Here is a 72,089-nt window from a genome sequence, read left to right as displayed (position 1 = left end):
TGTCTCTGTCTTGCTTTGCTATCAGGGACATTGGCCTCAAAAAAATGAATTAGGAAGTGTTCCATCTTCTTCTTTTATTTGTAAAGGTTTATGAAGAATAGGTATTAATTCTTCTTGAAATGTTTTATAGAATTCACCCATGAAGCTATATAGTCTTGTATTTCTTTGCTGGAACTGTTTTGATTATTAACTTAAGCTATTTACTTGTTATACATCTTTTCAGATTTTTCTATTTCTTCATTAATCAACTTTGGTAGTTTTTGTTTCTAGGAATTTATCCACATCATCAAAGTTGTCTTCTTTGTTGGCCTACACTGTAGGCTTTATATCTTAGTCATCTCAGGATGCCATAAATAATACCATAGACTGGGTAGCTTAAATAGTAGAAATATATTTTTCACAGTTCTGGGGGTTGGAAGACCCAGTACAAAGGTGCCAGCCAATCTGGTTCCTGGTGAAAAATCTCTTCCTGCCTCACAGACAACCACATTTTCACTGTGTCCTTATGTGGCCTTTCCTTGCCTGCACCTAGTGTGAGGGGAGGGGTGGGGTAGAAAGAAGGGAAGGCAAGAGTGGGGTCGGAGAAAGAGGGAGAGAGAAAGATCTATTTCTTCTTTTAAAGTCACTAGTCTCATCATTCTCATCATGAGAGCTCCACCCTCTTTACTTAATCTTTCCCTATTACTTTTCAAAGATCCTATTTCCGAACACCTAACTCCTAACACATTGGGTGTTAGGACTTCAATATATGAATTTTGAAGGATACAAACATTCAGTCCATAACATCTTATAATCTTTTTTGTGTGTGATGTTGATAATAACATCCCCTCCTTTCTTTAGTAGGGCTTCCCTGGTGGCTCAGACTGTTAAGAATCTGCCTGCAATGCGGGAGACTTAGGTTTGATTCCTGGATTGGGAAGATCCCCTGGAGAAGGGAATGGCTACCCACTCCAGTATTCTTGCCTGGAGAATCCCATGGACAGATGAGCCAGGCACTCTACAGTCCCTGGGGTCACAAAGAGTCAGACAAGACTGAGCGACTTTCATTTTTTCTTTAGTAATTTTAGTATTTTCTTTTTTGCTTGATTCAGTTAGCTAAAAGATTTGTCAATTTTGTTGATCATTTCAATGAACCAATATTCAGTTTTGTTGATTTTCTTTATTATTTTTCTATTCCCTATTTTATTTTCACTCCAACCTATATATTTCTGTCCTTCTGCTCTAGACTTAGTTTGCTTTTGTTTTTCCAGTTCCCGAAGGTGGAATATTAGATTATTGATTTGAGATCTTTCTTTTTAAATATAGGCAAATATAGTACCCTGTTTTCATTGCACCCCATAACATCTGGTATGCTGTGTTTTAATTTTCATTCATCTTAAAATATTTTCTAATTTCCTTTGTTATTTCCTTTTGACTCTCTGATTATGACTGGGTTTAATTTCCATGTATTTGTGAATTTGCCAAATTTCGTTGTTATTAATTCATAATTTCATTCCATTGTGGTTGGAGAACATATTTCATATGATTTCAATCTTTTAAAAATTATTTACACTTGTTTTATGGCCTAACATACATTTTATAGTGGTAAATGTTCCACATGTATTTGAAAAGGATGTATTTGAAAAGGATGTTTTTTGTAGTTGTTGAATGGAGGCTTCTCTATCTCTCTGTTAATACAATTATAATATCATTCAAGTCTTTTACTAGCTTGATGATTTTCTGTCTAGTTCTTCTACTCATTATTGAAAGTGAGGTGTGGAAATCTCCAACTGTTATTACTGAATTGATTATTTTCCCCTTCAATTCTGTTAGCTTTTGATTCACGAGTTTGGGATTGTCAGATATATATATGCTTATGATTGTTATATCTTTTAAAAGACTTTAAATTATACATTTGTTAGTTGTTCACTCATGTCTGATTGTTTGAGACCCCATGGACTGTAGACCGCCAGGCTCCTCCGTCCATGGGATTTTCCAGGCAAGAATTCTGGAGTGGGTTGCCATTTTTCCTTCAGAGGATCTTCCTAGCCCAGGGATCAAACCTTCTTTTCCTGTGTCTCCTGCATTGCAGGTAGATTCTTTACCCACTGAGCCATCAGGGAAGCCTGGGGATTGTTATAAGGATTACAATTAATGTCTTAATTTATAAGAATCTAGTTCAGATTTATACCTAATTCATTACAATACTATACAGAAACTTTGCTCCTGTATGACTTCATCTTCTCTTCCTGTGTGCTGTTACTGTTATGCAAAATATACCTTTACAGATTGTGTGTCCATCAATAAAGAAAAAAAATAAATACTTTAGAAATTTATAAGTCATTCTATCAAAGTGGTCATGCTAGTCTTCTCTGTATTGTTCCAACTTTAGTATATATGCTAAGCACAGCATAAGGTAGTATTGTCATGAAAAGCTACTCTGGCTTCAGTATAGAAAATGAATTAAAGAGGAGGCCAATCTAGAATGAGAAAACTCGATAAAAGATGCTCAAATATGTCTGGTAAAAGATGATAGTGATCTGAACTAGAGTTCAGGACTAGAGTACTAGAGAAGAGATGTAGGCAAATTAATTAATTTGAAAGATATTAAAGAGGTAATAAACTAGCTTAGGTAACTGGATATAGAGTTGAGCAAAATAAAGGAGTCAAAAATGATTAATTTTCCGTATTATGTAACTGAGGGAATTACAGTGCTATTCACAGAGAGAGAGATAACACTGAAATTGAAGCTTTGGGAGAAACTATGATGAGCTCAATTTTGGATATTCTGAATTTGTGATTCTTATAAGATACTTAGATGGAAATAGGAAATGTTCAGTAAAGATGACTAAAGACTTGAGAGTGATTAATATGTATATTGTAATGGAAGTCTTGAGAGTTTATTAGAATGTCCAATAAGATAAACAGAAAAATATAAAGTAATAATAGAAGAGGACCAAGGATGGAATACTAAGGAATAATACTATTTCGAGTTTAGAGAAGTGGATTCTTAACAAAAGGGTTAAGAGTGTGTTGTCTTAAGAAAACAAGGGGAGTGTGTTGTCATGGAAGTTGAAAGAATGAAATATTTCAAGAATTGAGATGCCACAGAAAATAGAAACCTATTATTTTTACTTTAGTTAGCAATAAGGAAGACCATTAATAACAGTGGTATATTAAAGTTGGTTGCAAATTCTTTCCTCTTCCTCCCATCAAGAAGTGAAATTTATTTCCTTCCCCTTGATTCTAGACTGCTTTGTGTTTGTATTGACCAATAATATATGGCAGAAGTGAAACTGTTAACTCTGAGACTGCTGCTGCTGCTGCTAAGTCGCTTCAGTCGTGTCCGACTCTGTGCGACCCCATAGACGGCAGCCCACCAGGCTCCCCCGTCCCTAGGATTCTCCAAGCAAGAATTCTGGAGTGGGTTGCCATTTCCTTCAACTTTGAGACTGGGCAGCTTCTATTTTCACAGACTTGAAACATTCCTTCTAAAAATCTAGCATTCATGCTGTGGGAACCCCACACATGACGGTACCATGAAGGGAAGGACTCAAGCTTCCAGCCAAGAGCCAACACCACCTCCCAGCCCTGTGAATGAACCACAGTGGATGTTCTAGTCCAGTCAAGCCTCCAGATGACCACAGCTCCAGACCACACAATGCAGGACAGAACTCTCCACCTGTGCCTAGTCAATCCCCAGGATTATGAAAGACAATCAGTGGTGGCTGCTGTTCTAAATGACTAAGTTTTGGGTTTGTTTGTTACTCAGTTTTTACCCTATTTTATGACCATTCTGTAACATCTGTAAAAGACCATATCCTGTTGGAGTATAGCAGATGTAAATTGCCATAGGTTGAAGAGTGACTTGAAGGGTAGTAACTGGAGACAACTATTTTGATAAGTTGATAGTGAAAGAAAGAAGGTAGCTAGAGTGTCATATGTAAGACAGTTGATGTTTGACAAAGATCTTATGTTAGTTTTTTTTTTTACTACTTTTAAAATGGTGTTTAAGAAGGTGCTAGTATAAGCAGAAGATATTGATGATACAGAGGAGAGATGAGTTAATTGATGGAGGGAGGTTCTGAAGAGATGGGAGAAAAATCTATTCAGGCTCTTCCAGAAAGGGTCTGATTGGTCTCATTAGATGTGATCCAGCCAAAAGGTCCTGATCAGTAGACTCTTAAATCCTGACTCGATGGCAGTTACCCTATGGATAGCTGCTTTTGGCTCAGATACTAACCATTTTTTCTAATTATTTATGGCTAGAATCCTAGGTTGTATTTGTTAGGATTTGGGGAGGGAGCTACAGGTAACATAAGATTTATTTCTAAGAGACTGAAACATAAATCTGAAGTGTGAGGGTTGGTTAATTCAGCAGCTCCACAGCATCATCGAGGTCCCAGGTTCTTTCCATCAAGCTACTCCGTTACCCACAGACTTTTGTCTTACTCTCTTAGTTTCAGTTCAGGTCAGTTCTGTCACTCAGTTGTGTCCGACTCTTTGTGACCCCATGGACTGCAGCACACCAGGCCTCCCTGTCCATCACCAACTCCCAGAGTTTACCCAAACTCAAGTCCATTGAGTTGATGATGCCATCCAACCATCTCCTCCTCTGTCTCCCCTTCTCCTCCTGCCTTCAATCTTTCCCAGAATCAGGGTCTTTAACAATGAGTCAGTTCTTCCCATCAGGTGGTCAAAGTATTGGAGTTTCAGCTTCAGCATAAATTCTTCCAATGAATATTCAGGACTGATTTTCTTTAGGATGGACTGGTTGGATCTTCTTGCAGTCCAAGGAACTCTCAAGAGTCTTCTCCAACACCACAGTTCAAAAGCATCAATTCTTCGGTGCTCAGCTTTCTTTATAGTCCAACTCTCACATCCATACGTGACTACTGGAAAAACCATAGCTTTGACTAGATGGACGTTTGTTGGCAAAATAATGTCTCTGCTTTTTAATATGCCATCTAGGTTGGTCATAACTTTCCTTCCAAGGAGCAAGCGTCTTTTAATTTCTTGGCTGCAATGATTTTGGAGCCCAGAAAAATAAGGCTCTCAGTATTTCCACTGTTTCCTCATCTATTTGCCATGAACTGATGGGACCAGATGCCATGATCTTAGTTTTCTGTATGTTGAGCTTTAAGCCAACTTTTTCACTCTCCTCTTTCACTTTCATCAAGAGGCACTTTAGTTCTTCTTCACTTTCTGCCATAAGGATGGTGTCATCTGCATATCTGAGATTATTGATACTTCTCCTGGCAATTTTGATTCCAGCTTTTGCTTCATCCAGCCCAGAATTTCTCATGATGTACTCTGCATATAAGTTAAATAAGCAGGGTGACAATATACAGCCTTGACGTACTTCTTTCCTGATTGGAACCACTCTGTTGTTTCAGGTCCAGTTCTAACTGTTGTATCCTGACCTGCATACAGATTTCTCAAGAGTCAGGTCAGGTGGTCTGGTATTCCCTTCTCTTTCAGAATACCCCACAGTTTGTTGTAATCCAGAGTCAAAGGCTTTGGCATAATCAATAAAGCAGAAGTAGAAGTTTTTTTTGAACTCTCTTGCTTTTTCGATGATTGAATTGATGTTGGCAATTTGATCTCTGGTTCCTCTGTCTTTTCTAAATCCAGCTTGAACATCTGGAAGTTAACAGTTCACTTACTGTTGAAGCCTGGCTTGGAGAATTTTGAGCATTACTTTACTAGGGTGCAAGATGAGTGCAATTGTGCGGTAGTTTGAGCATTCTTTGGCATTGCCTTTCTTTGGGATTGAAATGAAAACTTACCTTTTCCAGTCCTGTGGCCACTGCTGACTTTTTCAATTGCTGGTATATTGAGTGAAGCATTTTCTCAGCATCATCTTTTAGGACTTGAAATAGCTCAACTGGAATTCCATCACCTTTACTAGCTTTGTTCACGGTGATGCTTGCTAATTGATTTCGCATTCTGGGATGTTTGGCTCTAGGTGAGTGGTCACACCATATTGATTATCTGGGTCATGAAGATTTTTTTTTCGTATAGTTCTTCTATGTATTCTTGCCACCTCTACTTAATATCTTCTGCTTCTGTTAGGTCCATACCATTTCTGTCCTTTATTGTGCTCATCTTTGCATGAAATATTCCCTTGGTATCTTTAATTTTCTTGAAGAGATTTCTAGTCATTTTCTATTGTTTTCCTCTACTTCTTTGCACTGATCACTGAGGAAGACTTTCTTATCCCTCCTTTCTAGTCTTTGGAACTCTGTATTCAAATGGGTATATCTTTCCTTTTCCCCTTTGCCTTTCATGTTTTCTTTTCTCAGCTATTTGGAAGGCCTCCTCGGACAACCATTTTGCCTTTTTGCCTTTCTTTATCTTGGAGATGGTCTTGATCACTGCCTCCTGTACAATGCGCCGAACCTCCGTCCATAGTTCTTCAGGCACTCTGTCTATCAGATCTAATCCCTTGAATCTATTTGTCACTTCCACTGTATAATCATAAGGGATTTGATTTAGGTCATACCTGAATGGTCTAGTGGTTTTCCATTTTCTTCAATTTAAGTCTGAATTTGACAATAAGGAATTCATGATCTGAGCCACAGTCTGTTCCCAGTCTTGTTTTTGCTGACTGTATAGAGCTTCTCCATCTTTGGCTGCAAAGAATATAATCAATCTGATTTTGGTGTTGACCATCTCGTGATGTCCACGTGCAGAGTCTTCTCTTGTGCTTTTGGAAGAGGGTATTTGCTTTGACCAGTGCCTTCTCTTGGCACAACTCTATTAACTTTGACCTGCTTTATTTTGTACTCCAAGGCCAAATTTGCCTGTTACTCCAGGTATCTCTTGACTTCCTACTTTTGCATTCCAGTCCCCTGTAATGAAAAGGACATCTTTTTTGGCCTTGTTGGTTTTCATAGAACTTTTCAACTTCAGCTTCTTCAGCATTACTGGTTGGAGCATAGACTTGGATTACTGTGATATTGAATGGTTTGCCTTGGAAACAAACAGAGATCATTCTGTCGTTTTTGAGATTGCATCCAGGTACTGCATTTCGGACTCTTTTGTTGACTATGAGGGCTACTCCATTTCTTCTAATAGATTCTTGCCCACAGTAGTAGATATAATGGTCATCTAAGTTAAATTCACCCATACCAGTCCATTTTATTTCTCTGATTCCTAAAATATTGTCATTCACTCTTGCCATCTCCTGTTTGAGCACTTCCAATTTACCTTAATTCATGGACCTAACACTCTAGGTTCCTCTGCAATATTGCTCTTTACACATTGGACTTACTTCCATCACCAGTCACATCCACTACTGGGTGTTGTTTTTGCTTTGGCTTTGTCTGTTCATTCTTTCTGGAATTATTTCTCCACTGATCTCCAGTAGCATATTGGGCACCTACCGACCTGGGGAGTTCATCTTCAGTGTCCTATCTTTTTGCCTTTTCATACTGTTCATGGGGTTCTCAAGGCAAGAATACTGAAGTGGTTTGCTATTCCCTTCTCCAGTGGACCCCGTTTTGTCAGAACTCTCTGCCATGACCCATCTGTCTTGGGTGGCCCTACACTACATGGCTCATAGTTTCATTGAGTTAGACAAGGCTGTGGTCCATGTGATCAGATTGGTTAGTTATCTGTGATTGTGGTTTTCAGTTTGCCTGCCCTCTTAGGTTGACTCCTGTAATTATCTCAAGATAAATACTGCTGTCCATGGGTTCATATTCAAAAAAGGTCATGTCAGGGGACAGAAACGGGAGATTTCTCCTTGCATGTTTCTTTACCCAAAGTCCAACAGCAGACTTCTCTAACAGTTAGAATCTCATCATAAGCTCAGTCAACAATAAGGCTGATTTTAGGTAGGTGGTTTAAACTTTCTGAGCTTCATTTTCCTCAAATGTTAAATGGGTAGCAGAGTACCTACCTCAAGATTATAATAAGGAATATTCTATTAAGTGCATAGCATAGTGGTTGTCTCACAGAATCTCTTTTCCTCTCTATCCCTCATACTGTGTTAAGAGTTTATTTTCTAAGAAGCAAACTTGAGGTTCTTCTCCCATTCTTAAATGGGATACTGCAGCCAGCTTAAATAAATTTGGTTCATCTTCTGGTGCTGGGGTCTACTCTCCTGAAAGCACTCAGAAGAGAGAAAAAATATTTAGATATATATTATAAAGGACTACCAAGAAGGGTAGTACTAAAGAACATTCTAACCATTGGACAATTGAACTTATCTCTCATGCTAGTAAGGTCACGCTTAAAATCTTGCATGCTAGGCTTTAGCATTACATGAACCAAGAACTTCCAGATGTCCAAGCCAGATGATATCACTCTAATGGCAGAAAGCAAATAGGAACAAAGCGTCTCTTGATGAGAGTGAAAGAGGCAGTTTAAAATTAAATATTAAAAAAATTAAGATCATGGCATCCAGCCCCATTACTTCATAGCAAATAGAAGAGGAAAGGGTGGAAGTAGTGACAGATTTCCTCTTTTGGGGCTCTCAAATCACTGTGGATGGTGACTGCAGCCATGAAATAAGAGGATGACTGCTTCTCAGCAGGAACATTATGACAAACCTAGACAGTGTGTTGAAAAGCAGAGACATTACGCTGCTGACAAAAGTCCATATAGTCAAGGCTACAGTCTTTTCAGTGGTCACGTATGGTTGTGAGAGCTAGACCGTAAAGAAGGCAGAGCGCCAAAGAATTGATGCTTTCGAACTGTGGTGCTGGAGAAGACTCCTGAAATTTCCTTGAACATAAAGAGATCAAACCAGTCAATCTTAAGGGAAATCAACCCTAAATTCTTATTGGAAGGACTGATGCAAGAGCTGAAGCTCCAATATTTTGGTCACCTGATGTAAACAGTTAATTCATTGGAAAAGTCCTTGATGCTGGGAGAGACTGAGGGCTGAAGAAAAGGGCATCAGAGGATAAGATGGCTGTATGGCATCACTGATGCAATGGACATGAGTTTGACCAAACTCTAGGAGATGGTGAGGGACAGGGAGGCCTGGCGAGCTGCAGTCCATGGAGTTGCAAAGAGTTGGACACCACTGGACAATTAAACAACAACAACAACAATAAAGGATAAAGTATGGATGGGCAAGTAACAGTAGCTACAACATAGGAGCACCCATGTGTAAGAAACTGATCTGGTTGCCTTGGTTCCAGGGGTGTGAGATTACTGTGTGCTGGGCAGGAACCAAGGCATCAGAGTGTTCTACCTTGGTAAGGGGGAATCCAGTGCCTAGGGTAGAAGTCCAGCCATAGATAGAGTACAGATACTGATTTATGTGTTGGGTGATAAAGTAGGTGAATGTTCAGAGTGATTTATTCTTATTCCAACTATATCTCTCATAGAATGGCCCTGGGCTCCACTACAGCCTTGAGTCTGAGCCAGAATAGTAAATCATAAAGTTCCTTGAGCTCCAAAGAGAGTGCTAACATGAATACTAAATAGCATTTGTGTTATCACGTCACTCAATAAAAATATAAACCATGCATTATCGAACGCAGTATGCCTTCTCTAGAAACAATCAGATTTCCCATCTAGACTTTCCTTTTGCTGCTCTCAATAGACACACTGCCATCTACTGAAAATAAAGCACCCATAACCATGGTACCAGGGATTCCCAGGAGAGCCCCCCTTTCTGTGCGCTCCCTGTCTCACTCACTTCCCAGATGGACTGGAGGGAGTAGGCGGATCCACAGGCTGTTCTCCTGTCACAAACTGCAATACATCTGTTCCCTGGTGCTTTCTGAGAGCAGCAAGAGTAAGATGGTCCTAGAGGACCTAAGGAGCTTGGCCAGAAATTTTAAAATGTCTGTGAAAGCTCTTTTAGGCTATCCTTTTGCCTTCAACCAAATATGCACTTCAATGATCCTATTAATATATAGGCAAGGCACTCTTTTATAGTAAAACATGAAAGGATTATTGACATCTTTCTTTGAGTAATTATGATGTTTCCATGTGATAGTGTAGCAATGTATCCAATTTCTTTTATCTTTGTGAGATTTTTAGTAGGTAGAAGAGATAAGAGGTTTAATCACATAATCCTGGAACTTTAATGAAGACTGCCATGTCTTTGGGATTTGTGGATAATCTATGTTGCTAATTAAGAAGAGAAAGCAAGAATAATCAGAAGAACTGTACAAAAAAGATCCACATGACCCAGATAATCACCATGGTGTGATCATTCACCTAGAGCCAGACATCCTGGAATGTGAAGTCAAGTGGGCCTTAGGAAGCATCACTACGAACAAAGCTAGTGGAGGTGATGGAATTCCAGTTGAGCTATTCAAATCCTGAAAGATGATGCTGTGAAAGTGCTGCACTCAATATGCCAGCAAATTTGGAAAACTCAGCAGTGGCCACAGGACTGGAAAAGGTCAGTTTTCATTCCAATCCCAAAGAAAGGCAATACCAAAGAATGCTCAAACCACCATACAATTGCAGTCATCTCACACGCTAGTAAAGTAATGCTCAAATTCTCCAAGCCAGACTTCAGCAATACGTGAACCATGAACTTCCAGATGTTCAAGCTGGTTTTAGGAAAGGCAGAGGAACCAGAGATCAAATTGCCAACATCCAATGGATCATGGAAAAAGCAAGAGAGTTCCAGAAAAACATCTATTTCTGCTTTATTGACTATGCCAAAGCCTTTGACTGTGTGGATCACAATAAACCGTGGAAAATTCTGAAGGAGATGGGAATAGCAGATCACCTGACCTGCCTCTTGAGAAACCTATATGCAGGTCAGGAAGCAACAGTTAGAACTGGATATGGAACAACAGACTGGTTCCAAATAGGAAAAGGAGTACGTCAAGGCTGTATATTGTCACCCTGCTTATTTAACTTATATGCAGAGTACATCATGAGAAACGCTGGGCTGCATGAAACACAAGCTGGAATCAAGATTGCCGGGAGAAATATCAATAACCTCAGATATGCAGATGACACCACCCTTATGGCAGAAATTGAAGAAGAATGAAAGAGCCTCTTGATAAAAGTAAAAGAGGAGAGTGAAAAAGTTGGCTTAAAGCTCAACATTCAGAAAATTAAGATCATGGCATCCGGTCCCATCACTTCATGGCAAATAAATGGGGAAACAGTGGACACAGTGGCTGACTTTATTTTTCTGGGCTCCAAAATCACTGCAGATGGTGATTGCAGCCATGAAATTAAAAGATGCTTGCTCCTTGGAAGGAAAGTTATGACCAACCTAGACAGCATATTAAAAAGCAGAGACATTACTTTGCCAACAAAGGTCCGTCTAGGCAAGGCTATGGTTTTTCCAGTACTCATGTATGGATGTGAGAGTTGGACTATAAAGAAGGCTGAGCACTGAAGAATTGATGCTTTTGAACTGTGGTGTTGGAGAAGACTCTTGAGAGTCCCTTGGACTGCAAGGAGATCCAACCACTCCATCCTAAAGGAGATCAGTCCTGGGTGTTCATTGGAGGGACTGATATTGAAGCTGAAACTCCAATACTTTGGCCACCTGATGGGAAGAACAGATTCATTGGAAAAGACCCTGATGCTGGGAAAGATGGAGGGCAGGAGGAGAAGGGGACGACAGAGGATGAGATGGTTGGATGGCATCACCGATTCGATGGACATGGGTTTGAGTGATCTCCAGGAGTTGGTGATGGACAGGGAGGCCTGGCATGCTGCGGTTCATGGGGTCGCAAAGAATCGGACATGACTGAGTGACTGTACTGAACTGAACTAGGTTGCTAAGGAAATTCACTATGCCAAACTGCACAGTCTAGTTAAGTGTGTCTTCTTCAGGTCACAGTGTCTCTTGGTTGCATAAATGAAGAAACAAGAGAAAGATTGTTGCCAACATTTAGTCATCATGGTCAGGAATAAAATAGAAACTGAAGCTCTTTAAAATAAACAGCCTTCTGCAGGGCATACTCAACTCCTGCCCTCTCCACGTCTTATTCTACCATGCCTCCTCCCATGGAATCTTGGCTCTGACTGGTGGCTAGCCCTTTAGGGACCAATTATAATTTAAAGCTTTGGTTTGAATTGATTTTGATCTGCCTTTGGTAGTCAGGCCTGGCTTCTCGTCCATTTGCCTCTCCAAATCTGGCCCCATTTTCTCTAGTCCATTTGCTGCTCATTCTTTTTGCTTTCTTTTTATTTGATTTTTCAAAGCAAAAATTCCCATAGTTAAGTTTGTGATCTGGTAATTTATCATGAATATTTGTGAAATTGCCTCATTAAAAGGGGCATTTGAAGCTGAAACCTAGGTATCTGCTACCATGGGAACCAACAACAACTATTTAGAGCTGCCTGCTTAAACTAGTTAAGGTAAGGGTTGCTGTTGGCAGGAGGTTGAAGGCAGGCAATCAAAGACTACTGGGTGGAGTAGACTCTGGTCTGGACTTCTCAAACTTATGTTGGATAGTCTTCTGGGTTGGTGCTATGCTCCTGAATTCTCTACATGATGCAGTTTAGAAACTGGAAGTTCCTTTCTCCATCAGATTACTGAGGAGAGTTTGAATTATAAGTTTACAACTTGAAACTTACTTGATCACACTTTATGTGTTCCTGAGCCAGTCATTTACCTGTCTGTGCCTTGTTATCAATTTTAAAAATGTGAAAAATAGTCCCTGTGTCACCAGGGTATATAAGCATCAGTAAGGCAATAAAAGTAAAACCTTTTTGAAAACAGGGTGCTATACTCATGCAGACTAAAATCCATGCTCGAGTCTACAACTATTCTCTAGAACCTGTTTTGGTTGCTATCAGTCCACCGTCTTTCTCAAACAAAAGACAGTTTCTTCAATAGAGAGCAGTGTCAAACTAACCTTAGTGATTGCCTCTGCAAACCAGGATTCTCCAAGAGTTCCATTACCCACTGGGTCTGTAAAAGTGAACACTGGCAGTTAGGCATGTCTTGAAATGTTGAAAAGGTGGTTATAAAGAAAAAAGTATATTTGATAAATAATCAAGGTTACAAGAAGTGCAAATTACATTCCTTCACCTTTTTTTCCTTTGCCTTTCAGTTGTAATTTTGGGCAGAATATTAAAGAGATAATCAAGAGTGGCAGGCTTTGTATTAAAAAGAGAAAGAAATGTCAAGTCAGGCAATTCATATGGGAAATGCAGAAAGATCTATACACAAAAAAGTGTGTATTTACTTGGGAGTATTTTGTATGTGTCAAACTACATATCTTGTTAGTATTGCTTTCTTGGTAGGACTATAATGCATTTGAATCAATAGGATTAGACAAAAATGACAGAAAAATACATCTTGGTGAATAAAGCAAGGAGCCAAATAGACAAAGAGGAAGATACTGCATAGTGTTGACATTCTTATGACCACAAGAGAGGGGGTGCACTGGGGTGAAGTCTTGGTAGGAATTCTTATGGAACACAATACCCAGGATCATATAGAGGAGGGGTTGAGTTATGGATATAAGTGGATACATCAAATCTGTCAGATTTCTTGGGCACGACACCCTTTTGTCACTTCTCTTATTAGCACAACTGCCATCAGCATAAGTAACTGAAGCGTTAGTGCAGATCTGGTGACTCATTCATGTCCTGCATGAAGGAACTGGAGTGGACAGTACTCTTTCTTCAAGTGGTCATAAGCAGGCAGTCTGCTACCTCTAAAGTTCTAAATTCCTTTCTTCTCATCAACTGGGTAGGGAATCAAACCTTCTCAAAGATAGGTGGGTGTGGAGGAGTTCTCAGAATGTTGAAAATAGTCAGATGTTGGAATCAGAATGGGTTCACCATCAAAGAAATATCTTACATGTGTTTTGAGAAAGAATACACAACATAATTCCTCAAAAAATTGCTAGTTTTGTGGTTGTTAATGAGAAATATTCAAAGGGAAAAAAATACCTTTTACTGTTTACATTTCAAACCTTGTAAATCATGAAATGCAGTTTCAGTTTTTGGTGTAGGACCTATAGAGTAACATGGTTATTGCTGTTAGCTGTAAATACAGTTATTATGGTTGCAGCTTGCTCTTCCTAAAATAAAATTCAGCATTTGCTGAATTTAAGTTTAGCTTGGCTTACTTTTCTGCCAAATAGAATATAAGGATACTGCATATAATACTGTGCTAGCTTTTTTTTCAACCAGAAATTTGAATGTTCTTATCATTTATTATAAAATTTGCATGCAAAAGCAAAATGGGAAATTTTAAGAGCATAATCTTTGGCATTAGATAGACCTAGTTCAGATCTTAACTATGCCACTTTTGTGATTGGTAGTCTTCATTTATCTATAAAAACTGGCTGAGAAAAATGCTTATCTCATATGGTAGTTATGAGGCTGAAAGGAGCTTATGAATGTAGATTGTATTGGGGTATTTGCATAGCTTTTAAAAAGAATATTCATTCTCTCCACCCAAGTCCTGAAACAATTAAGAACTCAATAGCTTACTTTCAGAAGCACCTGGACAACTAATACTCATAATGGTAATTCTGCAGTCCTCATTTTGAAAAAAAGTACTTGAACCAGGATGAGTTTACATGGGTGGTCTGAGTCAGGACAAGGACCTGGGTCAGATGATGCTATGCTATGCTAAGTCACTTCAGTCGTGTCCAACTCTGTGCGACCCCATAGATGGCAGCCCAACAGGCTCCCCTGTCTCTGGGATTCTCCAGGCAAGAACACTGGAGTCGGTTGCCATTTCTTTCTCCAATGCATGAAAGTGAAAAGTGAAAGTGAAGTCGCTCAGTCGTGTCTGACCCTCAGCGACCCCATGGACTGCAGCCCTTCAGGCTCCTCCATCCATGGGATTTTCCAGGCAAGTGGGTCAGATGAGGTGATGCCCAAATATAGCCTATATATATAGGCTAATATATATATATATGTATACACAGAAATGCCATATGAATATATACTTAGACATGGAAGGGGGCAATTAAATGTCCAGAAGATCTGATGTAACTTTAACTCACTCAGATAATATCTAAAATGGTCCATGGCCCAATAGCTTGCATTTCCATGTCTCTCCTGCAGAACTGATGCATCCTATGCTCTATCAGATGGCTGTACTATTTTCTAAGTTCTTTACATATGTACATCGGTTGTGATTCACTCAGCTAATATCTGTGTTGAACGTCTCTGTTAATCTGAACTTCTAGGGCAGAGTTAGGCCAACTACAGCCTGTGGCCAAATCTTGCCTGCCTGTTTTTATACAGCCCGTGAGCAAGGAATGGGTTTTACGTATTCCAATGGTTGTAGGGGGAAAAAAAACAAAAGGGAAAAGAAGAATATTTTCTGACACATAAAATTTATATGAAATTCAAATTTCAATGTGTAAATAGCTTTACTGGAAATGAAAAAAAAAATAGCAAAAGAGTAAGGCAGACAGGAGACATGATCATCAATAACACTGACATTGGAGAGCGTAGGCTTCCTGACCTGGAACACCAGAAATAGATTTACCACCTGGTCACAGTCCTAGACAATAGGTCTCCCACTGGGCAAAGGTCTTTTACAGCTTGCCTGAGATCAATTGGGAGCACATGCTCCCTGTGGGGAGATTTGCTACAGAGAGAGGCAGAGGCTGAATTATAAATAGCCAGTTTCTTCCGAGCTCACCAATGAGATGTATTACTCTCCTCCCAGGGAAGCTAAGTGAGGAGGTGGATGAATCCAGGAGGGTTACAGCTCATGGAGTGCCCTCTCCGGGAGATAACACTGGAAAACACAAAGACTATGAGTGTTCCTTCCAACAGAATGTTTAGCACACTGCTTGGCACAAAGGAAACATATATTATATATGATAGAAGATACATTGAAATATATTGAACATTTTAGGAGTTTATTTGAATAAAAATAAACTTGAATCAGGCATCATCCAATCTAACAGACTGAAAGGAACTCTGAGCAGCTGTACCAAATGAAAGACTTTCATAGGCAGAAGAGAAAGGGTCATTTTTTACTAAGCAAAAAAGTGGGCTGGTTATTGTAAGCGTATTTTCCTTTAGGGGATGACATGAGTCTTTCAGGAAGATTACCAAACTAGTGATGATCAGGAGATTCCTAACTGACTGGTTTGAGATTACATTTCTGATAGAGCTGAAACTGCAATTACCCCTTCGTTTGGTGACCTGGTGCATAAATGACTCCATTTTGGGCTTGTTGTCTTGTTAACCTATGTCACCTATGTCTGTTATAGTTACTGACCCTTAAGGACAAGTGGGCTTCCCTGATAGCTCAGTTGGTAAAGAATCCACGTGCAATGCAGGAGACCCTGGTTCAATCCCTGGATTGGGATGAGTTGCTGGAGAAGGGACAGGCTACACACTTCAGTATTCTTGGGCTTCCCTTGTGGTTTAGCTAGTAAAGAATCTGCCTGCAATGCGGGAGACCTTGGTTCGATCCCTGGGTTGGGAAGATCCCCTGGAGAAGGGAAAGGCTACCCACTCCAGTATTCTGGCCTGGAGAATTCCATCGACTGTATAGTCCATGGGGTCACAAAGACTGGACATGACTGAGCGACTTTCATTTTCAAGGAAAAGTGAAAATACAAATTTTATATTGGACCTTGATACATGTGTGAGAACGGTAGGTGGCAAGTCTACAAAAGTGGATGAAACCCGAACTAAAAACGTCTTCATTGTCTATAATGTACATTTCCATTTTGTTTGGTAGAAAATGGGTAAGTAAAAATAATTTTAAGTTGAAGAGAGATCCTCAAGTTTACATGTCCTAACTCTAACTGTACTATGCAGGATCAAAAGAGTGTCCAGGAGCCAGGCACTGAGATATGCACTTAAGATAATGTTCTCTCTTAATCACCACAATAATCTTGAGAATGATACATAATCATTATTCTGATGTTACAGATGAGAAAACTGAAGCTTTAGAAGTTTAAATAACTTAAGATACTCAGCTTGTAAATGAAAACCTAGGATTTGATCTCTAGTCTCAGGACTGGCCCCATGGGCTTGTGGCCTGTGCATTTACACTGGGCTCTGTTCTTGGTATAATGCTTTGCTGTCACCATCTTAAAATTCTTAACAATTTTAGAACAAGAGGTCCTCCATTTTTATTTCGCACTGTGTTTCAGTTCTGCCAAGACATCTTTTCTTTCCATTACCCCAGTCACCAGTTTTACAAGTCTGGAGGATTCTACACAAATAAAACTTTCCATTAATCAAAGAACTATGGAGAATTAATTATTCCACTCTAGGTGGAATAAATATGTAGACAATTATATATGAATGTTTTCACATTTATACATACAAATATTCACAATTTGGAGCCAGATTTCCATCACCAGATGATCCTTCTTCAGATTCTCTTTGGTTGCTGGTACCTCCCCAGTGCTGTAAGGGGAACCAAGCCAAGAAGTGGTGAGAGCATGGTATGAGGTTTAGTGGGGGGTAAATATATTCATGTCTAAGCACATGTGTCTGGTTATATTCCAAGCCCAAGAACAAATTAATTTAGGATTATCTTTTTGATGCTTTCCATATTTCAGCTCCCATCAGTTGGCACAAATAATTAAGGGATGATGGAACACACATTGGCACAATTTCGCAAATTTTTTGAGGCTATAGGCTACTGAAAGGCAGGCAGCTATTATAGAAGATGGGGGAGGGTATTTTAGAAGAATATACTACATAAGCAGCACTTCACTAGTTTCTAATCACTTTCTTTAACCATGAACTCACAATACTACTCTGAATCTTTTTTTAAAAAACAACTTTTTTTTTTCATTAAAGAAAAACACACATAAACAAACACACATATGCACACACACTATTACAAAATGGAAAGTAATGGGCATACAGTTTTTAACCTTTTTTTTTTTTCTAATTAATTTACTGCGCTGGTTCAATCCCTGGGTCATATTAATAAAGATTCCCTGGAGAAGGAAATGGCAACCGACTCCAGCCTTCTTGCTTAGGAACTTCCATGGACAGAGGAGCCTGGCAGCTATAGTCCATGGGATCACAAGAGTTGGACATGACTGAGAGAGTAACAACACCACAGTTGTTTTAAAGAACTTTTCCGAGTCCTAGACTTGCTTTGCTGAAAGCCATATTGATCGGGGCCCATATTAGTAAGAAGTTTAATAGGGAATTATAATGAAACCCTTTCTGGCCAGATACTGAGTAAGTAACTTTAAGGCAATATGACATGCTTTGAGTGATAAACTGTATTCTGAGAAGACTCTTGAGAGTCCCTTGGACAGCAAGGAGATCAAACCAGTCAATCCTAAAGGAAATCAACACTGAGTATTCATTAGAAGGACTGATGCTGAAGCTGAAGCTCCAATACTTTGGCCACCTGATGCTAAGAGCCAACTCACTGGAAAAATCCTGATGATGGGAAAGATTGAGGGCAGGAGAAGAAGGCGGCAACAGAGGATGAGAAGGTTGGATGGCACCACTGTTTTAATGGACATGAGTTTGAGCAAACTCAGGGAGATGGTGAAGGACAGCGAAGCCTGACGTGCTGCAGTCCATGGGGTTGCAAAGAGTTGGACAAGACTTAGTGACAACAACAAAAGAGACATTTATTCAGTCATATTAATAAAGTAACCACAATTCTTTTCATTAATTGATTCTGTCTCAGCAAACATGTTTAGTCAACTAAAGAACCAAGAGAACAATAATATCAACTTGTCCTTTAACTTTTAATGTCAGCAGCGTGTCCTCACACCACTGCAGGAGAGTACTGCAGGCTGAAGGAAAGGCTACATGCAGACATCCTTCCCTGTTGTTTTCTCATAACATTGCTTTGGAATACTGCCCTAAATGCTAAGGGTAATCTGTCTGCCTATAGAACTGGACATGGAACGATAGACTGGTTCCAAACAGGAAAAGGAGTACGTCAAGGCTGTATATTGTCACCCTGCTTATTTAACTTATATGCAGAGTACATCATGAGGAATGCTGGGCTGGATGAATCACAAGCTGGAATCAAGATTGCTGGGAGAAATATCAATAACTTCAGATATGTAGATGACACCACCCTTATGGCAGAAAGCGAAGAAGAACTAAAGAGCTTCTTGATGGAAGTGAAAGAGGAGAGTGAAAAAGTTGTCTTAAAACTCAAAATTCAAAAATGAAGATCATGGCATCTGGTCCCATCACTTCATGGCAAATAGATGGGGAAACAGTGGATACAGTGTCAGATTTTATTTATCTGGGCTCCAAAATCACTGCAGATGGTGACTGTAGCCATGAAATTAAAAGAAGCTTACTCCTTGGAAGGAAAGTTATGACCAAACCAGACAGCATATTAAAAAGCATAGACATTACTTTGCCAACAAAGGTCCGTCTAGTCAAGGCTATGGTTTTTCCAGTGGTCATGTATGGACATGAGAGTTGGGCTATAAAGAAAGCTGAGTGCTGAAGAACTGATGCTTTTGAACTGTGGTGTTGGAGAAGTCTTTTGAGAGTCCCTTGGACTGCGAGGAGATCCAACCAGTCCACCCTAAAGGAGATCAGTCCTGAGTGTTCATTGGAAGGACTGATGTTGAAGCTGAAACTCCAATACTTTGGCCATCTGATGTGAAGAACTTACTCATTGGAAAAGACCCAGATGCTGGGAAAGATTGAAGGTGGGAGGAGAATGGGGATGACAGAGGATGAGATAGTTGGATGGCGTCACTAACTTAATGGACATGAGTTTGGGTAAACTCCGGGAGTTGGTGATGGACAGTGAGGCCTGGCTTGCTGCAGTCCATCGGGTCACAAGGAGTCAGACACGACTGAGCGACTGAACTGAAGATCAGCAGGACTGCTTCACTGTTTGGTTATTAGATCAAAGGGGATGATGAACTATGAAACTTATTTTGGAATCAATAAAACATATTCTGGTGACTCAGCGATAAAGACTCTGCCTGCAATGCAGGAGACGCTGGTTTGATTCTTTAGTTTGGAAGATCTCCTGGAGAAGAGCATGGCACCCTACTCTAGTATTCTTGCCTGGAGAATCCCATGGACAGAAGAGCCTAGCTGGCTACAGTCCATAGGGTCGCAAAGACTTGGACACAACTGAAGCGACTTAGCATGCAAAGCATATTCAGGACACCACATAATATTTTGTTTCTGGCTCTCCTATCTTTTGTTTTGCTTCCAGGTACTCTACTGCTCATTTGGGGAATCTTTGCTCATTTATTTTATGACAAGGTAATCATTTTACAGTATACAACACTGAAGATGTATAAAGATCACCCACATTTTTAGGTAGTTAAAATTTGAGCTCAATACTTTTTAGAACACTGTTTCTTAGTAGTGTTGGAGTGAAGGCTATTAGCTATTTTCAAAGTATTAGCAAATTCTGATTTCTCTAGAGATACATTTTCAACTTCCCTTTTCAGGACAGATTATCCCTGATTGTTTACTTCTGCTCCTTAGTTTTCAATTCTATGCATATTGTCTACGGGGGAGATGCCACCATGTCATGGTCTTTGAGTCAAAGTACATACAGAACTCCACCTTTTCAGGATGTTATCTCTCAATCGCCACCATAACTGAGTCTTTGGTAAGTAAGCTTTTCTAGCTTTCAACAGCCTAACCTTTTCCAAGAAATGGTTCAGTGGTAGACCAGGTATTTCCATGAGCATTTAGTCCATTGTTATATTTCTTTTGCTGGGAAAACCCTGTGATAACTTTCTCTGGGAAAAATGCCTTGAAAGGGAATGTCCATTCCCTGTAAGACTTACCAAAAGCCTCCCATTTTAGCACTAAACCTGTGGATTAGGTCAAATCCAGCATTTTCCAGGGAATGGATACCCATTATGATCTAAGAGAAAATACTTACACCCCCCAAAGATTCCAAGGCTTTGCTAATAATATTCATCAATGGAAACCTGGGGAATATCTGTAGTGGTGCATTTAAAATGCATTTGCTCAAACAACATATAACAGTAGATTGGGTTGAACTCATTGATATGGGTATAATTCCTAGAGATTTTAGATTTAATGAGTTAACTTGTGCGGCTGAAGGTGACTCTCTCTTCCTTGGTTGACTGACTAAAACTTGGACTTGGTGGTGGCCTACATTTAGTGAGATGACAGGCCAAAGCTTCCTTGGCATGATATGGAGGAGGGAATCCACAGGCTTAGGGAGATAAGAATGTTAGACTAAATTTATCATGTGCAATTTACATATTGATCTCCACACCTCTGTTCCACAAGGTGGCCCAAAATTCATTCTTTTAATCCAGCCATTGAAAAATACATTAATGAACAGAATATTTGCATCTTTAAAACAATCTGTGGTTGCCCTCATTGGGAGGCTAGGTATGACCATCAGAGATGCTGCCACTGAGATAGGCTCCCTGATTTGATGATAAGATGCTGTGGTATGGGTTCTTCATGTTTCTTTCAATTAGGATTTAATGAGTCTTAGATCTGTATGTTTACATTTTTCAACAAATTTGGACAAATTTCAGACATTATTTCTTCAAATAATTTTTTCCATATTCTCTCTCCTTTCCTTTGGGGACTACATTTGCATGTAGGAGGCTGCCTGGGTGGGTCCCACAGCTCAGTGATGCTCTGCTGATTTCTTTTTTAGTCATTTTTCTTTCTGGGTTTCATTTTGAACAGTTTCTATTGACACGTCTTTGAATTCACTAGTGCTTTACTCTGCAGTGTCTGATCGGCACTTAATTCCATTCCGTATATTTTTCATTTTAGACATTGTACTTGTCAACTCTAGATGTTTCATTTGGGCCTTTTTCATACTATCATCTATTTTTTTCCCTAACACACTTATGGTGTCCTCTACTTTCTTGAACATGTGGTTATCATGCCCTTGACTACTTAGTTCTATTATCTGTGTAATTCTGGATCAATTTTAATTGATTTTTCTTCATATATGGGTTATAGTTTCCTACTTCTTTGCATGCCTGGTAATGTTTGATTGGATGTCAGCAAGTGCAACCTTTACATTTTTCGATGCTGCATGTTCTTGTATTTCTATATGTATTCTTGAGCTTTGTTCTAGGATATAGTTAATTTACTTGGAAACAGTCTGATCTTTTAAAGGCTTACATTTTGGGTTTGTTATGCAGAGCTAACAAAGTTCAGGACTGATGTTTCCCCCACTACTAATCATGTAATAGATTTCTGAGTATTCTGTGTGGTGTCCCATGCATCAGAAGTTTTTTCATTCTGGTTGTGGTACCACCAACTATTTCTGGATCTATGTGGGCCCTGAGGATAGTCCCACCTGCTCCATTTGAGTATCTTTCCCCAACCTTGGGGGCTTCCTTGTACACAAATCTTGATCGCTGCTCAGCTGAAGAATACCTAAGTAAGCTTCAATATATTTACAGAATATTTTTGATAATATATAACAGAAATACCACTTACATCAAGTAGAAAAGTAATTGTTGGCTCATAAGAAGAATCTAGGGATAGAAGCTACTTGAAGACAGAGGATGCAGGAGCAAATTAGGTCATCTCTCCTGGGCTTGCTCTTGGTCCATCTGTCTCTTCTCTCTGCATGATATGGTTCTCTTTTCATGATATGGTATGATTTCTTACCAGAGATAGCTTTCTCCAAGCAGAAGGAAAGGTGACCCTAAGCAGTGGCAGCTAACATCATTAAATTTCTAGCTCTTTTTCTAAGTTCATATATCAAAACTCAAGGAAAACTTAACTGGTCTGTTTGGGCTATATGTTCACTGAACCAAATATTACACATGTGAGATGTATTGTTCTAAGGCCCGAGTTAGCCCTACCTAACATGTAGGATGTGTAACTTGTAAAAAAGTTTTCTTGCTAGAAGATGTGGACGGAGGGATGTTGAATAAACAAAATAGCAATGAGCAGTGCACCCAATTTCCTCATCTGTAAAGCTCATAAAATAATGTGTCACAGTGTATTGAGAGCTTAGCACAGTGCCTGGCCTACGATAAATCACAGTTCTTATGTTGTCATCAATGAACTGAGGTTGGCACCTCCAGGTGTCAGTAGGTTTATTCACTTCTTTTCATCACTAATCTCTAGTAATGAAGTTTCTCCTTTGTCCCTCTGTGTCAAGAGTGACTTAAATTCCTACCTATGGGCCTTCATTTCCAAGTAACTGGGTTCCTGATCATCTCCCATTGCAATTTCCCAGAACACCTGCTTCTGCCTTGTCTAAGCAGACCTTGTATAAGCATCAAATTAGTAGCAGGAAACAGATGGTCCACTAGAGTTGAGTAATTTGAAGAGGGTTTAATAAAGGGATTATTAACAATGGTGTTGGCAGGTTATAAGGAAATCATGAGGGGTAGTGAGGTACTCTGGGCTAGTAAAAAGGACAAACGACAGAATGGTGACTAGAAATGAAGAAAGGAGACAACTGACAGGAGCAGGGATAGTCAGCCAGTCTGTAGTGATCCCGTGGAGAGGGAGCCAGTGAATAAACACCCTGACCTCTACAGCTTCCTGATCTCCTGTGTTCCCCGCTAGGTGAAAGAAACAAGATGCCAAAGGGCACAGAAATCTGTCATTCCAGTCCAAGGCCAGCCTGCTGCCTGGGGCACAGGGAAAAGAGCAGCCTAGAGGAAAAATTGGTAAACATAACATGCCCATGCTGTGGTCTTAGTTTGGATGGTTTTCTCTGAGTGTATGTAACCCACCCATTTTACTCTGCTGGTTGATTTTCTAGTCCCTTTGGACTCATGATTTTGTCCCTATTCTCAGAATAATCTATTCCTGGTCACGATCACAGAACTTATGTCTGTTTAGGATTTTCCTGGTCTTAAGGTAGGGATCTCTGAAAATCTATACTCTGGAATGGGATAAAAGACTGCCAGATATAGTCTGTATTTATGACGAGGAAAGCTCAGTTGCAAGTGCCTGGAAATTTGCAGTCTCATAACAGGAAGTTTTGTTCATTTGTTGTAGTCTTGTGTGCATCCTCAATCAAGCCATTTCTTCAATGGGGCAGCTTTACAGGTGGACTGGAAAGAATTTGCTGTCAAGAAATGAGAGCTGTCACTTTATGTGGACTCAAGTGGAAGGAAAAGACTGGGTTAGCTTTAAAGATCTGCCTCTCAGCAACTTCCACAGACACAAAATTCACCTCATTCCCCAAAGTCCTTAGAGAGGAAGCCAGGGACATAGGCACGGGTAGTAAAACACAGAAATACTAATGAAAGAGAGGGAGATGAGGTAAAAACAAGTTGTTGGAAAATACACAGATAAAAGTGAAGTCAAGGGAATGAGTGAATTAATGACAAAATGGAAAGGCAGTAGTACCCTGGAAAGACAAACTTTCCACTCAGGAACCACAGGCAATCCCGCAGTTACAGAGGAAGAGCAGGACCCAGCCCGGCTTCGGCTGTAGCCAATGAAACAGAGGCCAAGCAGCTGTCCATTAACACAGTTAGAGGAGAATGCAGGCCTGGCCCAAGTGTCTGTTCTTTATTTTGAATCCCGCATGTTGCTCTCTGAAACACCTCGGAAGCAACTCAGTCAAGGCAAGTAAGGACAAGAGGAAGCCTGGCTGTCTGGCAGGCTTGCATCCACCAAGAGTTTTGCTGAGCCATTTGAGATTGGTGGGTGATCTCAGACTGGAACCTCAAGAGATGGTCCCTGGGGTGGTTTGAATATTTTGTATATATTACCTAATATTTAAAAAGGAATCTCATAACCTAAGTGCCCCATGGCTTAAGTGCATGTTTATTTTCTCAGCCTTTGTCTTTCAGAGATCAGCACTTGGTTGCGGTGCTGCTATTGTAAGGGTGGAATAAATACAACCGTTTTAATGTGCTGTTTGCACTTCCCGACAGTTAAAAAGCAGCCCATTATTAGCTGCAACACTGTTGTGACATCAGTGGGGACTTTGCTGCTCGGGTTTCAGCTCATGAAATATTTTCCCTGATACAATTATCTTTCCTTTTTTTTTTTTCTTCTTTTTTCACCTTTCATATTTCATCCTCATGCAAATGACTGGCTAAATGGCCATCCATGTTTCTGGTCTTTTCAAGAATGGGCTACCAAGATGCTAACACATATTCTGCTTGACCCAGTTTCACAACTTTGGACCCCCAGGAGCCACTTTCTTACAGCGACCCCTGAATGGGCAAGGGAGCTGTCCTTGTTGTATTGAGGAGGTATAGGGGCATGGAGTGTTACATGGAGTAGGGAGAGCCTGGCACAAGACAGGGAGCGTCTCTGAGCTTTGTGCTGGTAGGGGTTGCTGGAGCCTGGGTGAGAGGGGGAGACTGCTCCATGACAGGGAGGGAAAGGGGCACCTGAGGGGTCACTGTGAAGTGTGAGAGGCTGGTGAAAGAGAAAGACATCTTCTTCGGGGAGGGAGACAGCAGAAGTGAGAGGAGGTGGGTTATATGCAAGGGATCAATTTAATAAGTATACTGAGGACAACTGAATTCAGAATTCGCATTATTAGAAAAGAGAAATAGGGGGTTCAGGATGTGGAACACGTGTACACCTGTGGCAGATTCATGTTGATGTATGGCAAAACCAATACAATATTGTAAAGTAAAAAAAAAAAAGAAAAGAGAAATAAACATATAAAAAGAGAGAAAACTAAAACTTGATATAAGAATTGAATTATAGATATTAGTATGATCTCATGGGTTTTTAAAACATGTAGATATAGAAGTATATACAAAATGTACCTACCTGTATGAGTTTGTGATACTTTGTATCTTGCAACCTTTTTCTAAGTTTGGGGTTATTTCAAAATAAAACTAAAAAAAAAAGTTTATATGAGTATAATAGCACTATTTAAAGTAGAAGTATAATACTACCAATATGATGTTGTTAAATGAATTAAATAAGATAATTCATATGGAGGGTATAATATAGTCCCTGGCACACAGTAATCTTCCAGTAACTATTCTTATTATCTTCTGGGATAAAAACATACCATGAAAATTATTCTGTATCTTTTTTCCCACTAAAAATTATCTTGGAAAGCTTTTCATAACAATTCATACCTTGTTTTTTAAAATTAATAAATCTAGCTTGTATTCCTTATTATATTACTGTTATAATTAGAAAAACAAAAAAACAATAATTGTGGGAGGGGGGATAATCTGCCTCAGTATGTCATCTGCTGATGACTCATAATTTAATTAATTCTCGTTGCTAATGGAAACCTTTGGTTGAACAGGCATAGCTGTATTTTAATAGCAGCTTTTGAGTGGAGAGTATAAGAAAAAAATACCCAATACCACATCACTGGACACATAGATGTTCACACAAATTTTTCCTATATTTGTAAAGCTCAGAATGAAAAGCACTGGGTAATTAGAGAAGCTGTGAAAATTCATTCATTCAATCATTTCTTCAGTCCATTGACAAATCCCTATTTAAGGACTGCTGTGATCATTCACTGTTGGATGTGCTAGGAATGCAGCGCGAATTAAACAGGGTCCCTGCCCTCAAGGGGCTCTCTCCTTCTAGAGGAAGAAGAAAAACACCCAGTCAGTCTTACATGATACATTGCTTGCTATTTGCTATTGCTAAGTCACTTCAGTTGTGTCCGACTCTGTGTGACCCCATAGACGGCAGCCCACCAGGCTTCCCCATCCCTGGGATTCTCCAGGCAAGAACACTGGAGTGGGTTGCCATTTCCTTCTCCAATGCATGAAAGTGAAAAGTGAAAGTGAAGTCGCTCAGTCGTGTCCGACCCTCAACGACCCCATGGACTGCCGCCTTCCAGGCTCTACATGATACATTAGTTGATGATAATTTAAACATGAGATCAATCCCTTCCCTTCATGAAGAAAGCTAATTTGGTAATTTTTTAAAGTTCATGCCTTACTAATCATCTATAATAACTCTTAGTAACCTTTTGAGCCTGGGTTTCCAGATATCAAAAATGGAGATAATAATAAGGTTGCTGTAATCAAATACATTAAGTGCCCAGCATAAAGACAGCCCCTTAGCAGGTACTTGATAAACAGAAACCCTTATTTGCTTTTAGTTGTACAATTTTGGGTTCTTATATTTGAGACTAAGAGAATAGGAGTGGCTTTGATTTACAGGGAAGCTATTTCCTTCCCCAGGTTGGGTGTGTCACTGATGTGTCCCCAGACCTTACTAATCTGCTCCGTTAGGCACATTTTCTTTACTGAGCTGTCATACCTTCCACCCACAGGAAATGGGAAGTCCATTTTTTTTTGCTGGGTTGCTTTCCTGAAGGAATCCCAAGAAGCACTAGTCCCAAGAGTCTGTCATAGACTCTTGCCACTGACCTGGCAGCCCACTTTGAACAGTCACTTGGCACTGCCCTGTAGTTGGGCCCCAGCTGACTTCTCAGAGGCCAGAGTTCATTAACCTCTTGAAAGTGCATCCAAGTCCAAACATGGCCTTGCCAAATATGCTGAACCTTTGGGTCTTTATCCTGAAAACACCAAGGAAACAAAGTTTTTAAGGGAATGAGCTGGCTTCACTTATATTTTAAAAAATTTTCCCTGGGTTGCTCTGTAAAGAATGGAGAATAAAACTCAAGAGAAGAAGCAGGAGAGTGGGGTTGCTCCTCTGTGACCCAAAAGGGCAGAGAAGAAAGGGAAACAGCACAAGTTTGAGATCTGGCCATTTTGGAGGCAGAATTGATAGTACTGTTGACGGATTTGTTGTAGGAGTGGGAAGGAGTAGGGAAGTTGCCAGCTTGAACATTTGGATGATTTTATATGGCTGTGCCACTTGTTAAAAATGGGAAAAACCAGGATGTCTAATAAAAACTCAACTAAGTGCTAAAGAAATCTCAAGTTGGGTGCTTGACATTGCAGAGACCAATAAGCAAACTTGGGGCTTACAACTGGCCCAGAATAAACCTCAGTGTCCCAGGTTAGCCCCTGGAGGCTTCTGCATGGCCAGAACCAGCTCAAATACACCAATAAATAGTCCAGGTCTCAGTGAAACTTAGACCCATGCCTAAGCCATCAGTCCCCTTGGAGCAAAGCAGTCTCTCTCCTTTCCTATTCTAATGTATGTTCATTTCCATTTCAGGATGGCTAAGGATGGGAAAAATCGTCCTGTACATGGAGGATGGCCTCAGCTACACTGTCCAGCTTAAAGAATCAGCAAAAAACTTCAAAGTACATTTCACAAAATCTAGGCTCTCCAGTTTCAGACTACAGTAAATGGAGGACAGTCCAGGTTACAAACACTTTATGGCCAGAAAAAGTGCTCTGGAGCATAGTCTAGTTAAAAATGCCCATAATCCCCATTATAAAGCAGAACATTTTGCATCTTACAAACTGTGGTGCCTGTTTGCAGAAGGAAACCTCACTGCCTTCTCCAAGAATAAGAGTGAGGTATTTGTTTAACATTTTTGCAATAGAAGGGACCATTTACATGAATAATAAAAAAAAATAACAACTTTCAAAAAAATCAGTCGTTTGCATAAACAAAGCTAACAATCTCCAGTGGATGTCCTACCACGTGTACCTGAGGATGGTGAGGAAGCCTTTCTATGGAACAAGCTTCTCATTCTCATTTAATATTTGCATTTGTCAAATAGCAAGGTCTTAATAGGGCTTCCCAGGGGAATTTCAAGATGGCAGAGTAGAAGGATGTGCTCTCATCTTCTCAAGCGAGAACTCCAAAATTATAACTCGCTGCTGAACAACCTTTGACAGGAGAATGTTGGATCCCACCAAAATAAGATACCCCACATCCAAGGGCAAAGGAGAAGCCCCAGCAAGATGGTAGGAGGGGAGAAATCGTGTTTAGAATCAAACCCCATACCCGCCAGAGATGCTTGGAGGGCTCAAACGAAGCTTGTGCACACCAGGACCCAGAGACCCCACAGAGACTGAGCCAGAACGGTGTTTGAGTCTCCTGCAGAGGTACAGGTCAGCAGTGGACTGCTACAGGGGCAGGGGCTCTGGGTGCAATAGACCTGGGTATGGCATAAACCCCTTTGGAGGAAGTAGCCATTAACCCCACTATGGAGCTGCCAGAACTTACACAGGACTGGGGAAACAGACTCTTGGAGCACACAAACAAAACCTTGTGCACACCAGGACCCAGGAGAAAGGAGCAGTGACCCTACAAGAGACTGACCCAGACTCGCCCATGAGTGTTCAGGAGTCTCCAGCGGAGGTGTGGGTCAGTGGTGGCCTGCTGCAGGGTTGGGGGAACTGAGTGCAGCAGTGCCTGCATGGGACCTTTTGAAGGAGGTCAACATTATCTTCATTACCTCCACCACAGTTTGGCCTCAAGTCAAACAACAGGGAGTGAACGGAGCCCCACCCATCAACAGAAAATTAGATTAAAGATTTACTGAGCATGGCCCCACCCATCAGAAAAAAACTCAGTTTCCCCCTCAGTCAGTCTCTGTCATCAGGAAGCTTCCAAAAGCCTCTTATCTTTCTCCATCAGAGGACAGACAGAATGAAAACCACAATCACAGAAAACAACCAATCTGATCACATGGACCACAGCCTTGTCTAACTCAATGAAACTATGAGCCATACCATGTAGGGCCACCAAAGACAAACTGGTCATGGTGGAGAGTTCTGGAAAAATGGGGTCCACTGGAGAAGGGATGGCAGACTACTTCAGTATTCTTGCCTTGAGAACCCCATGAACAGTATGAAAAGGCAAAATGATAGGACACTGAAAGATGAACTCCCCAGGTCAGTAGGTGCCCAATATGCTACTGGAGATCAGTAGAGAAATAATTCCAGAAAGAATGAAGACACAAAGCCAAAGCAAAAACACCACCCAGTGTGGATGTGACTGGTGATAGAAGTAAAGTCCGATGCATAAAGAGCAATATTACATAGGAACCTGGAATGTTAGGTCCATGAATCAAGGCAAATTAGAAATGGTCAAATAGGAGATGACAGGAGTGAACATAGACATTTTAGGAATCAGCAAACTGGACTGGATGAATTTAACTTAGATGACCATTATATCTATTACTGTGGGCAAGAATCCTGAGAAGAAATGGAGTAGCCCTCTTGGTCAACAAAAGAGTCTTAAAGATCACTCACCTTGAGATTTGGGTGCATTCTCAAAAATGACAGAATGATTTCTGTTTGTTTCCAAGGCAAACCATTCAACACCACAGTAATCCAAGTCTATGCCCCAACCAGTAAGGCTGAAGAAGCTGAACAGTTCTAAGAAGACCTACAAGACCTTCTAGAACTAACACCCCAAAAGGATGTCCTTTTCATTATAGAGGACTGGAATGCAAAAGTAGGAAGTCAAGAGATACCTGGAGTAACAGGCAAATTTGGCCTTGGAGTACAAAACAAAGCAGGTCAAAGGTTAACAGATTTTTGCCAAGAGAATGCACTGGTCATAGGGAACACCCTCTTCCAACAACACAAGAGAAGACTCTACACGTGGACATCACCAGATGGTCAATACCAAAATCAGATTGATTATATTCTTTGCAGCCAACAATGGAGAAGCTCTATACAGTCAGCAAAAACAAGACCAGGAGCTGACATTGGCTCAGATCATGAACTCCTTATTGCCAAATTCAGACTTAAATTGAAGAAAGTGGAAACCACTAGACCACTCAGGTATGACCTAAATCAAATCCCTTACGATTATACAGTGGAAGTGACAAATAGATTCAAGGGATTAGATCTGATAGACAGAGTGCCTGAAGAACTATGGATGGAAGTTCGTGACATTGTACAGGAGGCAGTGATCAAGATCATCTCCAAGAAAAAGAAATGCAAAAAGGCAAAATGGTTGTCCAAGGAGGCCTTCCAAATAGCTGAGAAAAGAAAACATGAAAGGCAAAGGAGAAAAGGAAAGATATACCCATTTGAATGCAGAGTTCCAAAGAATAGCAAGGAGGGATAAGAAAGTCTTCTTCAGTGATCAATGCAAAGAAATAGAGGAAAACAATAGAATGGCAATGACTAGAGGTCTCTTCAAGAAAATTAGAGACACCAAGGGGATATTTCATGCAAAGATGAACACAATGAAGGACAGAAATGGTATGGACCTAACAGAAGCAGAAGGTATTAAGTAGAGGTGGCAAGAATACAAAGAAGAACTATACAAAAAAAAATCTTCATGACCCAGATAACCATGATGGTGTGATCACTCACCTAGAGCCAGAAATCCTGTAATACAAAGTCAAGTGGACTTTAGGAAGCATCACTATCGACAAACTTAGTGGAGGTGATGGAATTCCAGTTGAGTTATTTCAAGTCCTAAAAGATGATGCTGTGAAAGTGTTGCATTCAATATGCCAGCAAATTTGGAAAAGTCAACAGTGGCCACAGGACTGGAAAAGGTCAGTTTTCATTTCAATCCTAAAGAAAGGCAATACCAAAGAATGTTCAAACTACCACACAATTGCACTCATCTCACATGCTAGTAAAGTAATGCTCAAAATTCTCCAAGCCAGGCTTCAGCAATGCGTGAACTGTGAACTTCCAGATGTTCAAGCTGGATTTTAAAAAGCCAGAGGAACCAGAGATCAAATTGCCAACATCTGTTGGATCATCAAAAAAGCAAAAGAGTTCCAGAAAAACATGTACTTCTGCATTATTGACTATGCCAAAGCCTTTGACTGTGTGGATCACAATAAACTGTGGAAAACTCTTCAAGAGATGGGAATACCAGACCACCTAAACTGCCTCCTGAGAAATCTGTATGCAGGTCAGGAAGCAACAGTTAGAACTGGACATGGAACAACAGATTGGTTCCAAATAGGGAAAGGAGTTACATCAAGGCTGTATATTGTCATCCTGCTTATTTAACTCATATGCAGAGTACATCATGAGAAATGCTGGGCTGGGTGAAGCACAAGCTGGAATCAAGATCACTGGGAGAAATATCAACAAACTCAGATATGCAGATGACACCACCCTTATGGCAGAAAGTGAAGAAGAACTAAAGAGCCTCTTGATGAAAGTGAAAGAGGAGAGTGAAAAAGTTGGCTTCAAGCTCAACATTCAGAAAACTAAGATCATGGCATCTGGTCCCATCAGTTCATGGCAAATAGATGGGAAAACAGTGCAAAAAATGACAGACTTCATTTTTGGGGGCTCCAAAATCACTGTAGATGGTGACTGCAGCCATGAAATTAAGACACTTGCTCCTTGGAAGAAAAGTTATGACCAACCTAGATGGCATATTAAAAAGCAGAGACTTTACTTTGCCAACAAAGGTCCGTCTAGTCAAAGCTATGGTTTTTCCAGTAGTCAAGTATGGATGTGAGAATTGGACTATAATGAAAGCTGAGTGCCAAAGAATTGATGCTTTTGAACTGTGGTGTTGGAGAAGACTCTTGAGAGTCCCTTGGACTGCAAGGAGATCTAATCAGTCCATCCTAAAGGAAATCAGTCCTGAATATTCATTGGAAGGGCTCATGCTGAAGCTGAAACTCCAATACCTGATGTGAAGAACTGACTCATTGGAAAAGACCTTGATGCTGGAAAAGATTGAAGGTGGAAGGAGAAGGGGATGACAGAGGATGAGATGGTTGGATGGCACCACTGACCTGATGGATACGTTTGAATAAGCTCTGGAAGTTGGTCATGGACAGGGATGCCTGGCGTGCTGCAGTCCATGGGGTCGCAAAGAGTCAGACACGACTAAGCAACTGAATTGAACTGCGCTGAACTGAGGTGGTGCTAGTGGTAAAGAATCTGCCTTCAATGCAGGAGATGTTAAGAGACTCTAGTTGGATTCCTGGGTCAGGAAGATCCCCTGGAGGAAGGCACGTCAACCCACTGCAGTATTCTCATTTGGAGAATCCCTCGGACAGAGGAGCCTGGTGGGTTGCAAAGTGCTGGACACAACTGAAGCAGCTTAACACACACACACACAGGGTGTTAATAAAAAATAACACTAGGTTTGCTTTCCAGAGAAGATACTACCAATGAACAGCCTCAAAAGGTACCTTTAAGACCAGGTACTGGTAGGTAGACATTCTTAGAGGAAAGATTTAAATGTCCAAATAAGACATCAGCTCAACTCAGATATAGTAAGCGGAGTCCTCACTCTTCTGGCCCCTTTTACCCTGCTCTCGTCTCCTCCCTAACTTTGAGGTGCCCATTCATTTCTTTCTCTGAGGCTGGCACTCAGCTCAACATTGCCAGATTCTCTGGCCTCAGCAGTCGTAAATAATACCACACATCTGTTAAACCTTTTCTGTACACTGGTAGGCAATGTGATAAGCACTTGACACACACACTCTGATCACCTTGTATCAATTCTGCGAAGCAGTGATACAGATCATTATATTCAATTATACACAGAAAACACCAACCATGATATGAAGCCCTTTGCCTGACGTGACAGGAGTCAGGTTTTTGTGACTTCAAAGCCCAAGCTCTTTCCTCTTTGCATTCAGCCCCTTCTTGTTCTTTTTCCTTGTTTCTCCTGGCTGGTGCTTCCAGTTAGCAGCCTCTCCATTCAGTTGATTTCCCCATTACAGATTGATCTTGCCCAGCTCTTCAATGTCCTGAGGGTTCCCTGGCAACCACCAGGCCCTAAGGGTCTCAGCTAACTGTTCTTTGCAAGTGCTCTCTGCCGCCCCCGCCTGGCAAACCTTAACACAGATTAATCCCTTGGTCAGCACATTTGCTAAGAATAAGGCCCAAGGACGGAGGAGCCTGGTGGGCTGCAGTCCATGGGGTCGCTAAGAGTCGAACACGAATGAGCGACTTCACTTTCTCTTTTCACTTTCATGCATTGGAGAAGGAAATGGCAACCCATTCCAGTGTTCTTGCCTGGAGAATCCCAGGGACGGGGGAGCCTGGTGGACTGCTGTCTATGGGGTCGCACAGAGTCGGACACGACTGAAGTGACTTAGCAGCAGCAGCAGCAGCAGAACTTTTCCTTATATATCCCTTTCTGTGAATCAGACGCTCATGTGTTACTGTTTAAATTAAGAAAAACAATGATAAATTGTCAAGACCAAGATCTAAGAATACATTTAAGGTCTCAAAAATTGGACTCAAGACAAAGTAAATTTAACCTGTATTGGATACCTGGATCCTCAAGAAAAGTTAATGGGAAGTAAGAATATCGGCGTGCTGCAGTCCAAGGGGTCGCAAAGAGTCAGACGTGAATTAGCAACTGAACAACAACAAAAACAAAAGAATATTTCAAATTGAAAATCTTCGGAGACTTTTCCTAAAGATGAGAAATTATGATTTTATGATTTTTCCTAAAGATGAGAAATTTGGATTTTTTAAAAAAGACTTTATCTACCCCAATAAAAAACAAAGAAACAAAAGACTATATCTTTCACATGATTTCCTGCTTTTGCAGCAGTCCCCCTTATTTGCAGGGAAAGCGTTTCTCAGTGAATGCCTGGAAACTTTTATATCAATATACTATGTTTTTTTCCACATACATGCATATCTATGATAAAGTTCACTTTGTAAATTAGACACAGTGAGAGATTAACAACAACAATAATAAAATAGAGCAATTATAACAAAAATATTGTAATAAAAGCTGAACTGAATCAAAACTGAATGTGGTCTCTCTCTCAAAATATCTTGTACAAACTTAATGCCTTTTCCAAATTAACTGAGCACTTACCAGGCATTGTGGTGATAAATTTTGAAGTTTGAGGTACAAGAAAAACAAAACCAGCAGAAGTTTCTTTTGCCTTCTTCACAATTTCAAAGAGAGAGGATTCCGTCTTACCATAGGCCTCAGCATTGGATAGTTTCCCTTTCCTCAAGTTGAGTACTTTCATCTTTTCACTTCAAGGAAGCACTTTATAGCTTCCCTTTGGCATAACTTAATTGCCACAATAACTAGACATCCACTTTGGTGTCATTATTAAGCACAGTAAGGGTTACCTGAACCCAAGCTCTACAAACCACCACACCAACAGCTGATATGCAGGCAAAGGAAAGACTCAAGTCGCGGGCAGGACATCGCGAGATTTCATCATGCTACTCAGAATGGCCTGCAACTTAAAACTTGCTAATTATTTATTTCTGGAATTTTCCTCATTATTTTTAGGCTGCAGTTGACTTTGAGTAACAAACTATAGGAGGCAGAACCTCGGATAAGAGAGGATGATTGTACATATGTCTGTTTATGAAACTTTGCCAAAGTGTTTCAGGAAAGCCAGTATTAAAGTGTAAATTTACTGTTTTGAGAAGATCATTACTTCTTCAGCTTGATAGAAATAAGCCAGTGTGAGATTAGTAGTTATCTTTTGAAATGTTAAATTACTTGTTTGATTCTGTTGTGTGCCACGCATACAGTAGGTGTCCAGTCAATGTTTGATGAATTATAAATAGGACCTAAATAGCTTTTACAAATTCTGGAGAAGTGGAAAGGTATGTTATTTGACTTGGGTTAACACTGGAATTTCTGCTAAACACACAGTTGTTTGAAAGTTCTACTCAATAAAATACTGTACTAGTACAATGATGTAGTGGGTATCCTCTTTCCCCAAAGTTAATGACTTTCTCAAGCATTTGGCTTTCTTACCATAGGATTAGTTCCATTATTTCTAGGCCAGTCAATAGGCACAATTCCAAGATCAAGAGCAATTTGGATCACTATTCTCCTTTCATCACATATTCATTATTCTCTGTTTGAATAAGACCTGTAATCAGTGTTATTTACCAATCTTTATGGTGAAACTTTAAACCACTGATTATTCCTGTCTTTGCAGGTATTAAACACCATTTCAAATATCCTTTCAATAAATTTGTAGTAGCTAATGAGGTCCATTTTTCCAGATTTTTCAGTCCACTGAAGGCACATTGAAACCCCGAGAGTCTTTAAAAAGTATGTGTTGTTTAATTGGTGGCAGCTGTTCCTTAGAATGTTACCTAAGTACATAAGTGTTTTTTTCCCCCTGTTTAATAGCTTTTTAAAAAATCACAGTTTAAGTTATCCTTGATATATATATGGAACACATATAAAGGTCCCCTGAAGTTCTTTGATACTGAAAATTTCAAATATTATAAGTCTAATATATGCAAGAAATTATAGGACAGTACTCTTTTAAAAATGTATATTCTTTAGGTACTCAGGATAGATTTCTTCGAAAGAAGGTATTAATTTATTGTAGTTAATTCTAAAGCATATACATTCTGTATTATTTGAATGCAGCATTTTCCTGCTTTGTCCTTGAATTCTTTCCAAAAATCATTAAGTACTGGATACATACAATAATAGCAGATACGCTTAAAAGTCACTATGAATCCAGTGTATACCCGCTAACATTTTATAGGAGAAATTTTGAAAAGAAACACACAGACATCTAATGTTCAAAATAACCAGAGCCAAATATAATGATTTTACAGTTGAAGGATTGCCAAGATGTACATTTTCTGAGTGTGGTTTTCCTGAGAGTCTGTATGCAGATGAAATATGGCTTTTAAGAACATAATCTTCATGGATCAGGTCTTTCTTGTCATAGCACTGGACTGACTTTCACGTCAAGGTCAAAGTCCTTTCTGCAGATCTAATTTTAGGTTTTCCATTTCTCACCAGGACACTGCAGGTTTTGAGTTAGTGCGACACACACGGCATTCATTGTGCTATAGAAAGAGGAGGGAAGCCTCCTCTCTGCGGTTTTCCCTGCTTCTGTCCGGAGACTCCCTGCTATGATCCGGTTGGCCGCCCTCTGTGGTCACCTCGCCCCATTAAACAGGGTGGTCTCTGGGATGGCAAAGCCATACTCAGGGCTCTCCCTTCTTTTGTCTGTTTTGGATTTTCTGAGACAGCGGCGAACTTATGTTATCATTATTAATCAAAAATTGCCTAGATCTTCAAACTGTAAACCTGAAGGAAAAGTAGTGAAGTCAACGTGATTTCATTTAGATTGAGATAGAAGAGACCAGGAAACAAGGGCATGAAGATAGAAAATATCAAATGTCATTCATTTACTTTTAGTTTTATATACAGAGCACATAGACATCTGTAACAACAACAACAACAAATCAAAGAATTTCCATTTCATTTTATGGCCTTTCACTGAAAGAGACAGAGGAATGAAGATAGAAGGGCCAGGGGGAAAGCCAAGCAAGCAACCTTCGTGTTAGCAAAATCTCCAATAAGAAAATAGCTAATATAATAAGCATGTATTTTTTTTCCTAAAAAGGAATCACTTGTTTTTTAAAAAGGAATATTTTCTATATTTATTATAAGCAGTATTTTGATTTTATAAAAAGTTTAGAAGCATATACATCCATAAAATATTTTTGCCTTTGTTTTTAGTGAGGAAAGATTTAAATATCCACTTCTGGATGTTGGAAGATTTTTTGCATCCTCTCCAAGTGCCCCATAAAATGATATTTTCATTGCATAGCAGCCCCATCTGGTGGTTATTTGTAAACTTTCCACTAAAGATACGTTGCATTTTCTCAGTTACGGGCATAAGTGGGATCCTTGCTTTTAATTTTCTCTGTAGGCTGGATGAAGTTAAGCAGGGAAGAAGAAAGAGCATGCATCAATTCAGTTTAAAAGGCCACAGGCTGGAGAGGGGAATACATGGTAGGGATTCAGTAAATAAGTGCTGAATTAGTGTTGGGTGAAGGGCGAGTTGTGTTCAAAGCTGAGAGGGAGGGTAATATGATCCCTCAGAGAGAACACCATCATTTCCCCCTTAATCTGCGAAGACATTTGACCCTGTACCTGTCTGCTTCGTTAGACTGGGGAGGCTTTCTTATGCATCTCGATCAGATCAGATCAGATCAGTCGCTCAGTCGTGTCCGACTCTCTGCGACCCCATGAACCACAGCACGCCAGGCCTCCCTGTCCATCACCAACTCCCGAAGTTCACCCAGACTCATGTCCATCGAGTCAGTGATGCCATCCAGCCATCTCATCCTCTGTCGTCCCCTTCTCCTCCTGCCCCCAATCCCTCCCAGCATCAGAGTCTTTTCCAATGAGTCAACTCTTCGCATGAGGTGGCCAAAGTACTGGAGTTTCAGCTTTAGCATCATTCCCTCCAAAGAAATCCCAGGGCCGATCTCCTTCAGAATGGACTGGTTGGCTCTCCTTGCAGTCCAAGGGACTCTCAAGAGTCTTCTCCAACACCACAGTTCAAAAGCATCAATTCTTCGACGCTCACCCTTCTTCACAGTCCAACTCTCACATCCATACATGACCACAGGGAAAAGCCATAGCCTTGACTAGACGGACCTTTGTTGGCAAAGTAATGTCTCTGCTTTTGAATATGCTATCTAGGTTGGTCATAACTTTCCTTCCAAGGAGTAAGCGTCTTTTAATTTCATGGCTGCAGTCACCATCTGCAGTGATTTTGGAGCCCAGAAAAATAAAGTCTGACACTGTTTCCACTGTTTCCCCATCTATTTCCCATGATCCTTGTTTTAACACAAGGCTTTGCAATGCTAGGTCCTACCCTGGCAAGGTCTCTGGTTTCACGGGGCTGAAACACAACCGAAACTAGCTTCCTAAGAACTGGAAGGTAACCAAACGGCCAGAGGAACAGAAGTGGTCGGGTCAGGGAGAGCTGAAGCAGGGATTCGAATATCAGCAGGACTCTCTCTTCCTCTGGTGTCTCTGAGTATCTGAGTATTGCCTCATTTTCTCCTCTGCTTCTCAACGGGCTCTTTGCTGCTTCCAGGTTCACAGCGCCACAGCTCTCAAACAAGTGGCAATAGGCAGTCAATAAGACTAGCTTTATTTCCTGAGAAGGGTGCTTGCCTGTTGGTCTCCTAGGCACTTCTGTATCTGGACAAAAATAGCTCTTAGCAGCAGTAAAGGGAGCTGTGAAGGGCGAACAGCAAATGAGCTCACGCACGGGAAGGAAAGTTTTTTGCCGCTTGTTTGTACAGAAGACAAGCCCAGGGGTTTTATTTTATGTTGCTTACATAGGTAGGTCACAGACAGGGGCTTCCCTAGAGACTGTCTTCTGTAGCCACTGTCTGCTCCAAATAGTTCCAGGAGCCACCTCTTACTCCCGCAGCGAGCGGGAGTGTGCTTCTGCAGGGTCCCTGATGGGGAAGAACTGAGATATTTAGGAATGAATTGCCCACCTACTGTTAAGTAATGTTCTGTCTCTAACGCAGTCTCTCCATGTAGGAAAATGTGTTGTGCACTTGGCTGCAGCCTTTACTACGCATCTACTTGTCAAGCCTGAACTGCAGCTCTGAAGGCCCAGCTTCCAAACAGCAAGCGATTTCTGAAGCCAATGAGGGCTTTAGGAGGCAGACCACAGCTGCGGAGGCATCAGGGTAACAGCTAGTCTACTATGAAGGTCTGGTGGAATCAATTAGGAAAGTTAAGCAGGGGAGCCCATCAGTGGCTGATTGTGTCTCCTAGAACAACCCCATCTAGCAATCCTCCCCAGAGTTATTCCAACAGCAGTGGACCCTAGAGGGATGGCTTAAGCTGGAAGGTAGTAAAGTTTAGTTATGGGCGTCCCACAATCCAAGCTAAAGCCACAGTTTCCTGAACAGTTTTCCAGCAGCACTCCATCTCTTATTAAAAGTACAGTTGATCTGGACCTTTTCTCCCCCTTAATGTCAGAAAAGAAATGTGTTTCTGATAATAAATGCTTCCTTTGCTGCACAGCTATATTTCATCAGGGCTGTAGTTGGCAAATTGCTGCTGCATAGTATAAACTAAGTAATGAAACATAAGATATGTGCCTTGTATAATTAGCTACTGGTGGACACAGAAGGCAGCCCCCACCCCAAGCAGGATCAGATCAAATTCTATCACACCTTCCACCCCAACACAACAAAACAACCAAACCATTGAGTTTCCTAGGGAAATTTGGTTACCAGGAAACTGCTGGGTCACAGAGTCTTTTGAAAATTATTCTTATATTCCAAAAGAATTATTGGGTTGTATGGTAATGGAGTGGGTTTCCCTAGAGGCCCAGTGGTAAAGAATCCACCTGTAGTGCAGGATCTGGAGGAGACATGGGTCCAGTCCCTGGGTCCAGAAGATCTCCTGGAGGAGGGCATGGCAACCCACTCCAGTATTCTTGCCTGGAGAATACCATGGACAGAGGAGCCTGGAGGGCTACAGTCAATAGGGTCGCAAAGAGTTGGACGTGACTGAAGTGACTTAGCATGCATGCATGCATGGTGATAGAGTATCTTGGAATGCTTAGCCAAGTTGATTTGCAGGAGGCAGGAAGCCCAGTCTAGCAACAGGATGGATAGTAAAATTATGCATATCCCTATCCCATAAGGACTCTTTGAACATCATTTAATTTACCTTGATTATGGTCATTAGAAAAAAACTAACTTTTTTTTAAGAGATCCATTTTAAAAAATGAGAATTGAGAAAAGATTTTTTCAGGTCTTCCCATTAAGATCCTCTCTTAGTGTCCTTGGTATTTACTGAGTAACCTGTAGGTTTGTGTAGAAGTTGATAGGAGATCTGTGTAAGCAAAAAATATTCTTGTAAACCAGATAGTGCTGTGGACTTTTACACTGTTGGTGTATTTCTGCTACTTCATTTTTCCAAATTGAGTTTGACAAACAAATGCTGTGGGTCTAGGTCTTGATTACCCAAGCCCTCTTCCTGTGGAATTTGAACTTGAGTTTAGCTCAGGCAACTTTGCTGATTGCTGGCCTTCATCTCTAACCCTGGAGCAAGCCCAGAGATTTCTCAATAATTAAGTGAGATGGTCCCCTTCCCTCCTCACCTCACAAGCTCAGTCAGGTGGTTGATATTTCAGGCGTTAAGTCCAATCCTCTTCAATTTTCCCCTCTGCACAAAAAGGAGAGCCAAGGAAGAGTGACCAGACTTTGTAACGGCTCATTATTGGGCCATTCATTACACTTTTTGTGTGCAGTATGTTAATAAGCCAAGAGACCATGGCAGAGAGTCCATAACTAATCTCCTGTTATAAATAAGAGTAATGGCAATGGTACCAGTATATTCTATGGACATAATGTGCTGCTGGCTAAGTGTGACATTTTGAATAAACTTTATTCTTGAGGTATTTAAAAAAACATAAAGGCAGTAATGAAATATGGAGCACAACATTAGTTGACACAGCAATTCCTGCCTCCCAAGACCCTGCTAAATAACCAGAGTTTAAATCTTCATCTTGAAATATACAGCTCTTCTAAGATTTTAAGTGAGTTGTAAAACTTTTATGTACTATGCCCTAACTTTATTTTAAAAATATTCTCCACTTTTATAGTAAAGGTGACCCAGAAGTACCTTATGAATAATAGAACAACATATTTAAGCTATTAAATTCACCTCTCTAGACAATACATAAGCTTTCCTGGTACTCACATCTTTCCTGGATGGAAGCAGGAATTGGAAAGTATCTTGAATTGTCCATTTACCCAAAACATACTGATTTTAACTCCAGAAATGACTGAATTGTACTTCAAATGGGAAAACTTAAAATTTATGCCATGCAGTTGAAACAAGAATTCAAAACCTAACACCATTTATTATAGAAACTTAGAGAAAGTCAAATATTTGTATACCTGAGTGTTGAAATAGTGAAAAGTTCATACCCCCAACACCTAGTTTAGAGTTGTTGTTTTTGACATACAAAAGCTGACTTAGGCCTGGGGGATGAGTTTGTTCCCATATACAGAGAACTCATTTTAAGTCCAAAAACTAATTAAGGTACTCAAGTACTTTTTATTTATTGTCTGTCTCATCATTGAGTTATGGTTCTCTGATTATATCAAGCTCCCATACATCTCTTAGTGAAGGACAATTTATTTTCTACCTTTCTTTGTTTCTTCTTTTTAAGCTTACATTCTTTGAAAATAGTTGTAGTCTAACACACACACATACACACACACACACATAAAGTACATACACGCACTGTATGGCCTTCAGCTTAACCACAACATGTTCAACCTTGTTTGACTATGACAATAGTGTTTAAAAAATGAGAAGCCAGTTCATCTATTTATTTCTTCTCTTTCGCACTGAAGTCACCTATAATAAATAGACTGTATCCTAGTTGACAAAAGGCACTTAGTCAACAGTTTCTTTTATGTGGTGCCATATTAAGCATTATCCAAAGGACAGTAGTCTAAGTCACAGACTACAAGTTCTACTGTCTGTGACCTCTCAGAAAATATCTACTTCCACAGACATTTAGTAAGAATGCAATTGTTTACTGAATTCAGAGGTCTTGTTACAACTAATAGTCTCTTTTTCAGTGTTTATGGAAGGCAGGGCACGTGGCCATGTGTCTTTTTTCCCCAGTAGAACTCTACCGTGTGAGCATCAGTTTCTTTTATATCTGTGTTCATTCGCTCTTCCCTTGTCTTTTCTTTCTTAACTTCCAGCCTCAGTTCTCTTGTTAAGGGAAGAAGCCAAGTGGGGATCCAGCCAGCTGAGTTTAGTGGCCACAAGTACGGAAGATTTGGATTTGGTTGCTTCCCATGTGGCTTTGGGGGAAGCACACCGCTTAGTCTCTCAAGAGAGCAGGTGGGCACTGCAGACAAATGCCCTTTTATTTCAGGCAATGTTAAGTGAACAGGAAGTCTATAGAGGGTACAGTTTTAGCAGGAGGAAAAAAGGAAATCCTTTCTCTTTTGTCAATAGACTCTTCATTCCTGTATTACTCACTGGAGGACTCAGAGATAGAAAATCAGAGAAGAGTAGCAAAGACAAGGAAGAGGCAAGTAGGTGGGATGAGGGGTGGAGAGAGGAGCTACTGGAGAGTCGCCAGGACCTGGTGCAGGGAGGGAGCTGGGAGCTGGCAGCCTCAAAGGTCCTGGCTGGTTGATGGGGACTCTGGGGGATGCTCTTGGGTCTCCTTCCTGGGGCCACTTTAGGCCTCACCCCTTGGTTCGCAGGGCGGCTCTAATGTCTTCTGTCAAAATTTGAAAACAGTCAAAACATCATTTTCCTTTGCAAAATTGTTGAAAACGCTCTTCAACAATGGCCTGTGCTGGATATTTTTCAACAATTTAAAATCCTCCCAAGTGGAAAGAAATCAAATCCTTTAAGACACAAACACACACACCTACATACAGAAATTCTTTCCTACAAATAAAATGCATGCTTCATTTTACAAATATCCCTATCATGTAACTATTTTTAAAACTATTTTAAAGGGCTAGCATTAAGGAGCTTATTGGAGCGATGGATCTGTATTCTGAAGGTGGTTACCCAAATCTAAACATATGTTAACATTCATAGAACTATATACTCAAAAAAGTCAATGTCACTGTATTATAATTTTTATTTTTTATTTGGCTGTGGGATCTTAGTTTCCCAGCCAGGAACTGAACTGGGTCCCCAGCTGTGGAAGCTCAGACGTAGCCACTGGACCAACAGGGAATTCTCTATAGTTTTTAAAAGTGTAATAAAATACATTTTACTGACATAAGAAATAAAAAGCCCAGCTCCCTTGTAAGTTATCTCCGCTCTGTGATTAGCATAAAGCTAAGATGGCTGTTTGGGAGAAAACAGATTCACTTGAAATGTCTAGACTCTCTGAAACATTAATGCATCCAGTTTAAACAAAACTTGTTAAACCCTTGCTGTGGAATTTCCAAAAGTCACTTTCTCCTCAAAATGTGTGTTTTGTTCTCCCCTCTGGGTATTTATATAGATTCAGATTCAGGAAGTTTGTGCTCTCCTGATACTGCGCCTCACTCTTCTTGAACCTCAGTGGTCCTCCTTTGCAAAGTAGGGGCTCATTCCTTTTCTTTTCTCAGATGGGTTGGTATGAGGATCCCCTCAGGTGAGGTCTAGGGAGAGAGCTGAGTAAAACACCTTGAGGACGACAATTGTGGGCATTATTAGGACCCACTCTGTGTTCCCTCAAGTCCAAAGACTGGATGAGAGGCTTGAGGCGGCATCTCTGTTCCTTTGCTGAAAGGGAGAAACAGAAACTCTTCTCCGAGTTCCCTGGGAAACTGTAGTGTTGACACCCCAAACAAGTTCTAAACAGCCTCGCACTCACACACCCTGATATCCCAGGAAGAAGGGAGGATGCAGCAGAGAGTTATGTCTGGAGATTTAGGGGAGTCCAGTGGAGCAGAGTGAGGACTCCAGGCTCGGGGCTGAAGTTTGGGTGGCACATGCCAGAATTGTCTGTTTGCAGGTGGCAACCTGGTGTTATACTGAGGTTCTGAGGTGTTGAATTTAATAACCCTTGTGGGCAGAGATCATTGAGGCAGCATAAATAAGTGGGACAGCCTAGTATAAGAATTCCATGATCCTCTTGGTTCATTTATGTTTTTCCAACTTTTAAAAGAGATATGATTACAGGGAGATATTTCACCATTCTTAGAAAAGCATCGTTACAGTGGAAAATGGAAACACACGCACAGTCTCAGAGCAAGGAAAGAGTGATGAGGATGGTGACCACTTATGCAGGTAAAGGGGAGAGATGCTGCTTGGCTCGAGACTTGGAGGTCTTAACGCTTATTGGGCCCCTTTGGCAGCCTGGTGAAGCCTCTGGATCCCATCTCAGGATGATATTTTTAATGAAGTGAAATACATGAGATTATAAAATTAATTACATAAAAATACAGGGATTCCATAGATTTAGGTTAAGAATAGTTGTTCCTGTGCAGCAATACGGGCCTTGTAGTGCTAAATATTTTTATTTTCTTAGAAAAGCCAAGTTCCAAATTTTTAAATGAAGCTTTCTGATTTTTAAGTGTCTCTCTCTCTCTACATATATATGTGTATGCTATGCTATACTATGTTAAGTCGATTCAGTCGTGTCTGACTCTCTGCGAGCCCATAGACGGCAGCCCACCAGGCTCCCCCGTCCCTGGGATTTTCCAGGCAAGAACATTGGAGTGGGTTGCCATTTCCTTCTCCAATGCATGAAAGTGAAAAGTCAAAGTGAAGTCGCTCAGTCGTGTCCGACTCTTAGCGACCCCATGCACTGCAGCCCACCAGGCTCCTCTGTCCATGGGATTTTCCAGGCAAGAGTACTGGAGTGGGGTGCCATCGCCTTCTCCGATATGTGTGTGTGTGTGTGTGTGTGTATATATATATATATATATTTTTTTTTTTTTTTTAACATGGAGTCAGTCTACCCAAGCACATGTCTGCTGGTCACCACTTTGAAGTTTTCTTACTAGAGATTGTAGGAGACTCTTTGTAAACAAGGAAGGGTTGAGATCCTATATGATGTCAACAGATAAGGCTGGGGACAGTGTCTTGACCCGGAGAAGGCAGTGGCACCCCACTCCAATACTCTTGCCTGGAAAATCCCATGGATTGAGGAGCCTTGTAGGCTGCAGTCCATGGGGTTGCTAAGAGTTGGACACAACTGAGCGACTTCACTTTCACTTTTCACTTTCATGCATTGGAGAAGGAAATGGCAACCCACCCCAGTGTTCTTGCCTGGAGAATCCCAGGGACAGGGAGCCTGGTGGGCTGCCGTCTATGGGGTAGCATAGAGTCGGACACGACTGAAGTGACTTAGCAGCAGCAGCAGCAGCAGAAGTGTCTTGACCAAACCAGTGAAAGCTTAAAATGGTCATTTGTCTAATGGAAGAGGATAAAACACAGTGGAGAGGTTGTATGTGCCTTACATGCTTGGATTCAAGTTCACAGCAAGGTCAGTAATTATTTTCCTTCTTTTGTAATTTTAATTTTAGCATCTCACCTTCCACTGTAATTTTCCACTGAGATATTTAGATAATTTTTTTTTTTTAAGTTTGGCTTTGGGATTTAAGTTTTTAGATTTATTTTATCACTTCTTTCTACTAACTCTTAGTAGAAATAGATTTTTCTCCCTGATGGAAAAAAGCAGAGAGCTAGTGTCATGCTATTGGCATAGAAAGGTAATGCATAGGACTTCCCTGGTTGTCCAGTGGTTAAATGCAGGGGGCACTGGCTCGATACCTGCTAGGGGAAGATCTGAAATGCAGAGAAAAAAAAAAAAGGTAATGCATGAGTACACACCAAAAGAAAAATAGAGGGTAAGGTCTCTATTTCAGTAAAAATGTCTTACAATAATAATCTCTAGAAAGGATATTTATCTGTTCTGAACATAATTGAAATAAGGTTAAATCGGATCATTATCATTTCTTATAATTAGAAAATATATTGATCTCCAAAGAGTCATGGGATCTGTATACATTTCCTTACAAAAGGGTCATCACAATCCAATAAATGGAAGCCACATCATAAGGTCACTGTTATTTTTCTCAAATGGAGTCAATGAAGTGTAAAGGGACAACCTTTCCTAAATCAGTGGCTTCTAAATCTTTTTGACACCATGTGAAGAGAAGTATATTTTGCATCTATATATATATATATATATGTAGTATTATGTATATTCATATTTTCATGAAGATAAAATGCAAATTCCAGAATCCATCCTGGTATGTTCTAATCCTTAGGTCTTACGGTAGGGAGACCCTAAACCTGGCTTCTAAATATCTTCCTCAAAGATGCTGATGAATGTATCCCCTTGGAGCACATTTGGAAGAACATAGGAGCAATAGCACATCGGGTTTGAGTGAAACAAAGACCTGGGCTCCCAGGAAGTTGTTTCCCCTCTTGACCAAAACACAGTTTAAGGAGTCACAAGATTTCCTTTACCTAACCCACTGAAGCCACTTAGAACAGCTGTCTTTCCCAAAACTGTCAGGAAATCTCCCCAAGTTGACCTTCAGAAGAGCAGATTGGGATGTGAACTGCATGGAAAAAGATCTTATTAGAAGTCGTTTAATTAGCAGCAAGGCCCCAACCTTGGGAAAACCCAGCAGTAGTCTAAGTGGCAGATTTCACAGTGGCCACGAGGTGGCGATCTTCTGCATCTATTCGAAATGCTCTTCTGTCATCCGGTTTTAGCTTACTTTCAATATTAAACACATCATTAATTTTAAAAGTGTGTATTAATTTTAAAAGGATGCAAGTAGATATGATTTAACCGGTGAGACTTCAAACTTGCATTTCACTCAAATACTGACATGCTCTAGATGGAGGAATTTAGTGAGATTTCCACATCAGACCCCAGAAAAAAGATAAAAATCTGTTTGAGAAAAGGCTGTGGTCCTTGCAAAATGAAAACTGTCACTCAAAGAAAGTGTCTTAAAAGCTTTCTGGGAAGCTGGTTTTCTTGAGAAGTAGCAGATGCACTTTGGTCATTAGAAAATAAAAAAGCATCATTTGGTAAAACTTCCTTTTCACTGGTCTGTAGTCAAGATCAGAAAATGAAAGACAGGGAGTGGGGGAAGAGAGAGAGGAAGAGAGAAAGGGAAAAAGGAAAGAAAGGAAGAAAGAAGAAAAAAGCTCTGGGTAAACATACTAACACCAGAAAATAAGAGCCAAGCTGAATCAAAAAGAAGAGCCAAGCTGTGGCATGGCTTGTGTGGACTTGAACCTTTCTCCCAGTCATTCTAGTGAGTTCCCCAGGAGGAGCAGCAGCAGGCGAGGAAGCCAGAGGGCTGAAAGCAGAGGCCTTGGGATCACCACAGCTCAGCCTCAACTGTGCAGCACAGCCTTGGACCACTGGAAGGCCAAGTCACTGCCAAGGTCACTGTGAGCCTGGGATCCCAGGGACAGAGAGGCTAGCAATTGGGCTTACAGTGAGGTCAAGGCACCATTCCACAGGGACAGGCTGCAAAAGACCCAAGAACCTCAGGCCAGCAGAGAGTGCAGGGGACAGTGTGGTCTTTGGGCTGTATTTGTACACATCTGTACACAATTGGCTTGATCTGTTCTAGTGAAAGTGTCAGTCTCAGTCATGTCTGACTCTGCGACCCCATAGATGGTAGCCCACCAGGCTCCTCTGTCCATGGAATCCTTAAGGCAAGAATACTGGAGTGGGTTGCCATTCCCTTCTCCAGGGGATCTTCCACATTTGGTGTGGGAGCAGCCGCAGGCCAGAGCCTCACACTGAGAAAATACAATTCAGTGAACGAACAATGTGTTGGAGGAGGTTAGTAGGAGGGGGCCTGTAGAGAGGTACTAGTCACATCCTCACTCTCTAAGGGCACAGGGGAAAGCTGGCTTCACATCCTGCCCCTGCTTCTCCCTGTTTCTTCTATTGTGTCCTTGGTCAGGATAGGAAATGGTAGGAGAAAGAAAACTCTTTCAAAGAGGAAGAGCTGAGAAGGCCATTGTCTTAGAAGTTTGTAGAGTACAGGAAAGAAAGAAAACCTATCTCTTTTCTCTTATTCCCCCAGGGTGGGGCCAGGGGAAAGCCGCAAGGTCCTGCTTGTTTTGAGGGACAGCCATCCTTTGGCTCAGGGGAAATCAGACAAGAGAGGATAGTGGTTGTCTGCAGAGAAGACAGCGGTTCTCTATACAGATCTAGTGTGTCTTCAGGACTGTAGCCCAGGAGAACCTTCCCTGTGCTGCTAGGCAGCTGGAGGAGATGCTCACATGGCTGAGGAGAGGGGATATCTAAGAGACACCCCCCTGCCTTGGCAAGACCCTCTTCTATCGCATTATCCATGGATCCAGGAAGATGAGCTACTCAGTGCTAGGCACCCAGAAAGAACCTATTTGCAGAGCAGAAATGGAGATGCAGACATAAGACTTGTGGACACAGTTGGGGAAGGAAAGGGAAGGATGAACTGAAAGAGTAACACTGGACCATATATGTTACCATATGTAAAATAGTCAGTGGGAATTTGCTGTATGATGCAGGGAGCTCAAATTAGGTACTCTGTGACAACCTAGAGGGATGGGGTGGGAGGTGGGAGGGAGGTTCAGGAAGGAGGGGACATAGTATGCCTATGTCTGATTCATGTTGATGTATGGCAGAAACCAAACACAATATTGTAAAGCAATTATCCTCCAATTAAAAATGAAAAATGAAAAAAATCTTTCCAACTCTTGTGAGACTGCTGGGCCATATTTAAAGTAAAATACAGTAGGTGATACAAAGGCAAGCAGTTCATTTAGTGACCTTTAAATGAAAACCTTATCCCACATGCAGTATGAGAAATGCCTTGTCTTTGGGGTACATGTCTCACTGACTCGGGCTGATTTCCTTACACTCAGGTAGTCAGCTCAGAGGCGAAATGGAGAAACGTAGAGGATGTCAATTATAAAAAGCAATTTTTTGAGTCTTTTTTGGTTTTTACCTTGCATGGCAGACTTCATGTTTGAAGATGAAGTTTCTGATTCACAATATGGGGGTGGTGGTACTGTTCAGAGTGATTTTCTGATGAGTGGGAGTGGATTACATGAACTTTTTCACAATGTCCCCTTTAGTCTCTGCATATCCATCAATATTGTACAGGCAGTGTGTGTGTATGCTCAATCACTCAGTCGTGTCTGCCTCTTTGAGGCCCCATAAACGAGAGCCCATCAGGCTCCTCTGTCTATGGAATTTCCCTGGCAAGAATACTGGAGTGGGTTGCCATTTCCTCCTCCAGGGGATCTTCCTTACCCAGGGATTGTACCCACATCTTCTGCATCACCCACCTGGAAGCTTACAGGCAGTAGCCCAAGGAAGGCTTGCAGGCTGGCACAGGGGCCAGAATTCTGATATGAGCCCTGTGGGCCCAGAACTTTCAGGAGCCACTCTGCCTGTTTCTACACCCCTCATCACACACTTCACACTCACATGCAAGACGCTGAGTAAGACATGAACTTTCCTTAAACGAGCTGTCTTTGTAAGTATGAGTGGTCAAAGTGTAAAATAAGAAATAAAGACAATTTCCCTCCACCTATTTAGAAATGTTAACTAAATATTTTGTTTAATAATAAATGAAATGCACTATTCTCAGATCAATTGAACTATTCTCTAATTGTTATTGGATTTTATTTAAAAAAAGAATTATTTTAAAGAAATGTTTCCTCTAGAAGCAGATGCTGTGTTGACTGTTGTCAGATTACCAGAATCTTAGACATTTTCATATCACTTTAGATTATTAGCTGCATTTCTTTCATTTCCAACTAGTGTGCCCTTGGTTCTGTCTGGGACCCATGCAGATGTTAGTCTCACAGGAAAGTTGCTGAATGGCCAATGTGTTAGATGTCTTGGCACAGTCACAGAATTACGGTATAGAGTAATATATACTCCTCGGGTAGCTCAGCAGTTAAAGCGTCTGCCTGCAATGCAGGAGACCCGGGTTCAATCCCTGGGTTGGGAAGATCTCCTGGAGAAGGAAATGGCAACCCACTTCAGTACTCTTGCCTGGAGAATCCCAAGGACGGAAGAGCCTGGTGGGCTACAGTCCACGGGGTCGCAAAGAGTCGGACACGACTGAGCGACTTCACTTTCACTTTCACTGTAAGTACAGTAACTATATAATTTATTGTCCAAACTGGGACACTTTTGAGACTAAAGGAGGCACTATTAATAATTACTTCAGGAAAACAGATATAAACTTGGACCTCCTTACTTTTAGGCAAGGTATTTCACAGAAAGGAAGAAGATGCAGATATAGATATTATTCAAAGGCTCATGGAATTTTTCATATTTTAGGTCAAGTTCTGTTTTATTTTAACAGTAAAATACAATTTAAAAAGTCCTGAGACAATTCAATCACTGCTAGTTTTGCATTTTTATAAAGGTCCGCTAATGGAAAGGATATCCTTTTAAAAGGAGGCATAAAATCTTTTTTTTTTTTTAATTTTATTTTATTTTTATTTATTTATTTTTTAATTTTATTTTATTTTTAAACTTTACATAATTGTATTAGTTTTGCCAAATATCAAAATGAATCCGCCACAGGTATACATGTGTTCCCCATCCTGAACCCTCCTCCCTCCTCCCTCGCCATTCCCTCCCTCTGGGTCGTCCCAGTGCACCAGCCCCAAGCATCCAGTATCGTGCATCGAACCTGGACTGGCAACTCGTTTCATACATGATATTTTACATGTTTCAATGCCATTCTAAAAGGAGGCATAGAATCTTGATGTACATTTAGAAATTATTCCCGGGGTAGTCACTCAAAATTTTAGTTGTTGAGTTTTGCAAGCACTTAAAAAAGAAGAAAGGTGAGTGGTTGGGCTGTCAACCCGTAGGATAAATGGAAGCTCCTATTGTTATGAAAGCTCATGGTTTGAAAGGCATTTTTCAGCGACATCATCAGACATGATTTTTCAAATTGCTGTCTTGTCAAACAATGAAGCATAAAGATGTGCTCTGGACAACTTAGTACAAGATAAAACAAAATTGGCCATTATGTTGAAGGAGATAATGAAGATGAAATATTTAGGTGGAGACTGAATATGAGCAGATGACTCATATTCAAATGACTGAATATGAAAAAATTCTAAATTAAGCATTATTTCATTTAATATATAAATACATGACTTTTAATATCAATATGTACAAATTAAATATTATGAGCAGTCACTTGAATATTTCATCTGTAGCCCTAAAAGTTGATATATTTAAATTCACCAAAAAGTATCCTTTGACTCTTTTTATAAAAATTCATCTTGTATTTGGGGTCAGCTTATAGGGCTTCCCTTGTGGCTCAGATGGTAAAGAATCGGCTTGCAATTCAGGAGACCTGGATTCGATCACTGGATCAGGAAGATCTCCTGGAGAAGGGAATGCAACCCACTCCAGTATTTTTACCTGGAGAACTCCATGGACACATGAGGCTGGCAGACAACCCCTTCTATGGGGTTGCCAAGAGTCAGACATGACCGAGTGACTGACTAACACTATTTCCAGGCATATGTTATCATCATATGGATTTCTGTTCTGTGTAGTTTTATAGCACCTGGGATTAAGGCTAGGAGAATGCAGGGTCCCCCAGCTACTTTTTTGGGCAGAAAACACATTGAAACTCCAGGTGATAGATCAAACCATTAGCCTGTGAGTTATGTCTGCTTTATCCTAAGCCCAGCTTGCAAAATACCACTATGCATGGAGTACGAGATGATGGAGATGAGCAGATCCTAAAGATGATTAGATGACTATCAGGGTTTCTGCAACCAAAACTCTCAGGTCTATACTGCATGGCCCAGGGGCACTGCCTTTCCATCAAGGGCTCTGAGCAGTCTCAGTCCTAGACCCAAGCCTTAACTCAGTTTGGGATTAAAAAGGTGGCCTGGGGTACCTTTATCAAAAGCCAGCCACTGGGTGCATCTGGAAAGAAGGATGTGTCAACCTGGTCTCTTCTGGCTTCTTGGGAGTTTAACATCTAGCTGGGGATGGATAAGGCATGCTACTATACTAACCAGCTCCGCAGCTTTAGGCAAATCCCTTAACCTTTCTGAGGGACTTAGATGTGTTTCCTTCTAGAGTTGATTACTCCTTTTCTTTATGAAAATAAAAGTAAAAAGACAGAACGCTTTTAATAAATGGTTCAGAAAATAAACACCTCAGAAGTAAAAAGAAACAAAGATTAGTGTGACTGAAGTGATTAGGGAGATCATCTGATTTCTTTGGATTTCCTGAAAAAAGGAAATTAGTTTTCCCTCCTCCATTAGCTATAGATTTTTAGTTTCATAGATTTTGGAGTAAACTCAAGGTTAAAGGAGGAGAATACATTTACTTAAGGCCATATAGATACACAAAAGGCCCTTAAGAACCAAAGCAGATCCATCTGGCCTCCCAAGCCCTAAAGTAAGATACTACTTAGTATGTTGAGAATCTTATGGAAATGAAAGTCATGTATTCCCGGTGACCTTACTTTTAAATGTGATGACCCTGTTCTCCTGACTTGGTACTTCAAAGGAACTGCAGAAACTGTGAGGTGCTAGGGGCAGGCTTAGGGATGGGTGAGGAGTGCAGGAATGGGGACCCAGGGGTGCTGGAGCACCTTCAGGACCACTGAAGCCAGTTAGGTGACACAGCTGTTTTCTAACAAGAATCTGAAGAGTCAGCCAGTGCCAGGTTGGGAGGCTTAGAGCTTTGACACCCTTCACCCTCCAACTTGCTCTACTTACATTTTGGTTTGGCACCTTTTATAGCTGGAGAACCAGTTACATGAACTTCTTTACAGAACTCACATGAACTGCAACTATGCCATCAGAAACCTATGAGATAAAATTGAGAAAATAGATTTCATATCTGCGGTAATCCAGGTGGTTCTAATTCCTACACTTTGGGTTTTATTTAAAACTGCAATGCCTTGGTTGGGTAAAATACTTACTTTTTTTTTTAGCTGCAATACACAGCATGCAGAACTTCCCTGACCAGGGATTGAATGTGCGTCCTCTGCAGGAGAAGTGCAGAGTCTTAACTACTGGAACATCAGGGAAATGCTGCTATCTTTCTTTTTTAATTAAATTTTATTTTTTAAAACTTTTAATTTATATCAGAGCCAATTAACAATATTGTGATAGTTTCAGGTGTAAAGCAAAGGGACTCAGCCATACATTTATATACACGTAACCATTCTCCCCCAAATTCTCCTAACCAGGCTGCCATATCCGGCTTTCTTTTTTAAAAAAGCATTTCCTTCTTGTTTTAAGCAAAGATCATTAGAATCCGGTCATGATCATAATCATCACAGTTATCATCGAAACACCTCCCTCATGTGCCTCCCCCTCTGTGCTTTGTACTCATCACCCACCTTGCACATCATCCATAGCTGAATATTGCATTCAGTTCTTGGAAGCACATTGCATGGGTGATACTGGAAACCAAGAAGTTCCCAGAAAGAGAACTGCTGGGACGATGCAGGATCTGGAAACTACAATAAATGAAGAACAGGCAAAATTACTGCAGCTCTCTGGTATGGAGAAGAGAATCCATACTTAAAAATTGAGAGCTCGCAGCTGCTCATAATGCAGAATTGGGACCAGATATGGCTCATTTTGGCTTTGTATAAGGAAGAACTTAGTAGAACTTAGCTCTATTTGGTATTAGAAGTCACAAGCATCCTGACCCCAGACATGTTCACAAGGAGATGGAAGTGAGCATCTTTCAGGGATGCTGTATTGGGGATTTCTCCCAGGGTAACTTGCAGTGAAAGATTCTGCATTTGACCTGATGATACAGAGAGATTTACAGCAAAGAATCTACTGCCTTCCACAAGGAAAGGCGCCTTCATAAATATATAAGTAACAGCGTACTGATAGATGAAACAGACAAGGGAGTGGGTGGTGAAACTGAAAGTCTGACTCTTTGTGACACCCATGGACTGTGTAGTCCATGGAATTCTCCAGGCCAGAATGCAGGAGTGGATAGTCTTTCCCTTCTCCAGGGGATCTTCTCAACTCAGGGCTCAAACCCAGGTCTCCCGCATTGCAGGCAGAGTGGGTGGGGAGGAAGGCAATAGATGAGAAAGGCTTCATAAGGACGTGGGATGTGGGGTGGGAGCTGAAATGTGGCAGGCACTCAGTGGTGAAGGAGATTACAGGGGTGCATCTGGGGCTACAGGAACGACACCGTGAACAAACAATTGTGCTAGAACAATGAGTCTGCCTAGGATAGAGAGGAGGATTTGTGAGAAGAGGGGTCCTTGAGAAGATTAGAGACACCATAAAGACCAGATCCTGAGAATTCTTGAACCCAAGTCATTGAAATAAATCTTCTGCTGGTACTTGGATTGCTAAATAGCAATGCCTTTCATATTTGACAGACAGTGCTGGCCTCTTTGTGCTGCACCTCAGGGTGGCCAAATGCTAGGGTAGACAGTAATTTCACCGCATTTTCCTGACCTCTTTCATCACTGGAGGATCTAGCCCTAACAGGCTTTTAAGGGAAATAGTACATTCTTTTGGCATTTGCCAGTATGAGCCTACCCACCCCTAAACCCTCAAAGCCCGCTGTATAATTACCCCCAGGAGGCCAGAGGTCATTTAGAACAAGTGTAGGCAACACCCAGCTATTAGAACTCAAATTTCAGAGCTCTCCTTAAATTCTGACCTGAAGCATTTTGGAAATGAGAAGAGGCCCCCAAGTTGGGGGGCCTTTGTGGTTGGTATTTCCTGTGTGTGGTTTGTGAGGTTGGCCTGGCAGGCTGTGTGCCTGGTAGGAGGGGTGAAGCTCAAGGAGGCCCCCTTCTCAGCCCTGGCTGCAGGCCGGCTACAGGCCTCCCTGCCTCCTCAGAGGCACATACTCAGCTGTTCTGTCTTTCTGCATTGAACTGGGCATCTTGGGAGCGAAGCCCAGACAAGACTCAGGGCTTCTGTAACCCACTACCTCAGAGGGGAGAGGTGGTTCCAACAGGGAGTGCTGAAAGGCAGCTTTTCCCAAAGGGACCTTCCAGTGAGCCTGTGAGCAGTCAGCCAGCTAGCCAGGCAGTGTTCCTCCTGTTGCCTGAGAGAAGGGGATGAAGCTAGGGCAGGGGCAGTCCAATAGATGGTCTCCTTGTGGAGTGACCCCTTGGCCAAGATGGCAGCAATAACAGCCTTGCATGGTACCAGAGCTGCCTGCAGATGCCTGCTCCCCACGGTCTCATCTGAGGGGTCTCAGAAACCCCACATTAGCCTATGCTGAGATCTAAAATGATGCCGTCAGGATAGAGTCACTGGATTTTAGCATAAATCTCACCCTGAGGTTCTCTTTAAAAAATGCAGTTTCACCAGGATGGAATAAATTAGTCTATTGGTTCATTTCTCCTTGACAGGAGGAGTGCGCTGCCCTGAAAGCATCAGGGGCTGGCAAAGGCAGCCAGCGACAATTAGATGCTCTGAATTGAAAGAGCAGAGTAACAAGGGCCACACTCACTTTCTTCATGATGTGCCCTGGCCTAACACAGACCCAGATGGCACTAGTGGTAAATAACCCGCTTGCCAGTACAGGAGACATAAGAAATGTGGGTTCAATCCCTGATTGAGAAGATCCCGTGGAGGAGGGTATGACAACTCACTCTAGTATTCTAGCCTGGAGAATCCTAATGGACAGAAGAGCCTGGCAGGCTATGGTCCATAGGGTTGCAAAGAGTCAGATACAACAGAAGCAACTTAACATGCACAAAACAGACCCAGTCAAGCATCTCCTGGCTCTGGAAACCCAGAGCCCATGATAAGAGTCTATATCCTGAAATCGATGCTTTGGAACCCAGCTTTATGTTCAGTCTCTCCAGGAGAAGAAAAAAAAAAACAAAAACAAAAAAACACAGGAATGCAGAGTTTGATCATGATTACCAATTCCAGCCCTCTTAATGTTCCCTGTTCTGTCTGCTGATCTTGCATTCATTTTCACCATTCTGGCCTTTGTCTTTGAAGTTGGCTGGAGAGTCTGAAGTTTGTTCTCTGTGGGGAGAAACACAGCACTCTGCAGGGCGCGGCAAGCTCTCCATGCCTACCCCAGTCTAGAAACCAGTATCTTGGGACCATCACACATAGAGCAAAGGCTTCTGCTCAGATCCTACTGACTGTCCAGCAGATGTCAGTAATTTCTAAGATGTGCTGGGAGCCTGACTTGACAATCAAGTGTCTTCTTTTCCAAACCAGCTTAGCATCCAAAGACCTCAGAGGGGATGTGACTGAGCAGAGGGCCTGTAGTAGCGGAGATCCTGAAAAGGAGAGCAAGGAGTGGAAATAGAGTCCATGCTCCTTGCGGAGAAGAGCTGAGATCTGTCATGTGTCTGAGGCTTCCAGGGAGCCTGCACTATGGAGCCCAGGCTGAGAAATGCCTGGTAATTGATGAGGCAGAGATTTTGAGGCTCCAGATAGGAGTTCATGCTGTCTATTTCACTACCAAGGGGTACAATCTTGTTCTGGCATCAGCTAGGGGCAACGTGTTTAAACTAGCCCTAGATTTCTCATTCAGTTTGAATGAGGCCTTAACTGAGCTAACTGAGAAGAGCCCAGGCACGTCAGTCCAGCCCACTGGACTCCATACTACACTAAAGTGACCCTTCGACCCCCCTCCAAGTGCCTGCAAATGTGCTAAGTCGCTTCAGTCATGTCTGACTCGTTGCGACCTTATGGACTATAACCCTCCAGGCTCTTCTGTCTGTGGGATTCTCCAGGCAAAAATACTGGAGTAGGTTGCCATTCCCTTTTCCAGGGAATCTTCCTGACCCAGAGATTGAATTTGCACTTAAGTCTCCTGCGTTGGCAGGTGCGTTCTTTATCACTAGTGCCATTTGGGAAGCCCAGTCCAAATGCACAAATACACAAGTGTCGAAACTCATTTCCTGCCAATTAGCAGCTATTATCCTTACAAGCTGTGTGGATAGAGGATGTCTAGGAAGTTGATTTTCACATTAAACCTAGATTAGTGAGCTCTGAAAGACAAGGATTGTGTCCACTAGTTGACTGACAGTTGAAGTTGCTGTTGCTAATGCTTGGAGTTGCTGTTGCTATGCTTGGACAGAAAAAGAAGGGTACGCTGTTGTTGGGGATGGGCTAGGAAATGCCTGCTGAGCTTCTTAAGCCATTCTCCAAGATTCACAGTGTTACACCTTCTGTTATTCAAGTTATATTTTCTGTTTTGCACTTTTCTTTTTCATAGTTTAATCTAAAGTGTTTTCACTTGAGCCTAAAGAGCAGGAGGAGCAAATACTCAGCCCATTCACCACTACTGATCCCTGTGCTAAGCACAGACATCACATGTTTCTCCTGGGTCCATGGGTGGTCTTACAATTGACCTCAACACTGAGCTCTGGGCCTTGGCATTCATTACTAACCCATTAGTGTTGGCCTACTGCATGCCATGTGAGATGAAAGCTATTTTCAAGCATGAACTATAACCAGTGGTGCAGGTATATGTAAAGACCATGAGCAGGAATTTTGCTAGCTCTTATCTGTGCATATGCTGGTGTAAGGCTTAGAGAAATACACAACTTCAAAATCAATCACCTATAGATTGTGACACCGATGCTGTGAATATAGACGTTTATGGAACGGCAAATGAAGATAAGACCAGTTACTTCTAAGTACTCTATGCATCAGTTTCCTGTCCCTGCAGGCAGAAGATAAATATTCATTGAATGAATCAAAGAATAGTGATCCATTGAAAGGAGTGCAGTCAAAATTTCACATTTCCAAATGTGTTTTGCTTCTTACTGACAGCTCCCTGACAGTCAAGGAGACTCAAGGTCGTCTCTATGTTCTTTAAAAAAAAAAAGTGACGTATTGCCAACAAAACAGTGGCTCAGTCCAAAGCCTGCATTGGGCTGGAAAAGTTTTCTGTGCTCAAACTCTTTTATTTCCTGGAGTCTCAGACTCATTCTCATCTCAGAGGGCCAGTCCTTTGATGACTTGACAAAGAAGATGGAAATATAACAATCCCTATAAGGAGAATATATTTATTCCTTAGAGCTATTATAATAAAGTACCACAAATTAGTGGCTGAAAACAACAGAAATTTATTCTTTCACAGTTCTGAATGCTAGAAGTATTCTAGCATTACCCTGGTGGCTTAGGGGTAAGGAACCCGTCTGCCAACTCATTAGATGTGGGCTTGATCCCTGGGTCGGGAAGATTCCTTGGAGAAGGAAATGGCAATCCACTCCAATATTCTTGCCTGGGAAATACCATGGACAGAGGAGCCTGGTGGGCTACAATCCATGGGGTCACAAAGAGATGGACCCAGCAACTGAGCACATACATAATATTGGATTAGGGGCTACCCTACTCCAGTATAACCTCATCTTAATTAGTTACATCTGCATTATCCTGTTTCCAAATAAGGTCATATTCTCAGGTACTAGGGGTTAGGTCTTTGATGTATTTTTTTTTTTTTTTCTGAGGTTGAGTGTAGGGAACACAATCCAATCCATGATAGAGAATGAGAAATGATCAGACTTCATCAAATAATTAATGTTGCCAAATCATGTAAAGCAACATCTTAGGTTTAATTTGTGATTCACAGGGGCTTTAGAAATAAACTAAGACATCTAATAATATACCCACAATGGATAGAAATGTTTCTGTTCTATTATTTTCCATCTCAACTCTGATTAGGATATTACCATCCACCTAAAAGATAAAAGGTCCATATTCCATCACCAACTTCCAGAACCGTCTTATTTTTAGTTTCCCAAATTTGCAGATGTCAGGAACACAGAGTTCAGTATTTGTATCAATAGCACTAGCTTTCTCTGTCTTGTTAAGCTGACTTTTCTCCCCAGGGCATTCCACATATCAGATTTTCAATATAGCTTCAATGCATGTAGAAACAGAAAAAAAATATTCTACAGAGGTTAAAGTGATATGAGGCTGAGTTGTTAAAAGAGTTGTGTCTTTAGGATAAGTGGATACTAAAATAGTTGATTTCAAAGAACTAGATTGATCACTCCACTTGGGTTGCACCAATAATAAAGACAACCAGAGTGATGATACTTTTTGTCGTGTATTTGTTACCATGTTTGTAATTTTTTTCACTCGGCAGATGCTGGAATGATATATTTTGTTTTATGCAGCAACTCTAGACAGACAGCTAATATTTTTTCCAGTTCAGTTATTCATAGCTCAGCATTGCTGCAGAAAGAAGTCATTTCATTCCTTTTACTGCGGAGAAAGGAAAAAATCTGTGCTACTCTTCACCATTGAGCTGGAACAGCCTGTGTCGAATGCCCATTTGCAAAACTACACTGGGGGAGAATTTTTACTCTCTCTGCTTTCTGACCTCCCCATAGACATCACTGTCGAGTGCTAGCGTTAAAAACTCTATTCAGCCCTGGAGAAGGAAATGGCAACCCACTCCAATATTCTTGTCTGGAAAAGTCCATGGACAAAGAAGCCTGGCGGGCTGCAGTCCTTGGGGTTACATGACTGAGCATGCATGCATGAGGGTGGAGGGAGATGGGTTGGTAGTAATAAACTGGTAGAACTAAAAAAAAACAAAAAACAAACAAAAAAACCTCTATTGAGGCTTTCTACAAAGATGCTAGAGAAGAAAAGAGGGGTGTAGGTGCCCAACACTTGGAGTAGACTGAACTTTATCCCTGTCGACCAGGTCACCAAGACTAACATTATGCCGAGTCTACACCATAGGTTCTACTAGGGCTGTCATAATTTCCCCAGGGAGGAAATGCCTTTCCTTAGAGCCTGGGGGCTTCTGCATACTGCACTGAGAAGATGTAATCCATTTTGGCTGGCTGCACTGGGATACTCTCTGTTCTCAATTAAATCAATTATCTGAGTAATCTTCATAATTAATGGCAGAAGACTTGAGCTGTCAGGACCGGCTGGAGCAAAAATATTTGGGCGTGTGGGTTAAGCCACAGTTGTTCTGTGGGTGTCTGAGGCTGGGGCAGGGAACGGGGCTGATTGCATGCTGCGGGCAACTTTTTCAATTAGCAATGGACTCTAACTAGACGGCAGAGAGCATTTTTGCTTAGAAGTCAGGAGATAGTGTTCCTGTTCAGTCTCTGGCACTAGTAAGCTGTGACATATTGAGCAAGATTCTTTACCTTGGAATGACTTATCTTTACTTCTGCAAAATGAGGAGTAAAGTCATATGGATTTTGTTAGCATTTACAAAGCAGATGCTGAATATCAGGCACTATAGTAAGCATTATATCATTTAATCCCCATAACCAAACTTTTATGAAAAACAAAGAACAGAGAGGATAAGTAACTTACCCAAGATCACACAGCTAGTAATTTTCAAAGATGAGTTCTAAGCTCCCTCCCTGCTGTGATTTTAATGGCCATTCCTGAGAGTCAAGTGGAAATATCTGTGTCCCAATTAAGGCTTAAGTTAATTTAGATTCTTGCTACATAAAGTTCATAGATTAACAGCATGAGTGTCACCTGTAATCCCACTGGAAATCTGCAATCTCAGATCCCACATCAAATTTATTAAACCAAACCGGCATTTTAAATTAGATGCTTATGAAAGATCGAGAGGCAACGATCTAAGGCAGACCACAGGTCAGTCAAATTGGAACCACTGTGAGGAATTTCTGTTTTCTGTCTCCTCTGGTAAGGTCTGAAGGCCCTAGAATGAGGTGCCAGGCAAGGGATGCCCTTTTGCTTGAAGTTAGTCCTGAGCTGGAGAAGGCAATGGCACCCCACTCCAGTACTCTTGCCTGGAGAATCCCAGGGATGGGGGAGCCTGGTGGGCTGCCGTCTATGGGGTCGCACAGAGTCGGACACGACTGAAGCGATTTAGCAGCAGCAGCAGCAGCAGTCCTGAGCCAGTTGTCCAGTGCAAGAATCTGTGTTTCATCTTCTCATTTCTTACCCAAGTTATGTGCTCCTGACTCTCTGCCCCACTTCCAAAAGGAAGCTTCCAGTAGCCAGAAGAGATCTTTGGGGGCTGACTGCAGAGGGGAGGCCATTGTGAACAGATTAATGTATGTGCGAGATGAAATTCTCCAGTGTCCTTTTGCAGGCAGAAGAAATTGTTGTTCTAATGTTCCCACTGGTTCCCCTCCTTTCTATAACAATGACTCTACACAAAAGCTTTCTATTGAAAGATAATTGGATTTCTAACTCTATTTGTTCAAAACTCACTTAACATTATAATGACCCTAGTTACATTATTTGTATCAACTCATCAGTAGTAAAATACCAATTTCTGAATAAATATCTAGATTTTGTACCTACATCTAGCATTACCAAAGCAAGGAGGGGAAAAGAAGCCAGAAATAGAAATCCATTAATAAAGACAGATACCACATATGCCTTGCTGCACCAGGCTTAAATGTGTAAATTGGGTAAATTTCGGTTTCAATCATTTCAGTGCTATTCTTTATCTTATCTATGTATGTATTTGCTTAGTGTTTAATCACTATAGTACTTTTGGCAAATGGGTCACTGAAGAAGAAAAATAGAGCCTGGTGTATTCACGACTGAAGTGCCGATGTAAAATGAATGAAACATATACTTTAACTTAACAGTGATTATCCCTCTCTAGCAATGGAGATTACAATGGATTCCTGTTTCCTGAATACTCTAGAGGTTCCCCTTTGACACTTTTAGAGCAAAATGAGGGAGAGAAAGAGAATTTCTAAGGCTTTTTGTGTTTCCATTATGTACAGTGGAGATTTCTTTTTCACCTTTTCAGATATATCATGTATCTATGGCTTTCTTTCACATTTTTCCTTCTCTGCTCCTTCCCCTGGACAAGAAAGAAACTAATATCTTCTTTTTATCCTGTTGTACATTACATCCCTAGTACTTATTCATCTTGCAACTAGAAGTTTGTACCTTTTGGCTTGTTGTTATTCTATTGCTAAGTTGTGTCCGACTCTTTGCAACCCCATGGACTGCAGCACGCCAGGCTTCCCTGTCTTTCAGTATCTCCCGGAGTTCACTCCAACTCATGTCCATTGAGTCAGTGATGCCATCCAACTATCTTATCCTCTGTCACCCCCCTTCTTCTCCTGCTCTCAATCTTTTCCAGGATCAAGGTCTTTTCCAGTGAGTTGGCTCTTCACATCAGGTCGCCAAATATTGGAGCTTCAGTTTCAGCATCGGTCCTTCCAATGAATATTCAGGATTGATTTCCTTTAGAATTGACTGGTTTGATCTCCTTGCTGTTCAAGGGACTCTCAAAGTTTTCTCTAGCAGCACAATTCATAAGCATCAGTTCTTTGGTGCTCAGCCTTCTTTATGGTCCAGCTCTCGCATCCATACATGACTAATGGAAAAACCATAGCTTTGACTATATGGACATTTGTTGGCAAAGTGATATCTTTGCTTTTTAATACACTGTCTAGGTTTGTCACAGCTTTTGGCTACCTTCATCGGATTTCTCCCTCCCCTCACTCCTCACCTCTGGAAAACTACAAATCTGCTCTCTTTTTCTGTGAGTTTGTTTATTTTTGAAGCATAATTGGCCTATGACACTACGCTAGTTCCTGGGACACAACATAGTAATTCAATAGTTCTATGCATTGCACAATGACCCCTACAATAGGTAGGGATCTAATTACCATCTGTCCATCATGGACAGTTATTACAATATTAGCAACTATATTCTCCATCCTGTACATTTCATCCTGTAACTTATTTATTTTGTGACTGGAAACTTGCACCTCTTAATTTCCCTCACCCATTTCATTCCCCTACTTCCTTCCCCTCTGGTTATCAACTATTTGTTCTCTGCATCTCTGACTCTGTTTCTGATTTGTTATATTTTTTCATTTTTTTTTAGATTCCATACATAAGTGAAAATATATGATATTTGTCTTTCTCTGACTTATTTCACTTAGCCTAATACCTTCTAGGTCTATCCCTGTTGTTGCAAATGACAAGATTTCATCCCTTTTTATGGCTGAGTTGTATTCCATTGCCTATATATGACACATCTTTATCCATTCACCTATTGATGGGCACTTAGATTGCTGCCATATATTGGTTATAATGCTGCAAGGAACATGCAGGTGCATATACCTTTTGGAATCAGTAGTTTTGTTTTATTTTCCTAGAAAAAATTTCTCAGAAGTGGGATTGCTGGATAATAATTTTTTGAGGAATCTCCATACTATTTTCCACAGTGACTGCATTCATTTACATTCCCAGCAAAAAGCATGAGGATTCCCTTTTCTCCATATTCTCACCAATACTTGCTATTTGTTTCTTTTTGATGACAGCCATTCTGACAGGTGTGAAGTGATATCATTGTTGTTTCAATTAGCATTTCACTAATGATTAGTGATGCTGAGCATCTTTTTATGTGCCTGTTTCCATCTGCATGTCTCCTTCAAAAAAGTGTCTATTCAGGTTCTCTGCCCATTTTTTAATCAGGTTGTTTGGTCTTTTGATATTGAATTGTGTGAGTTCTTTGTCTATTTTGGATGTTAAACTCTTGATTGCATACATTGTTTGTAAATATTTTCTCCCTTTCAGTAGGCTGCCTTTTCATTTTAAGATAGTTTCCTTTGCTGTATAAAAGCTTCTTAGTTTGATGTAGTCCCATTTATTTAGTTTTGCTTTTGTTTCCTTTGCCTGAGGAGACAGAGACAAAAAAGTATTGCCAAGACCAATGCACTTGAGTGTACTGCTTATGTTTTCTTATAGGAGATTTATGATTTCAGATCTTATATTTAAGTTGTTGATCCATTTTGAATTTACTTTTGTATTTGGTGTGAGAAAGTTGGACAATATTTTAAGTGCCACTTTACCTCACATTTGACTTTTGCTGTACAGTTACTTAGGGTTTCCCAGGTGGCGCTAGTCATAAAGAACCTGTCTGCCAATGCATAAGACATAACAGGCACAAGTTTGATCCCTGGGTTGGGAAGATCCCCTAGAGGAGGGTATGGAAACCCACTCTAGTATTCTTGCCTGAAGGACCCCTGGACAGAGGACCCTGGTGCGCTACAGTCCATGGGGCCACAGTGGGTCAGACACGACTGAAACGACGTAGTGTGCACACATGCACACAGTTACCAAAAGAGTCAATTTTTTTTTTTTGTTTGCAAAATATTAAAGGACTTCACTTATTCTCCCAAGGGTCTCTTTTAATTCTCTGATATTTAAATCAGTCTCTTATAAAGCTCAAATTGTGTCCTCGTCCAACTTGGATGAAAGCCTGCATCTTTTGCAGAATGGGCAATTTCACTTCGTTGCAATCAATTTGCATTTGATTTGCATTGTATTGTTGACCACATGGGAGTGTCCAACAAAGATCTTGATGCCTTGTATGAGGGTCAACACACCAGCATAATAGGAAGTTATTAAATGGGAACTAATTACAGAAGTGGTCAAAGGATGGATGAATATTTTTCTGTCCTGAGAATTTTTGCTTCCCCACCTAATCTTAGGACTACATCAATGTAGTTAATGAGTTCCTATCCTCCCATTAAAACTGTATATAATCCAATTCTCAAGAAGTTGATTTGGAATCAAGTTTTTAAGAACCAGATTGTATTTCAAATGCCCTTGAATGGGAGACACTATATTAAGACACCGTTTGATGTTTCTCAAGTAAAACGGAAAACCTACCTAATCTCTGACTTAATCTTACTTTCATAAATCTGGAGTTCCAGGAATAAGATTTTCTTAGAGCAGAGCACATCCACTTCTTTCTTACATGAGTTGGGGGCCCATGATGTCTCGCTTTTCTCTCTGTGCAGGCAAAGGACCAGGTGCAGGTGGGACAGGCATGGAAACAAGTTTTCTACTTGCAGGGAAAGAGTGAATTCTTACTGGGAGCATCTCTCCCTTTCTGAGCCGCCCTGACTAAAACAGGCCTGGGAAGTTCTCTCTTTTCCGTCCTCTGCAGGCACGACATGTTGATGCTTAAAGACATAAGCAGACCAGGAAATAACAATGTCTCAGAGCACCTCCCAAAACCTGTAACATCCCCTGACTCATCTGGAAGGGGAAGTGTCTGATGTCTGTTGCGATCACAAAAGCAACCTTTCCCTCAACTTGAACCAGACTCCACTTTCCTATCCTGTGGGGTTGGCAGTGGATAGGGCTGAGATCAAACAGGATTTCACGGTGCTTTTGTTAGATTTCCTAAACAGGCAGCTGTGGGCAGAAATTTAAACAAACAACAGGCCTTGTAAGGGGATTCTGAAATAATCTCATCATTCTTGACCTTGTCGCTCTGTTTCCACAGTCTGACCTTAGTAAGACCAGAAGCTTGGGCTCTGAGGAATTGGGGCGCCCCTTTTGAATATGCTTTGTTCTCCTCTTCCTCCCAAGGAGGAGAGTGGGTGGGAAGGCGAAGGAGAGAGAGAGGAGGGGGAGGCTCTGAAGAGTCCACTGCGCTGGCTGGAGAGGAAGGGAGGGGCCATACTGTGGGGAGGAGGCCTTTTGAGGAAATGAGCGATTTCCACCCCGAGTCCTCTCATGACAAAATGGCCACTGCAGAACCTTCTCTGGCCAGCTCAGGTCTGCACAAGCTCCCACACCCGTCCACAAAGACCCAAACCAAATGTTGACTATCTCAGAGCCTCACTTCACTACATCTTAGAGTTCTTAAGGCCTGAAGCTTCTCATTTAGGAGAGGGAAGAGAAATCCTCTGGGGAAAATCTCTTTTGAAACATTAAACTCTAATGTTTAAAATCTGTTAGCAAACCACATACTTCTCCACTCTCACTGGGGCAGCTGGTTTCTTTCCAAATAAATCCCAGGGCTGCTGAGCATTTTAAGGAGAGACCTTTGGGGGTCTCCTTTAAACTCTGCTCGAAAAGCCTGGCCTCAAGGGAACTGGCCAGAGACACCCCTCCTGCAGGCTATGATCCTGTTTATAAAATCCTTTGGGACTGGTGCGTCTGAAAGGTGGGTTTAGGAACACTGAACCACCTTGGCACTGCAGAAAGGTGTCAGTGGTGGCCAGGGCTCTGGGTTGTCAGAAGTCACACCTGGCAGGTGGGCAGAGAGAGACGGAGTCTCCATGGGGGAATCAGATGCCGCCTATCTCGGGTGGTTGTCACCTCAGCGATGCAGTGGCTCACAGAGTGTTCATGGGAAGAAAGGGGAGAGACGCAGTGCATAACCTTACAGAGGCTGAGGAAACCTTGAAGGGAAAGGTTGTGTTGCTCTGTGTCTGAAAATGGTGATTCTATGGGAGAGGCCAGTCATGGGAAGATAAGTATAATTGAAGGGTCTATTACGTACTTGCTTAGGAGGACCCAGAGAGCGCAGAAGTCGTGATCCTGCCCACACAGTTGCCTGTAATCTAGTTGGGGCCATTAGAGAAAGACACTTGAAGGTAGAAGGAGCAATTCTCTGGGGTAAAAGGCCACATGAATGGAAAGTTTAGCCTCTGACATTTGATTTCTTTGCACAAATTGTTTCTCCATCAACTACCCAGTTCTATAAGCTTGGGAAAGCCTCTGAATTGCCAGGAGGCCCAGGTTCCTCACCTTCAAATGTGCATATCATAGTACTCATCTCACATGGTTGGTGTGGAGATTAAATGAGCTATGCCTGTGGAGCACTTAGTCCATAAAAGGTACTCAATAAATATTGTTGTTCTGTTGCCAAATCATGTTCGACTCTTTGTGACCCCATGGACTGCAGCACACCAGACTTCCCTGTCCTTCATTATCTCCCAGAGTTTGCTCAAACTCGTGTCCATTGAGTCAAGGATGCCAGCATTAGCTATTGATATCATGTGTTATCCAAAGATGGAATATAATGAAGCTCTAAAGTAGTGTGGCATAACCTAGTGTGCGTGCATGCACGCTTAGTGGCTCAGTCGTGCCTGACTCTCTGTGACCCCATGGACTGTAGCCCGCCAGGGTCCTCTGTCCATGAGATTCTCCAGACAAGAATACTGGAGTGGGTTGCCATTCCCTTCTCCTGGGAATCTTCCTGACCCAGGGATCAAACAACCTAGAGTAACGAACAATTCTGAAAACAGAAGATAAGTTGCATTTGAGATAGGCTTGGGAAAACAGTTGGATTTAAATTAACAGTTGAGAGAGGAAAAAATCATTTCAAAGCATGTAAAAAAAAGTGAGAAAGGCACAGACTGCAGTGTTTCTATTCCTGTGCCAGTTGGGACAATGGTCTGCCTAGAGTAGGGGAATGGTGATCATGGAGGGGATTTGGGGTTTGTTTACAAGAGCAGAGCCTGGAAACTGGGCTGAGGCAAATCCAAGTCACTGAGATAGGGAAGAGGGAAAGGTCCATCCCTCAAGTCTCTGAACAGGAGGTAATGTGGTGAAGGTAGAGTTTCAGGAAGACTACGGGGGCAAGAATTTTAGGATTAAGGGAGCAGAGAAACTATAGTCTGGCCAGTTAGCTAGGGTGACATATTGGTGATCTGGAAATGTGACAGCTGGGGTCTGGAATAAGGTGGAAGGGTGAATTAGAAAGACTTCCATAGGAAACATGAAATAAGATTTAGTGATACTCATATGCACAGTGTACACACTGTGGAATGTGAAACCTTCAGTTCAGTTCAGTTCAATTGCTCAGTTGTGTCTGATTTTTTGCAATCCCGTGGACTGCAGCAAGCCAGGCCTCCCTGTCCATCACCAACTCTGGAGTTTACTCAAACTCATGTCCATTGAGTCAGTGATACCATCCAACCATCTCATCTTCTGTCATCCCCTTCTCTTCCTGCCTTCAATCTTTCCCAGTATCAGGGTCTTTTCAAATGAGTCAGTTCTTCGCATCAGGTGGCCAAAGTATTGGAGTTTTGGCTTCAACATCAGTCCTTCCAATGAGTATTCAGGACTGATTTCCTTTAGCATGGACTGCTTGGATCTCCTTGCAGTCCAAAGGACTCTCAAAAGTCTTCTCCAACACCACAGTTCAAAAGCATCAGTTCTTTGGCACTCAGCTTTCTTTATAGTCCAACTCTCACATCCATACATGACTACTGCAAAAACCATAGCCTTGACTAGATGGACATTTGTTGGAGAAGTAATGTCTCTGCTTTTTAATATGCTGTCAAGGTTGGTCATAACTTTCCTTCCAAAGAGTAACTGTCTTAATTTCATGGCTGCAATCACCATCTGCAGTGATTTTTGGGAGCCCCCCAAAATAAAGTCTGACACTGTTTCCCCTGTTTCCCCATCTATTTCCCATGAAGTGATGGGACCAGATGCCATGATCTTCGTTTTCTGAAAGTTGAGTTTTAAGCCAACTTTTTCACTCTCCTCTTTCACTTTCATCAAGAAGCTCTTTAGTTCTTCTTCGCTTTCTGCCATAAGGGTGGTGTCATCTGCATATCTGAGGTTATTGATATTTCTCCTGGCAATCTTGATTTCAGCTTGTGCTTCCTCCAGCCCAGCATTTCTCATGATGTACTCTGCATATAAGTTAAATAAGCAGGGTGACAATATACAGCCTTGACATACTCTTTTTCCTCTTTGGAACCAGTCTGTTGTTCCATGTCCAGTTCTAACTGTTGCTTCCTGACCTGCTTACAGGTTTCTCAATATTTATGGAATATAATTAACCTCTCAAGAGGCAGGTCAGATGGTCTGATATTCCCATCTCTTTCAGAATTTCCACAGTTTATTGTGATCCACACAGTCAAAGGCTTTGGCATAGTTAATAAAGCAGAAATAGATGTATTTCTGGAACTCTCTTGCTTTTTTGATGATCCAGTGGATGTTGGCAATTTGACCTCTGGTTCCTCTGCCTTTCCTAAAACCAGCTTGAACATCTGGAAGTTTATGGTCCACGTATTGTTGAAACCTGGCTTGGAGAATTTTGAGCATTACTTTACTAGCATGTGAGATGAGTGCAATTTTGTGGTAGTTTGAGCATTCTTTGGCATTGCCTTTCTTTGGGATTGGAATGAAAATTGACCTTTTCCAGAACTGTGGCCATTGCTGACTTTTCCAAATTTGTTGGCAGATTGAGTGCAGCATTTGCAGAGCATTGTCTTTTAGGATTTGAGCTAGCTCAACTGGAATTCCATCATCTCCACTAACTTTGTTTGTAGTGATGCTTCCTCAAGCCCAATTGACTTCACATTCCAGGATGTGTGGCTCTAGGTGAGTGATCACACCACTGTGATTAATCTGGGTCATGAAGATCTTTTTGTACAGTTCTTCTGTGTATTCTTGCCAAATCTTCTTAGTATCTTCTGCTTCTGTTAAGTTTAACTGAAAGCTTTTATTCATTTAAATACACTCAAGTTAAACCAAGTAATTAAAGATTTGCACACAAGCATGGAGACTCAGGAAAGGTTCAACAAACTAACTAAAGAAGGTCTCAGGGAGACTAACTGGAGACAGTCTTCTATAACTGAAATGGCTCTAGTAAGGCAATTGTGAGTTTCATTTTAGTGCTCTAGCAATAACAGACTTAATTTTGCTCTGCGTGTTGCATCTCAGTTTCCTCATTTCTGACCAACTCCCCACCCTTTATAAATATACTTTATATTCTCTATAGTGCAATAGGGATACTATTTGCAAAATATTAAGCTAATATGTTTTACTTTCTTCCTGAAGTCATATTCTTTGGAACTTTCCACCTCTGAGGATCAACCATAGAATCCAGTGTCCTATGAGAAAGTAACAGATTTGAAAAGCAGACTTGAATGAAAGAGATGATTTTCTAAATCCCTTTAGAATTTCACGAACTAACTTGACAGGTCAGATCATAGAAATCCTCCCAGGGAATGGAGATGACACCTTTTTTGAGCACATTCACATGCACACAAGTAATGGTGGGAGGATAATATGATGCAGGTGAAGTGATGAAAATCCCCACCTTTTATAACCTGAAGGACAGTGGGAGAACGGAGGAGGCAGAGGTAGAGGAAAGGAGACATCAGACACCTATTTTTTCTTCCTCTTATCTCCTCCCATCACCTCAAGGTTAAACGTCAAGGGCAATGGGCAGCATTAGTAGCATCTAGGTAACTTGGGTTCTTAATGTGAGGAGTCTGCTGCACTCCACACCTGGGAGTCTGGAATGCAGTGAGTTCCCACGTGCCCTCTGCAGCTCTCCATGACAGCCTCATCAAAGTAAACATAGTGTGCTGTGTGGCAGGAAAGACAAGCTTTCTGATGCTTTAGTGTTTTTGGTCTGCCTTTGGTGCTCCATGATGTGGATTCAACATAGAGAAAATTGAGAGTTTAAGGAGCTCTCTTTCTTAGCAAGAGGGTTTTGAAGCTGTAGCGATGAATGGGAGGGAGTCATAGCCCTTTAGCATCAATAAGAGCAGAGTGGGGCCACATGAGCCAGGGAGGGCCACCAACCACAGTCCACACTTCAAGAGACCAGATCACAAGTGACACCATCTGCCAATGGCTGTCGTGAGGGCTAGCAGGTCCAGTTCAAGGGTGATGACTGTGAAGACTAGAGAAGATAGGCTGCCAAATGGTTTTTAGGCCTGTTTCCATTCAGAGTCACAAGGTCACTTGAGCCCTAGTTGTCCCATAGACCCAGATACCATACTGAAATTGAGAAGGGAAAGCAATAAAATTCAAAAAAATTGAAATGCTAAAATTAATAACTCAAGCTAAGAACTAAAGTTTATTTTACTTTGTTCCTTTTGTTAGTGGATAGGGGTACATGAAGAAGATTAAAGGAGTCAGAAATCAAATAAGGAAGCTCTATTTTCTCTGCACAGTAGCTGCTGTGTCGCTTCAGTTGTGTCTGACTCTGTGCAACCCCATAGACGGCAGCCCACCAGGCTCCTCTGTCTCTGGGATTCTCCAGGAAAGAACTCTGGAATGGGTTGCCATTTCCTTCTCCAATGCATGAAAGTGAAAAGTGAAAGTGAAGTCGCTCAGTCGTGTCCAACGGATTGTAGTTTAAATGAATTATAACACCACCACAAGAGTGTCTGCCTGTTCGTAGTTTCTACTCCCTCCAAACCTCACTTGAAAATGGTCCATTGTGATTTCCCAGTCAACTCCTCAGTTGCTGTCTAAATCATTACCTACAATTTACCTTTCCACTGCTAGGAGTCTGCTTTGCACACAGTGTGTTAGTTTAGGAACTCTGCAGTTGAGAATCTTTTGGACCTAGATCACCTTTTTGAGCCAGGTTGCAAGTACTGGGACCTGACCTTTGGTTCAGGAGATAGAAGACAGAGCCCAGCACAGGGGAAGTCACAGGAAAGTGTCTGAAGTAGATAAATTAATAGAATAGCCAATTCTTTACTCTTCCATCCATGCTGAAAGTCATGTGTGTTTAGTCGCTCAGTCATGTCCAACTCTTTGTGACCCCATGAACTGTAGCCTGCCAGGTTCCTTTGTCCATGGGGATTCTTCAGGCAAGAATACTGGAGTGGGTTGCTGTGCCATCCTCCAGGGGACCTTCCCAACCCAGGGATTGAACCCAGGTCTCCCGCATTGCAGGCAGATTCTTTACTGTCTGAGCCACCATGCTTAAAGTCATCACCAAAGAAAAACTGGGAAAAGTGCCCTGTAAAAGTATAAAAATGTTGACTCTTGACAGCCTGTTCTTTCCTCTGCGTCTTTTCAATACACTTATGTAACTGTGACCGTTTCTCTACTATCATAAACAAACTTGATAAGTTCTGTAAATTTCCCTCCTTTTCCTCTACAGGGAATCAGGGATCCATCAATTCTTAATTATGCAGAATTTCATTTACATTTTCCAGTTACTCTGATATTATAATAGTTAATAAACTGTCAGCATTATGTTATAGTGGAATATGACTTTTTAAAAATTCAAATACATATACTGCAACAGATAAACTAAGACCACACTATACACTATCCCCATTTTAAGATTCAGAAGAGAGTTCAGTATTTTGCATTCTCTCTGGGTTGTAATTATGAAAATAAGTTATCATTTTCTTTATATGTGCATCTGAGAGAGTTATGGTTAACAATCTAAGTCAGTTGATAATTCTCTTTCACTTTGCATTTATTCCAAGTTTTATTCCATCGAAAAGCAACTTCAAGGTGTCCTGTGGTGTATTTCCTACCTCATAAACATCTTTGTCAAGAGCTCCACATGTTCACCCAGCGGGGGTGTTGAGGTTCATTTAAGGGGAACCATGCCAGGTGATCCACACCGAAGCATGAGTGCAGGGCTGCTGAGCCAATGGAAAAGTCACGTGAGGACCTGGGGGCTGTTAGGAGATGGAGGTGGCTGCTGGTTTACTCACTCACCTAACTTCAACATAAGTTTAAACATGCCCTTCTTCCAAGTTTTAAGTCAGTGGCAAGATGAACATGCT

At 41.2% G+C, this 72,089-nt stretch overlaps 2 long non-coding RNA genes and 1 other non-coding gene across 4 annotated transcripts; all 3 read right to left on the bottom strand.

Annotated features, from left to right (window-relative positions):
• Positions 1-2,288: 2,288 nt before the first annotated feature.
• Positions 2,289-2,392, bottom strand: LOC112583047. The gene has a single exon (XR_003107410.1). It is a non-coding gene; the product is annotated as a U6 spliceosomal RNA (small nuclear RNA).
• Positions 2,393-26,124: 23,732 nt separating this feature from the next.
• Positions 26,125-35,209, bottom strand: LOC123465295. Of its 2 annotated transcripts, none has more exons than XR_006640477.1 (3): positions 34,414-35,209; positions 33,855-33,942; positions 26,125-26,333 (listed from the first exon to the last, which is right to left on the bottom strand). It is a non-coding gene; the product is annotated as an uncharacterized LOC123465295 (long non-coding RNA). The 2 variants fall into 2 exon arrangements; XR_006640476.1 differs by lacking the exon at positions 26,125-26,333 and adding an exon at positions 33,255-33,742.
• A 10,020-nt stretch (positions 35,210-45,229) lies between these two features.
• LOC123328494 lies at positions 45,230-56,274 on the bottom strand. Its single transcript, XR_006543358.2, has 5 exons — positions 55,747-56,274; positions 53,226-53,345; positions 52,597-52,686; positions 46,330-46,424; positions 45,230-45,642 (listed from the first exon to the last, which is right to left on the bottom strand). It is a non-coding gene; the product is annotated as an uncharacterized LOC123328494 (long non-coding RNA).
• Between the last annotated feature and the right edge of the window lie 15,815 nt (positions 56,275-72,089).

This window comes from Bubalus bubalis, chromosome 2 (genome assembly GCF_019923935.1).
Source record: "Bubalus bubalis isolate 160015118507 breed Murrah chromosome 2, NDDB_SH_1, whole genome shotgun sequence".
NCBI classification, from domain to species: Eukaryota; Metazoa; Chordata; class Mammalia; order Artiodactyla; family Bovidae; genus Bubalus; species Bubalus bubalis.
This window is presented reverse-complemented; position numbering and strand designations above follow the sequence as displayed.